Here is a 72,089-nt window from a genome sequence, read left to right on the forward strand (position 1 = left end):
GGGCATCGTAGGTGTAGAATGCTGGAGAAGGATAAATCCTTGGATTGGAAGCAAGTGATGGCAGATAAAGATCCTAACCTTGAGCTTCTGTTCTGCAACTCGGTTTTTGAATTGATATGTGTTTTGTATGATCATGAGTTGTTTTTTTATTGTATGATTTAATTTGTTGTTTTGGGTGGGCCCATTTGGTGGAGAGTGACTGTGGCGGTGATGGTGGAGGGTGGAGGAGGGTGATGGTGGGTGGAGGTTGAAGATGAAGTGTGGTGGTGGGGTTTTATAAATAAATATGAAGAAGATACCCGGATAGTCCCTATGGTTTGGCCTTTTAAGGAAAGGGTACTTTTGTCATTTCACACTCTCTTAACAGAGAAAACAAACTGAAGTTAGAACCAGGGACTATCCGGGAACAAAAAATGAAAACTTGAGGACTATTCAGGTAATTTTAGAAAGTTGGGAACTATAGGTGAAAAAAGGCGAAACCACAGGGACTATCCGGGCATTTTTCTCTATTTAAAAATTTCTTTTGTATTTCTCTGTTTAAACATAAATTTTCTTTTATCCACAACTTTCATTCTAATGGTAGGTTGACGGTGGGTAACGCAACGACTCATGGTGCAAGAAAATGAAACTATAAGGGCTCAGGGGTCAATTTTAGACTTTAGGGCTCAACTTGTGTTCTCAATTAAACTATAGGGATGCAATTGCACTTAAATTGTTTTCAAAATAACTATTTACATAACACTCTTGACGCTTGACAGTTAATATAAGCGATGGATCTAGAAGAAAAAAAATCAGGAACAAAAAAACTATCATACATTAACAAAACGGAGAAACTTTTTTTTACCGAACATTTAGAGGTATCTTAATATTAGCTCAGGGGTATCCAATACATAAAACGGAGATCCGAATGTAGCCTTGTTCATGTTTGTTTGTTTAGCATTAAACTTGTTCGCGGACACATATTGAACGAAAGTGTTCGTGTTTGCGTTCATTTGTTAAGGAATTGAACTTCTTCACAAACGATTCACAAAGACATACGAACAAATACCATTTAAAAAAAATAAAAAACGGCAATGTTTAGTTCAAACCAGGGCCGACTCAACCTTTTTGGGGGCCCAAAGCAATAACTAAAATAGAGTTCCTTTCGCGAAAATAAAAATAAGTTTACTTTCTACCCTATAACAATTACAAGAGATATTACGCTATAACAATTACAAGAGATATTGTAGGCGGATTACACAAATAAAACTTAATGATACTTTTGTGCCTTTGGTTTATGTGATGCTTGAATTGCCATTATTTGGTCTGTTTTTTCCTTTCTCACCGAATTTTCATATGTATACTTACAAGAGCTTTTAATTATTGTGGCCTTTAGAGAGGTGAGGCCCAAAGCAATGGCTTGGTTTGACTTACTCTCAAGTCGGCCTTGGTTCAAACATTAGACATAATCTTCTTCTTAAACACTTGATATAATCAACATAAATGAAATTATCCCAAAATAAAGGCACAAGTTAGACATAATAAGTATAAGCACAATCATCCCAAAATGTTGTTTCAAATATCTAAAAGTTTCTAACGATAGCAGATTAACTAAATAAAACAAACGACCATGAATAGATGTAAACGAACATAAACAAACATATTACCTAACGTGTTCACGAACACAATTGACCGATTCGTGTTCGTTCATCTAATTAACCAAATGAAATTCTTTATTCATGTTCGTTTATTTGTCAAACAAAAGAATTTAAACGAACATTTTGCCAAACGATTCACTAATATAATGGAACAATGTTCGTTTATTATGCCATGCCTGCACAAAAAGTGAGACTTAAGATCACGCCAATAGTTGTTGATCGAAATATAGGTGTGTGTGCGCGTGCATGGGGTGTGTATGCATGGGTGTGCATGCATGGGTGTGTTTTTTTTTTAACCAAGATTTTTAATAATTTAATAAATTATATATGTATGCGTGTTTGTGTATATATATATATATATATATATATATATATATATATATATATATATATATATATTAAGGCCCTTTAGCTATCTTTCAAATGATCTCGTGAAGTCCTCATAGGTATTAGCATGTGATTCTTCCAACTTAACAATATTCTTCATTTCTACAATTTTATCTGTACATAATAAACATATATATGTGTATATTTTGGAATCAATTATTCAGCCACAAAACCAAAACTACCGAAACAAATTGATAGGAACTTCGTTATTTTGGCAATACATCCCGTTCATGCTTACGATTTTCCAACTACTCCACTTTCCTTTTATCAATAACTGGCACTTCTTTGATTACGCAAAGCTTGTTCATTAGCGACTTTGCTGCTTCTTTCTCATGAATAATTTGATTGTGCGCCTTTTCCAATTTTTCTTGCATTTCTCGGATAGCAATCCACAACTTTATGATTTCTTGTCCCTTTCCTTCTTCAAGATCGACATGTAAGTAACATAAAAGGTTTAGAAAATAACTTTTTTTTTATTACTGTTAACATGTTAATCTCTGTTGGACATATAAAAGATGTACCATCAAATGCTTTTTAAAAGTCTAATCTCCATGTTAGCTTTTCACCACGCTTCTCCAGCTTGTCTTTAGCTTCTCTAAGGGCCCGTGCTTCAAAAAAATTAATTTTTTTGCAGATAAATTATGAGTAAGGTACGCTGCAGTAATAAAAAGAAAATACAACGCTTTACGGAAATAAGAAGCTCCTCTGAAGAAGGAAGTGGCTTACGGAAGCCATGTTTTGCAAAAAAACAGAAGGAGTTGGGCAGGCGGTGGGTTTTTTGTGATAAAATGACATTCTGGAACTAATGAGAAAGATGATAGAGAAATGTGTTTCATGTAGAAAAAGAAGAAGACACGTGGTATGAAAAACATGTTAACAGCAAAAAAAGAGATTAGGTAAAAAAACTCAAATTAATTTAACTATGCTGTGTAAAAAATGAAAAATCATTTTAACAACAAAGATAAGATAGAGTAAATAAAAAAAAAACCTCAAAATAATTTAACTATGCTAGATAAAAAACATATTAATTTTTTTTATCATGACTTCGTTCGCTAATAATATATAGTTAAAATAAAAATAAAATTACAATTAAAATAACCCTAAACGTATCTTCCCTGTTCGGTCCTCCTCCATCTTCTAAACCTAAAAAACAAACAGGCGATTGACAGATCTTCTTTCATTCTACGATTCAGCAGGGAACGTAAGGTTCAATCAGCCAGCCAGCAGGTAAGCTTCGATTCAGCAACTTCGATTAGCCTCTATTACATTTCAATTGTTTTTTCTTATGAAACGCGATCCCGGATCGTGTTCGTACCGCGAATTGGATCGGACGAACCAAAACGAAAATCACCAGAGAATTATGTGACTATGAGTTGTACCCTTGAAACATTGCTAGGTAGGTAGGTCTAATTAGAAAAATTACCTGTTATCACTTATTGTAACTATGAATATTAAGAATTTGTTCGCTCATCATGAAGATCCAAGGCTTATGGCCGGAGCCTGTAATCCGAGTTTGGGTCTTAATTGCGATCAAAGATCTGAACCTGTAAAAGAACAAACAGTTAGGCTCGCCGTAGAGATGGGAGCCCCCTCTGCAACCACCTTCCGGCGTGAGGATAAGTATTTGATAGAGAGAGAAAGTAGAGAGAGAAATCGTACTTGGGTTGTACTTTGAATCGGGTACTTATACTAGTCAACTGTGATGACGTCATCCGGCTGGACGACCTATTGATGGTCCGTCCATAGGCGAATGGGGGATGGAGCTTCTGAGATATGCGTCTCCTTTTGATCCGGTCCGGCCCTTATGAGAAAAGGTCGGTCCTCGGATATGTATCTTCACATCACATGCTTGGTTTTAAAATGCGCGTGGTGGTGTTTAGTTCCAAAAGCCGAGGCGTGAGGCGAGAATTTTATGTACTTGAGGCGCTACTTTATGTACAATCAAAAGTTGCATCTTTCTCATCTCTTATACATATCAGCCTTTTTATCAAGCATAGTTGTTAATAGCGGCTATAGCGACCGCTATGTAGCGATGCGGCGTAGTGTCGCTATATGGGTCATAGCGACAAATAGCGATGATAACAATAGTTTTTTTTTGTTGATGTAAATAGCAATTAGATATAGCTATAAAATAGCTATGCAATTAATCTCGGCGATATCTCGGCTATCGGCCCCTCACCAAAATATCGGTTTCCGATATCGGTCAACGATAATATCAGTGGTCATCTTGCAAAACCGTATCGGTTGTCTCGGCGATATCTCGGCTGGGCCAATTTTGTATAAAAAAATTCTGGATGGTTTCGGAGCTGCATTCGTGTCCGCAGGATGCGCGGGCAAAGTATTTACCACCTTTTGAGACTTTCATTCCCACACCTACGCTTTCTACCACCTCTTGTATATATATAAATATATATATTTATGCATGATATTAGACTTCTAGTATGTATATAGGCTCTAGATATGAATATGAATATGAATATGAATATGAATATAAATATAAAAATATATATTTATGCATGATATTAGAAATTACCGATATCTCACCGCGATAAACGATATCTCATATATCGGTCCTTGACCGATAACCGATATTTTTCCGCGTTAACTGCATAGTAAAATAGCTGGATTTATAGGTTCTTGTTAAATGTACAAGTAAAATAGCATATATACCAAGGTATTTTGATATAATATACATATAAAAATTTTCAAAGTTCTTTTTCTAGTGTATCGCTATTTATAAAATAGCGGTCGCTATTTGTCGCTTTTCGCTATGTAGCATATAGGTCCCTTGTCGCTATTCGCTATTAACAACTATGTTATCAAGTAAATCATCCATAATCTCTTTGTCATTTTACAGAGTCCAGACCCTAGTTTTGATCAATTTTGGCCCACGTGGCATGTGTACACAAGTTTTATTTCATTGAATGTTTTTTTTTTTTTCGGATTGCAGGAATTCAGTTATTTAATAACATAAAGAAAGAGGCATGCCGGCACAAAAGATTGAAACGGGTCACACAGACACTGTCCACGATGTATGCATGGATTATTATGGAAAACGAGTGGCATCTGCATCCTCTGATGCCACCATCAAGATAATCGGTGTAAGCAACAACTCTACTTCCCAGCACTTGACCACTTTGACCGGTCACAACGGTCCAGTATGGCAGGTCACGTGGGCCCACCCCAAATTCGGGTCACTTCTAGCATCGTGTTCTTATGATTCAACCGTTATAGTTTGGAAGGAAGGTAACCCAAACGAGTGGACCCAACTCCATACTTTTAGCGACCATAAATCTTCGGTCAACTCTATCGCCTGGGCCCCACACGAGCTTGGTCTCTGTTTGGCTTGTGGCTCTTCTGATGGGAACATTACCATTCATACCGCCAGGTCAGATGGTGGGTGGGACACCACACGGATTGACCAGGCTCACCCAGTTGGAGTCACCTCGGTTTCGTGGGCCCCATCGATGGCTCCCGGGGCTCTGGTTGGATCTGGTGGTGCTTTTGAACCCGTTCAAAAGCTGGCTTCTGGTGGGTGTGATAACACTGTAAAAGTATGGAAGCTATCTAACGGGATCTGGAAAATGGACTGTTTTCCTGCTTTACAAATGCACAGTGATTGGGTTCGTGCTGTCGCGTGGGCCCCAAACCTGGGACTTCCGAAATCAACAATCGCAAGTGCTTCCGAGGACGGTACAGTTGTGATATGGACCGTTGGTAAAGAAGGTGATAACTGGAATGGTAAGGTTTTGTATGATTTTAAGGTCCCCGTTTGGAGGGTATCTTGGTCTTTAACCGGAAATATTTTGGCGGTTGCTGCTGGCGGTAATAATGTTACTTTATGGAAAGAAGCTGTTGACGGAGAATGGCAACAGGTAACCACCGTTGATTAGCATTTCTTCATGCTTGTGTTCGTGTTTTTTCTATGCATCTTGTGTTATTCTTGACTCGTTTAGATTGAATTTGGTTTGAACCATTCTGAACTCGGTTTTAGCGCGACGTTACTAGTCGAAGAATATAACTAGAACTTTTATTGGATGTTTACGTTTCGGTTATTGTTCGGTATGCAATTATGCATAGAAGCTTTGAAGGTTAAGGTTTGTTTGGTTCATGCTCCATTGGTTGTGAAATTTGAGGTTGTGTTATTTCTAAATTTTATGGTTAGGGTTAACAAGATATTATTATGACATTAATTTTGACATTTGAACATCTTAATCATGCAAGTTGGGTAGATTGACAGATGGATTGTCTTGAGCTCGCCTCGTTTAACTTAAGCGAACTCGATCCTAGCTCTTTGTTTGACACTTGAGCGCGGCTCCTCAATAATTTTACAAGCTGTCTCAACTCGCTAAATATATATATTTATCCCTATATTTTAATGTATTTATTTAGTTATTTCTTATCCTATATTTTAGGCAAATTGGATTTAAATAATCTCAACTTACTCAATTTGGCCAATAATAATCCCAACTCAGTTATTGGCCGATAATAATCCGAACTGGTCTACTTTTGACCGATAATAGTCCGCCGTTAAAAATAGCTTAACGGAGTTATGCTTTTTTCCGAATTACAAACCGATGTTTAGGGCTTTTGATTAGAACGAGGATACGAGTTGATTGATGTAAAATTTACCTCGAAATACTACCCCAAACGACAAAAACAGTGCTTCAATTCGGGTGTTTAAACTTCCAATTAACAAAAATCAAGCCGTTTGAAGCACCGTTTCGAGGTAAGTTTTACATAAATCGACTCGTTCGTTCTAATCAAAATCCATAAAATATCGGTTTGTAATTCGGAAAAAAGCATAACTCCGTTAAGCTATTTTTAACGGCGGACTATTATCAGCCAAAAGTAGACCAGTTCGGATTATTATCGGCCAATAACTGAGTTGGGATTATTATCGGCCAAATTGAGTAAGTTGGGATTATTTAAATCCAATTTGCCTATATTTTAATGTATTTATCTAGTTATTTCTTATATACAATAATAGCTATACATAACATAATGCAAATTATTTAGTTTTTGTCATAATTATATACATGATGATACTATTTATGATGTAACTATTTATTATAGAAATAATATCATTGGTAGCCTAATCAAGCTCAGGCTCAACCTCGTTTAGTTTTAGGATCAAGCTTGGGCATGAACTCGTTTAAGCTTGACTCGGTGTGAATACTCAAAGAATAGATCTTGAGTAGCTCGACGCTCTTAGTCGCTTACTATGTTTGTATACTAACGTTAAATATCTAGGAGACTAAAATCTGTGCACAACTTTGATCGAAACTCCTTGTATACGCCTATGCAGCTTAATCATCCATCTCGGTATATTGGTTTAAACTCAAACCTAGGACATAATACACATTCTAATCCTTTGACATGCTTTTCTATGCTTCTTTCTCACCCTTCATACTGAGCCTTGACGCCTAAAACTCGTCAGGGTGGTGGAATACGATACGAGCCAAATTTTAGCATTTCGCTCGATTTGAAACCGGATATTATGGTCCACTACACGCGAACATTGTTGGATACTGTTAGTCGTTATTAAGTCCGGTTTGTTGACAAAGGTTATGACACTAAGGCCTTGAGTTTGGTTGTCAAACCTATTCATTTGATTTGTTGACAAAGGGATATTTGTCATGTCAACGTTAACGCCATTGCTTACACAACGTGTTTAGTGTTTACAATACTTCCATTTGTTTATTGTGATGCATTGGTGACATGTTACATAAATATGTTGATTGTATTATTATTAGTGGGAGTTCCTTCACATTTGTGGCTTTCTTGATGTATTGAATGAGGTTTTAGAATATCAAGGGAAAAGGTGTAAAACCATACATTTTTACTTGCATGAATGAGGTTTTAGAATACATTTTAAAAGATAGTGGTGTGTTACGTATTGTTTCCGATACGGTTTGTCATTTTGTAATGGAGTATAAGAAAAAAGAATATTGGATTTTAATAATTCCAGATACGGTTTGTCATTTTGTAATGGAGTATAAGAAAAAAGAATATTGGATTTTAATAATTCCAATTATTCCCAACTTTAAAAATAACCACTGTCAGTCCTAACTTTAACATATTGGCCAGCCTCCAATGGACCCTGACTAACAGAACCCTAACGCCGTTAGTGTCCGGTCACCGGAAAAGTCAACATTTTTGTCCCGAACCTCTTTGTAACCTTATTATGGACCTTTGGGAACCTTTTTTCTAGTAATAGCCTCAATTATTAAGTTGTCGGAAAAATCATTTTTCGCCGAAAAACTCAACTTTTTGACCGGAAAACTCAACATTTTCGTCCTAAACCTCTTTGTAACCCTAGATCGGACCTTTAAAACCTTTTTCTGGACAAAAACGGTTTTCCGGTGACCGGGGACTAACGGCGTTAAGGTTCCGTTAGTCAGGGTCCATTGGCGGCCAATATGTGAATAGTTGGGACTGTCAATGGTTATTTTTGAAGTTGGGACTGTTGGCGGCCAACGGCGAATAGTTTGGATTATTAAAATCCGATATTCCTAAGAAAAATGATTCTTAGTAATCTCTTTTTCAATACACCATCTTCAATAGCGTATATAAAATTATCAGTTTTGGTCTGGACCAGACTCGCAAACACAAACTAAACAAGTCGTGTTTGCGTCAGACAAACAGTTTACCTGATTTGTTTAACCCATTTGTTGACATAACACATATGGTTGAATCGTATTTATTTAACATCCATTTGTATACTTGTGATTGTAAAATGGTTATTTTGGAGTATTAACATGTTTTTCATGTTGATGTCTAACATGATTTCATGTTAGTGTTGTGTTGGATCCACACAGTTTGATGCATTTAGCACCCCTAGTCGGACCTGATTTTCTTACATATGGTGAAACCCAACTATACGTAAGAAATATCTATGGTTCATTTTTCATTCAGATGATCATCAAATACCCGTTAAATTTGATTTTTCTGCAGCTCAAAATCGGATCGGGGACAAAAATCTGTATCACTAACATATTGTATCAGTATTTATATATTGTTTTTGCTTTCGATAAATTGACACTGTATCACTAACATGTTGTATCAAATTGAACTGAACAATGTTAGTATTGATATGCATTAATTTTTATGTTTTCTTTTGATAACGGATACTTTAATCGTATCATAAAAGTTATATTAGAAAAAAAATATATGTTTAAAATCAATTAAAGTAATAAAACAATAAATAATAAATACTTAGAAATATTGAAAAAACTTTTAACTACTCTTCATCCACATTTTATATTAATGTGTATAATAAAACAATAAAATAATAAATACTTAGAAATATTGAAAAAACTTTAAACAACTGTTCATCCACACTTTATATTAATACATATAATGGTAGGCTGACGGTGGGTAACGCAACGACTCAGAATGCAAGAAAATGAAACTATGAGGGCTCAGGGGTCAATTTTAGACTTTAGAGCTCAACGTGTGTTCTCAGTATGCAATTGCACTTAAATCTTTTTGAAAATAACTACTTACAGAACATTCTTGAAGCTTGACAGTTAATATAAGTGACGGATCTAGAAGAAAAAAACCAGGGACAAAAAAACTATCATACATTAATAAAACGGAGAATTCTTTTTACCAAACATTTAGAGGTATCTTAATAGATGCTCAGGGGTATCCAATACATAAAACAGGTCCGAATGGAGCCTTGTTCATGTTCGTTTGTTTAGCATTAAACTTGTTCGCGGACACATATTGAACGAAAGTGTTTGTGTTTGTGCTCATTTGTTAAGGAATTGAACTTCTTCACAAACGATTCACAAAGACATACGAATAAATACCTTTTGAAAAAAACGGCAATGTTTAATTCAAACATTAGACATAATCTTCTTGTTAAACACTTGACATAATCATCATAAACGGAATTATCCCAAAATAAAGGCACAAGTTAGACATAATAAGCATAAGCATAATCATCCCAAAATGTTGTTTCAAAGATCTAAAAGTTTCTAACGTTAGCACATTAACTAATTAAAACAAACGACCATGAACAGATGTAAACGAACATAAACAACATATTACCTAATGTTCACGAACGCAATTGACCAAACACAATTTTGTTCGTGTTTATTCATCTAATTAACCGAATGAAATTCATTATTCATGTTCGTTTATTTGTCAAACAAAAGAACGTAAACGAACTTTTTGCCAAACGATTCACTAATATAATGGAACAATGTCCGGTAAATGTGGAAAGTGAAAGTACGTGAAACACCGTCCCCGTGGCGTGAAGGGAGGAGTCCGTGAACAGCCTAAGGAGCGTGAGAGAGGGCAAATTACATAAGAATAACAGGTAGACCAGCAACAAACTGCGTCGCCATCCTCGAATAAAGTTATTGTTTGTGGAATAAAATAAAAGGCATCAGATTTTCGATTTTCAAAGAGGAGTTTAAAAAAAATATCATCTCCTGAAATGAGTGATGAGTAATGACTTATCTCACCATGGATTGCTGCTGCTGCTGCTGCTGCATAACCAAATTACCCTATCTTCTTCACTCGGGTAAATTTCCATCTTCCACAACTTTCAATTTCCCCTGCCCTGCCCTGCCCTGCCCTGCCTTCATTTCCAATTTCAAGATTTTTTTATTTCTGTTTTCTTCAACAATTTAACACACACACACATACATACATACACATGTTTCCTTGATTGGGGAGGGGGGTTGCCGAGCAGGGGAAGGGGTGCCGGCCTTCAATTGGTGAGTGGGGAGTGGTGTTTGCGGTGAGTATTCACCGATTCGGTGAAGAAGACGAGAGGTGGGAGAGAGAGGGTGAATAGTGGGCCCATCCTTTTTCAACCCATCACAATTTTTTTAAAAATTCTTTACCACTTCAGGTGTTTGAACCATTGTCAGTGATTAAGTGCAAAATGGAGAGTGGAATGGGGACTTGACATGGCATGATATTATTGGCTAGAGAATAACTCAAGGGTGTCCTATTGGCACACCAATACCAAAAAGTGTTTTTTGTCCTATATGTACACCTTGCAGTGTCGAGCTGTGGCTAAAGCGCGGCGTTTTGGTCCGGTTAACCAAACAAAGACCGACGGGTGTCTGACGGGTCTGTTGACCGGACCAAAACGCCGAGCTTTGGCCGCGTTTTGGTCCTGTCAACCAGACAAAAGACTGACCGGGTGTCTGGTTGGCAGGACCAAAACGCGGCCAAAACTCGGCGTTTTGGTCCGGTCAACAGACCCATCAGACACCCGTCAGTCTTTGTCTGGTTGAGCGGACCAAAACGCCGCGCTTTGGCCACAGCTTGACACTGCAGGGTGTGCACAAAAAAACACTTTTTAGAGTGGCTATCTACACACTTGGTGTGTAGATAGTTTGAGCCTAACTCAAACACCCTAAAGTGATTGAACAACTCCCTCCACCCTAATATTCTGATCACCTGTAAAGAAATAAAAGTACCCTAGTTGCAGCGTGCGGACGTCGGTCAGATTAGACCGAACCACGTTAAATTCCGGTGTTCTTTCTTTTCTGTTTGTTCTCGTGTGCCTTGTGTTCTGCTCGAGATCCCTACAGCCACAAACAAGTCAGCAATCGCTGCGACGCTGCCTCAGGCAGATACCGCCGTTGTCACTGTTGCATATTACTGCCGTGATCGTTTTCGTTTTCGTTTTCAGTTAAGCTGTGATACCTAACAAAGGGCTGATTTTTATAACCAGTTGATGTTACATATGTTTTGCTAACCATATGATGATGCAGTAGACCTGCTATAACCGGGTAAAAGGTGAAATATAAACTGTTTTTCACCAACCATAATAGTAAAAACGTGACGTATCAACAGTTTTTTCTCGGTTACAGCAGGTCAGTTTCATCAAATGGTAACGGAATAAAAGTTTGTAACATCAAATGGTAAAAAACTAGTTCATTGCGTACAATGACAAACACGTGAAAATTCGTTACCATTTTGATGTAATAAACCCGTCTGCTAAAAGTTGTAAATTTGTTTAACGTCTCGTGTTTTTATTAGCAATGGCGTAGCTTTGTGGGGGCGGCCGACCCCCCAAACTTTTCGCTCGTTAGTGGAGAGTATGTAGTTTTCGTATAGAAATTTTTGGGTATATACGTTTTTGAACCCCCCCCCCCCTCCCCCGGTTTATAGAAATTTTTTGTATATACGTTTTCGACCCCACTGTCAGAAATCTCAAGCTTCGCCACTGTTTATTAGGAAGGAAATATGAACGCCTATGCTTCCAAAATGTTCCACCCAGAAAATTCTTTGTGGTATGTTTCCACATACCTTAATTCTATCATCTTCATACACTCTACTCGTTACGTCAGTCAAAACCGCAATGTTTGACTATATACATAGCTTTCCCTGTGTGTTTTGACTACTTTTGCAGCAATTCCATGCGGACAAGAGGATTTACGCAAGCAAAAGTTCACCTAAAAGGTTGAAGAAATCAAAAGAATTACAAAAAGTTGCGAATCCACAACTTGCTGAAAGCACACTCGATGAACAAAATGAAATTTCGGATAAATCTTCTCCAACTAATTCGGTTAATAACTTGGAGTCACAGGCTTCAGTTGCTATTGCTTCTAGAAGTTCTGTTCTACAGGCTTGCACCTTGACTTCCGGTTTTATAGCTTTCACGGGAGTAATAATTCGACAGGTGACATCTTGTTGTGCAATCTTTTTAGTAAGATCATGGTTACATCACACTTTAGGGGTGTTTAATGGGGGGGGGGGGGGGGGGGATATTCCACGGTCCTCTCAACCGCTGGAGTGATCACACTCCACAAGCTAGCTTAGCCCCATAGCTGCCTGGGGTGGAATACCCAACCGAGAGCGAAGGGGTTGGGTGTTTAATTGTGCATTTAAGGTGATCATGTATTCATGTTGTAATAATCAGCTTGGCAAAAACTGATATCGTAGTATTAGCTACGCTAAAAACTAGAGGTGCTAATTTCTACACATTTAACGGGTCGAATGGGTCAAAAGTTTCCCAACATGTATTTTTAATGCGCGACCTCCTAAATCATTATATTAAAAAGATTCAGATGTTTATTAAAAATAGAGTAAACTTCCGTTTTGCTCCCTGTGGTTTGGTCACTTTAACGGTTTGGCCCCAAACCTTTAAAAATAGCCATTTTACTCCCTGATGTTTTGGTTTTGTTGCCAGTTTGCTCCCTGCGGGGAGCAAAATGGAAAAACAAACAATTTGGATGGAGTTAGAGGCGGGGAGCAAATTGGCCAAAAAAACGAAACATGAGGGAGTAAAATGGCTATTTTTAAAGGTTTGGAGCAAAACCGTTAAAGTGACCAAACCACAGGGAGCAAAACGGAAGTTTACTCTTAAACATAAGAGTAAATTGCCATTTTAGCTCCTGAGGTTTGGTCCAAATTGCCATTTTAGTCCAAATAGTTTTTTTTTTCTCCTCTGGGTCCCTGACTTTTCCATTTTCTTGCCATTTTAATCACATTGCCTAACTCAGTCTAAAAATCTGGTTATAACCAGGGGCATTTTTGGCATAACTGTTGTGTACTGATAACCAGGGGTAGTTTACAACATAATTTATAAACCTCATAATAATTTAATGCCAAAAATACCCCTGATTATAACCTGGTTCTTAGACTAAGTTAGGCAATGTGATCAAAATGACAAGAAAAAGGAAAAGTCAGGACCCAGAGGAGAAAAAAAAAAACTATTTGGACTAAAATGGCAATTTGGACAAAAACTCAGGGACTAAAATGACAATTTACTCTAAAAATAATATACTTTTTTCTAATCATAATCAAGGCATTAAGTATATTTTTATTTCATTTTAGAAAGAACAATATATATTTTCCGGCCAAGATTACCCCTTGACCAGACCCATCCTTGCCACATCTACTTATTACTTTGTGAAGACTTCAGGAAATAAATTTGAGAGCAAATTATGTTTTTGGCCCCTGTGGTTATATCACTTTTACTATATTAGTCCAAAATAAGAATTTTTAACATATCTACCCCCATGGTCTCTATAACTAACCATTTTGGCCCCTAAGTCTAGAGATCATAGGGGCCAAAATGGTTAGTTATAGAGACCATGGGGGCTAAAATGGTTAGACTTAGGAGCCAAAATGGTTAGTTATAGAGACCATGGGGGCAGATATGTTAAAAAATCTTATTTTAGGCCAATATAGTAAAAGTGATATAACCACAGGGGCCAAAAACGTAATTTACTCTAAATTTGAAAAATATATGTATATCTTCTTGGCTTTTGCAGGGTTCTCATTTGGCATCATCACAAGGATGGCCTATAGCTGATTGCTCTTCTGAGATATCATGTAGGCTTTCCAATATAATTACATGTTTGAATTATATGATAGAGTAAATTACGATTTGGCCCCTGTGGTTACATCACTTTTACCCTTTTAGCCCAAAAAGAAATCTTTTAACATCTGAGCCCCCAACGTCTTTTTTTCTAACCCTTTTGGCCCCCAACACTAACCCCATCCATTTACTTTTAGGGGTCAAAAAGGTTTGAAAAAAGACGTTGGGGGCCAAAAGGGTTAGAAAAAAAGACGTTGGGGGCTCAGATGTTAAAAAAATTCTTTTTGGGCTAAAAGGGTAAACCTGATATAACCACAGTGGCCAAAATCGTAATTTACTCTATATGATATAGGGCTGTAAACAAGCCGAGCTAGACCCAGCTCAAGCTCGGCTCGAACTCGATTCGAGCTAGCTCGGCTCGAGCTCGAATTTCAAATCGAGCTGAGATTTGAGGCTCGAGCTCGACTCGATTAGAATTCGAGCTAGCTCGGCGCGGCTCGATCTAGCTCGAACTAACAAAAAACCGCAAAAATTACTACTTAAAAATGAATTTCTTCATAGACTAAGGGCCATAATTGCTATTTAATTTAACCATATAGCTAAATATGAAAGTATAAATAGTTAATTCACTTTGTACATTGTCTTTATCTTCTTTTATAGGGAGAATACTCCCTTAGTTTTTGTTTTCTAAGCGATGTGGGACAAAAAAATGAAGGATGTAAACCTTACCGAGCCAGCTCACGAGCTCACGAGCCGAGCCAGACCAAGCTCGAGCTCGGCTCGTTTACAAACCGAGCTGAGCCGAGCCGGCTCGTTAACAACCGAGCCAATTTCGAGCCGAGCTTTCTTCGAGCTTTTTTCGAGCAAGTTTCGAGCGAGTTTCGAGCGAGCTGCGAGCCACGAGTTTTTTGAACACCCCTAATATGATATGAGAACAAGTGGATGTCTAAAGGTGGGTCCCATTTACAGTTGAAACTGAAATGGGACCCACAAAAGAGACTGTATAAAGATACAAAGTTACAAACTGATTAATCAAAAGCACTTTTGTAATTACAGTTAATTTTGAGATTTGGCATCTGCAAGTGATAGCGGGATTAGTCATACTCATATCGTGTTCTCGGCTATTACTACTGAAAACATGGTCTGATTTTGCTGAGTCTAGTGAGGCATCCAATCAACAGGTTTTCTTTAATCCCTAACTCTGACGTTAGAGGTGGCAAAATGGACGCATTGGGTTATGGGTCAAAAATGAGTAATATCTTTAATGGGTCGAAAGTCGAAACATGTTTGGCTGACCCGAAACACTTTTTGGCCAACTATTGACCCGTCTCCTTTGAAGCTACTTTTTGTTTCCAAAAAAAGTTTCCGGGTTGACCCGTTAAAGATAAAACATGATCTGAATCGAGCTATCCGTAAGTAATTGGGTCAAAATTGTCACCTCTACAAAATCATATATTGATATTGTTGTATATTTGTGCAGGTCCTGACGTCGCTCGAGCCACTAGATTATACAATTGTGGCATTTCTTCCCGGCATTAGTGAGGTTAGAGTAGAGAAACTTGGATGTTATTCGTCTACACCATTTACCTCCGTTTAGCGTATTGTGGGGCCCATTCCAGTTCTTCTTACTCTATGTTAGTGGGATCCACACACACATCTTCATTGAATCATGAGTAAATTACAAAAATCGTCCTTTATGTATGTCACTTATTGCAAACTGTGTCCTTTGCCTTCAATAATTACAGAAAACGTACTCGATTATTTACAAACCCTTGCCTTTAGCCGTAACTCAGTTAATTTTGTGGTTAAATCTGACCAAATGGACCCCACATGAGAGTAAAATGACCAAAATACCCTCATGCGGGGTCCGTTTGGTCAGATTTAACCACAAAAAATTAACTGAGTTAGGGCTAAAGGACATGTCTTGCAAGTGTTTGCAAACATCGAGTACGTTTTCTGTAATTATTGAAGATAAAGGACACAATTTGCAATAAGTGACATACATAAAGGACGATTTTTGTAATTTACTCTTGAATCATTTCTCTTTGCATTATGGGTATGTTTGGTACGTAGCTTGGTTATTTATTTATTTAGAGTAAAATGTCATTTTCGTCCCTGAGGTTTTGCCACTTTTGCGACCTTCATCCAAAGGTTTGTTTTTCCACATCTGGGTCCTCGTGGTTTCAAAATCTTGCCATTTTCGTCCCTGAGGGCCAAACCTCGAGGGACAAAAGTCGCAATAAATTGTCAAACCTCAGGGACAAAAATGGCAAGATTTGGAAACCTCAAGGACCCAGACGCGGAAAAACAAACCTTTGGATGAAAGTCACAAAAGTGACCAAACCTTAGGGACGAAAATGGCATTTTACTCATTTATTTATTTTGAAAATAAGCTCCTATCAAGAAAAGTCTTGGGTGAATGGCAAAATTAAGGAAACATAAGCTTGGAGCTACTAAAAGCAAAATTACTTGTATACCCTTTCACAATGATCATGTACCAAATAATATGTGTGTTAGTTTTATGTCATTTTACACTTATTAGCTACAAGTACTTATACTAACACTTCTATACAACTGACAAAGAGCTACACCTTTTGTGTGTGTTAATTCATAGGAACTCCTATTTCGTGGCGCATTGCTTCCATTATTCGGAAGCAACTTGATAAGTGCTAGCGCGGTTGCTGCATTATTTGGGATTTTGCATTTGGGAAGTGGTCGGAAGTTTTCCTTTGCAATCTGGTATGAGCTCGTTGTTTTTAGTCCCTTAAACCCTAAACCCTAAAATCGAGCCGGGGGTCTCACTGGAAGCAGCCTCTCTATTCCTACGGGGTAGAGGTAAGGCTGTCTACATCTTACCCTCCTCAGACCCTACCTTAGCGATTTACTGAGTATGATGATGATGATGAAACCCTAAACCTTTAAGTTTGGTCTTTATTATCTTGAGCAAGTCAAATGGGTAAAATATTGATCAAATGGCACACAAAATTTAACAAGTTTTACTAAGTTTTCCATTTTAGAATATAAACTTATATGTAATGTCTTTTTAGGTAACCAACTTTTAATTATTAGCTTTGTGAAGATATCAACTTTTGGTATTTATTTATTTAAGGTAACCAACTTCTCTTAGGTAACCTACTGAAAATAAACTTCTAAAAAAGTCAAAAGCCAGCCCCCCCCCCCCCCCCCCCCCCCGCGCCAAAAAAAAAAAAAAAAAAAAAAAAAAACTAATGATATTCTTACAACATAAAACAAAGTTAATTACCTCAAATGAAGAAAATTGATGAAGTTTGTTTATCTATTTGTGGAATTGGACCTAAAGTTTTAGTACTTGACTAAACTGAAATAACTCTTAAATTACTTTATTAAAACAACTAGGTTAGAACCCCGTGTATTACACGAGTTGAATAAATGTAATTTTATATATTAAATAATAAAAAGTTATATCTTTGTGAACTCTGTATATTTGTATATTGTACGGGTTAAATAAATATAAATTTATATATCAAATAATAAAAAAAGTTATATCTTTAAAAAGCATGTGTATTACACAGATTAAATAAATGTAATTTTGTATATTAAATACTAAAAACGTCGTATCTTTAAAAACCCCGTGTATAATCGGGCTGAATAAATCTACCAAATAATAAAAAATTACATCCTTAAAAACCTCGTATATTACACATGTTGAATAGATCTAAAAAAAGTTATATCTTTAAAAACCATGTGTATTACACAGATTAAATAAATGTAATTTTGTATATTAAATACTAAAAACGTCGTATTTTTAAAACCCGTGTATCTTTAAAAAGTTGGTTTATTTTATTATAGTAGTTAGATTAATATAAAAGAATTTAATAATAAAGGACTAAAGTCTTGGTGGGTCAAGTTTTCCCGTATGATATCTATTTGTTTTGACCTGTTATCTAACCCGCTCGTTTTGCTACATTTACACACGATCAATATGGTTGATGGTTTTAACTTTGTAGTTTGTTTTTTTTTATTTTTTATGTATATTAGGGCAACTTTTGTTGGGCTTGCTTATGGTTATGCAACGATCTTATCTTCCAGCCTTGTTGTGCCCATGGCTTCTCATGGAATTAATAATTTGATAGGCGGCATTATATGGCGCCTTACACACACCAACTCTCAAAAAACTGATGTACAATGACCATAAATGTAAAAAAGAATTCAGAAATTATATATAGGATTCAGCTCTCTTGGGTGTTTGGTTCGTTGAAATTCAATAAATTATATTCCTTACTCATTTGGTTTGCAAAAATTGTTCTTGATTCAATGGATGACATGTTATGTCAGAGAATAGAAGAAATTGAAGTTGAGGTTAAATTCCTCGATTTCTTTCGAGTAAATGAACTAAGAAACATTAAATCTCTCACCTCCGCCGTAACTGTCTTGGTCGTTGCCACCATTGTTGTCGTTGCACCATCGTCACCAACACCATCTTTCAACTTGAAGTTACAAAAAATATGATTATTTTGTTAATCTAATATATTATAAGTCCATACACGAGATATTATAATCCTTCGTATTCTTAAAGGTCAATTTTCAAAATTTCAGTTCTTTCAGAAAAGAAGTTATCTCATTTATTGGGTGGCTTGTTTAATCGTTAGAAACAACTTTTATAAGTTATTGAATATTGAGCTAATGATATGGTGTGATTTTGAAAGATAATATAAATATAAACTTTTCTTAAAGTTGTTCTATATTGAAACTGTTTTGTATTTTATTAAAATATGCATATAATCAAATTATAACCTTCTTTCTTTAAACTCAAACTCACTCATACTTTAAACTCAGTCAAACTTTAAAAAATAGTTTATGGTTAGAGTAAAATGCACGGATAGTCTCTGTGGTTTGGTGAAATTTCACCTTTAGTCCCCAACTTTTCAAAATTACACTCTTAGTCCCTGTGGTTTGACAAGTTGTTACTTGGATAGTCCCCAAAGCGGATGAAGGTTACTCGGATAGTCCTTGTTGTTTGACAAGTTGTTACTCGGATAATCCTTATCATTTCACACCCACTTAACCAGAAAAACTAACCTACATCCTCTTTGGGGACTATCTAAGTAACAACTTATCAAACCACAGGGACTAAGAGTGTAATTTTGAAAAGTTGGGGACTAAAGGTGAACTTTCACCAAACCACAAGGACTATCCGTGCATTTTACTCTTATGGTTAACAATAGCTCATTTTTTATAACTATATCAAAAGAACTGCGATACACCGAAGAAATATACATGGTATGATGTTTTTGACACATCATATGAAAAATATACTTTAGAACGTGTATAAAATACTAGAACGATATTAAATGACGAATATACAAGAGTCTTAAAACGAAAATTTGTATCATTTGTCAAAGTGATACGCGTTCAAGTCTAACAAAGTAGACAACGTATGAATTTTAGTAGTAAATTCCAAGTTATGATTTTTTATCATATTAAGAGATATTGGATTTAAATAATCTCAATTTTCCTCAATTGGCCAATAGCACTCTCAACTTTCGATTTGTACCACATCACTCCCAACATTCAACTTATTGGCTAATAGCACTCTAAAATTAATCCAACACTAAACCAGTTTGTTGACATCAGCTGCCACGTCGCCAAGCTAGTGACACATCAGCTGCCACATCATCAAAAAGGCCACGTGAGCTGCCATCTCGCCTGCCACGTCATCAAAAAGCCAAGTCGATTGCCACATCAGTGGCCACCTTAGTTGCCACATCATCAAAAAAATACACGTCAGATGCCACGTCAACACACAAGTGTCACATCAGCGAAAAACTAACTGGGTTAGGGTTCAATTAGTTTGGAGTGTTATCGGCCAATAAGTTGAAAGTTGGGAGTGGTGTAGTACAAATCGAAAGTTGAGAGTGTTACAATTGATGAAAATTGAGGTTATTTAAATTCAATTTCCTTAGACCATGCGTAGTGGGCAAGATCCACCCTTGGGCGTTTTGCGGCATGTGGCAGCCCAGTCAGCAATGGACATTATTGGGCGTTTTTTACAAAAGGGGTGTAGTGGGGATGTGGGGATTGTGGGGCATTATGTTTTGTAATAAAACAAAATAAAAAAAAACATTTAAAAATCTTATTGGCCACCAAATGGAAGCTCAAATATGATTGGCCAAGAATCCCCCCATTTGGCGTGATTTATAACACGCCTCAACAACAAAACTGCCAAACACGCCCATGCGTAGTGGGGATGTGGGCGATATGGGCGTGATTGAGCCCTAAAAACGCCAAAAGGCAACCACTACGAGTGGTCTTAGTATAAAAAATATGTTTCTCACGTGTTCGGTAAAACTAAATCTAAAACAAGTACTTCTTTTTTTAGCGACAAATTTGAATTACTGACGGATAGCTGGAGTATCATCGTGCTATCAGCGGAACCACCCGGTCATATTCATCTCCACTAGGGATAATGACTATACACCAATTCAGGAGGAAACCCAATAAATATGAGAAAATTCCCTTGTAGGAATCGAAAATAACACATAAAATACCACTGGGCTATAAAGTCACGAGAAAAAAAAAAAAAAAAAAACAAAAAAAAAGTACTTAATTTCACAAGATCCAATCTTTTAGTTCCCACAACCTAAAACTTCACAACATTTATATGTCATCCAATGCAATGCGACATGTTTGCCGGTCCACCTAAAGATTTTATTGTTCCAACCAACCTTACCCACCTGCCAAACCACTTCACCTCGTATTTATAACCCCCTGATCTACAAAACCCACCTTCAAGATCCAATCTTTCCACCATTTTCACAACTCAAACCCCCCAAAATGGTCCTCACTTTCTTGCAAACCCTAAAAACCCAACCTTTATACCTCAACTTCATCCTTGCTTTAGGAATCCTCTCATTTCTACGAACTTTAACTTCAATCTTGAAATGGGTTTACGTCAATTTCTTCAGACCTGCAAAGAATCTGAAAAAGTACGGATCTTGGGCACTTGTTACCGGTTCAACAGACGGTATTGGTAAAGCTTTTGCTTTCGAATTAGCCAAACAGGGTCTTAATATAATCTTGGTGGGTCGAAACCCTAGTAAATTAGAAACTGTTTCAACTGAGATTAAGTCGAAATTTGGGAAAACCCAGATCAAAGAAGTGGTTTTTGATCTTTCTGGTGATTTGAATGAAGGGATCAAGAGGATTAGTGAGGCAATTGATGGGTTAGATGTTGGGATTTTGATAAATAATGCAGGGGTTTCGTATCCTTATGCTAGGTTTTTTCATGAAGTGGATGATGAGTTGTTGACTAATTTGATTAAAGTCAACGTTGAGGGGACTACTAGAGTGACACAAGCTGTGTTGCCTGCTATGGTGAAGAGGAAGAAAGGTGCTATTGTTAATATTGGATCTGGTGCTGCTATTGTTATTCCTTCTGATCCTCTTTATGCTGTCTATGCTGCTACTAAAGCGTAAGTTCTTTTTTTTTTTTTTTTTTTTTTTTTTTTTTTTTTTTTTTTTTTTAGTAGAAAGTTTTGATTTTGAAATTTGGGTTATGGATCTTGATTAGTGCTGATTGGTGTTGTTGATTTGTTTAGGTATGTTGATCAGTTTTCAAGGTGTCTTTATGTTGAGTACAAGAATAGTGGCATTGATGTGCAGTGTCAGGTACATTGTTGAATGTTTTACTTCATAGAAATTTTATGGCAAATTGGATTTAAATAATCCCAACTTGCTCAATTTGGCCGATAATAATCCCAACTCAGTTATTGGCCGATAATAATCCGAACTGGTCCACTTTTGGCCGATAATAGTCCGCCGTTAAAAATAGCTTAACGGAGTTAAGCTTTTTTCCGAATTACAAACCTATGTTTTATGGATTTTGATCAGAACGAGGATACGATTCGATTTATGTAAAACTTACCTCGAAACGGTGCTTCAAACGACTTGATTTTTGTTAATTGGAAGTTTAAACACCCGAATTGAAGCACCGTTTTCGTTGTTTGGGGTAGTATTTCGAGGTAAATTTTATATCAATCAACTCGTATCCTCGTTCTGATCAAAATCCATAAAACATCGGTTTGTAATTCGGAAAAAAGCTTAACTCCGTTAAGCTATTTCTAACGACGGACTATTATCGGCCAAAAGTGGACCAGTTCGGATTATTATCGGCCAATAACTAAGTTGGGATTATTATCGGCCAAATTGAGCAAGTTGGGATTATTTAAATCCAATTTGCCAAATTTTATTAAGTCGGATAATCGTCGTTATCGTTTTATTTTTTTCATAAAAATGTTGATTAAAATAATAGTGGTTCAAACTTGTTGATCTAGCCCACCCTCCCAACCCAGGCGGGTTTGGTTTCTGCGGCTGGGATCAGTATTTTCATCGGAACCTACCGAACTGGATCATGAGCACCCATATGTTTTTAAAGTTATTTGTGTTTTAAATTCGAAGTTTTCTAGTGTTATTTGGAAATTAGAAATTTGTTATGGTAATGCATATTATGGATGAGGATCATGTTAGTTTCATGAACTTATAACTTCAATTGTGTTTGGGTGGATTATGTTAGGATCTATATCATAGTTGTCAATAGCGAGCGTAGCGATCGCTATAGCGCGCCACGTAGCGTATGGGTCTAGGCTCGCTATTAGGGTTGTAGCGATAATAGCGACAGTTTATTTATTTTTTTAATATAAATAGCAATTAAATATAGCTATAAAATAGCTTGATTTTAGGTTTTTGTTAAATTTACATGTAAAATAGCATATATATACCAGGGTATTTTGATATAATATACATATAAAATTTTTAAATTTTTTTTCTAGTGTATCTCTATTTATAAAAATAGCCGCCCGTTATTTATCGCTATTCGCTATGTAGCATATTTTATAAAAATAGCCGCCCGCTATTTATCGCTATTCGCTATGTAGCATATAGGTACCGTATCGCTATTTGTCACTATTCACCATTAACAACTATGATCTAAGTAACCAAACACTATGGTTATAGCAAACAATAATCATACATATATAACTTAGGGTATCAATAGTGTCGGGTTGGCAGATTGAACGACTGAACGTTCAACCCATATATTGATTTGTGTCAAAGACATCAACCCTGACCCGGTCACACATAAAACAATGAAACTCGAACACGACCCGTTTATATCTCATTTATCTAAACAAGTAAAACGGGTTGGCAAGTTGTAATCAAGTTACAAAAGTGTTAAACGGGCTAGCCGATTGTAATAAATGGGCGAAATGGGTTGGCGGATTGAACAAGTCAACTCGAACGCAACTCTTTCAATTAAACGAGCTAAGCATGTCAACCCAAACATGATCCCTTTATTGAAAGGTTTAAGACATGACAACCCAAAACCTGATTATTTGTGTCATGTTTCGTACCTATTTGACAGGTCCCATTATACGTTGCAACGAAAATGGCATCAATCAAGAGGTCATCCTTTTTTGTACCATCAGCAACAGGATACGCAAAAGCAGGGTTGAGGTCGTTAGGGCACGAGCCGCGGTGCACACCTTACTGGCCCCATTCACTCATCTGGGGTTTACTTTACTCGTTACCGGAATCTGTAATTGACGCGTGGCGTTACAATTTCTGTCTTAAAATCAGAAAGAAGGGACAACTCAAGGATTCTAGGAAGAAAGAGTGAGATGATGATATTTGTGCTCAGTTGGTTTTTTTTTTTTTTTCTGGAATTTTAGCAACAAATGCAGTTTATGTGCAACTTTAGCTTGTAGAATGATGATGAAGCTGTGAGTTATGTTACTTTATATTTAAATTATTATGTCTTTTCAAGTTATTTGTGTGGATTTACCTTTTTGGTTAGAACTATTACTTTTCAAACTTGAAGTAGGTGTTTATATTAAAACAAGTAGATTTAAGTTATCTTTTATTGTTATGTTTCTGATAATATTATTTTTTTTTCTTTATAATACTGTTAAATTAGTTAAAGTTTGATGAATTGACATTCAAAAATGTGTCATGAATACTTTTTGTTGAGGTTGTAATTGTAATAATCGTTAGGTGTGAGTTGGCTGGCGGGGTATCGGCTAGCGATTAACAGGGATTAAGCGTATTGAGATTATATATATAACTTTAAGTTTTATATGTATACACACATTTTTATATGTTATTTTTCTAAGTAGACGTGTTTTCATACCTTCTTCGACCCATTTTTGAGTAGCTAAGATTAATTGCCAAAATTTATAGGTTTTTGCCGGAATCTGGCTGAAATTTACAGATTTTGGTTGGAATCGCTAGACGGCCACCGATTTTTGGCTGATTAGAACCGGATTTGACCATTGTTGATCGCATAGCGATTCATTGGCCGATCAGATGAAAATTACTTTATGAACCCGGGACTAGCGATTAATCGATGACTAATCGGAGACTAGGTGAGATTTCTACAACCATGCTTTTTGTCGTCTTGATCATATAATGTGAGAAATTGTATTCGTAACAATAATACGAAGTTGATAGGGCAATGTTTATGTCTTCAAAATACTTTGCATGACATTCACGTCAACAAAAGCTTTTCTACGCAATCTCTTCATATAGAATGATTGCATTTATCATTGTAATTTACAGATGTATGTGTTATTATAAATACAAAAACTTAGAAAATCATGATATAATTAAAAACACATTATTAACATGTTAATAAAACATATTAACTTATTCTAAATGATTTATATTCAAGCATCACATAAAAGCTTTTCCTAAAATGTTTTATCCATTTCAAGTTGTTATCCACCAATTCGGGTCCAATATTTGACACTATTTTTAGCAACTAAAAAAACATAAAAGAAATAAAAAAAAAGGTTAAAAAATCATGACCGTTGGATCGGCTTCCTTTTCCTAAACACCACTTCAGTATCCAACCCAAACCCATCAACTCTCCTAGAATAAACAAAATCCGACCCATCAAACAACTTAACCAACGGTTCAACACTATACAAATCATTAGCCGAATACTTATCCGACCGTCTACGTAACGCCACGTGTAAAACACACACACCATCAACCTTTAACGTCCGTTGGATCTCCCCCACAAACTTCTCCGGGTACAATGCATGATCAAACACATTCGAAAACTCAAAGTCAAAAGTCTCATCATCAAACGGCTGATAATGAAAGTCACCCCGGATCACAAGAGGCGGGTATGGTACCAGATCCAACCCGATTGAATCCCACACTCCGACCCGTTTCAATGCCTCCACCTCCTGCCCGACCCGAGCTCCTACACAAAGGGATTTAGATGAGTTGGATATGAGTTTTTTGTCTTTTAGATCCGAAAAGAATTGTGAGAAGACCCGAATCTTTCGGTCCCAATCTCGGGTGGTCCATATTTGTCGGAGCTTCGGGTTGGTGGTTTTGTGAAGTTGGTGGTGGATGTAGTTGTCGTATGAGGTGTATCCGGGTCGGATCTTGAGGGTGGGTTTGTTTAGAAAGGTGGTGGATTTTAGAGAGAGAAAGATGAAAAAAGATAGAGGAAGGAGAAGAGAGAGAAAGAAACATCTGGGTATTAATGATCTTAGTTGGTTTAATGGGTACATCTTTCATCTCTACATATGATATATCTCACACACTCTCTTTCTAGTTTGTTGATACATCATACATGGGATGTGTGTGTGTTACAAAGCAAACAGACAGATGGCTGATATATACACATGTATATATATATACACATGCATACATCATGCATATATATATGCATAAGACATGAAACATACACGCAGATATAAGTATCTACATGGCATGTGTGTATGTATGTATGTATGTAATGAAGGAAAAATGTGGATTGAGTTGGTTTCGATAGAAATGATACAAGAGTTTCTTCGAAATATCAAGAGACAACAAAACAATGTCGTGAAATACAAAGTAGTGCTAGCCTGCTTACATAGAATTATGCGGACAACCACAGATAAATATATTGCATTTTCGTAATTTAAAACTAAAAATAACTTTGTTCCTTAATATATCCGTTAATAATAATAATAATAATAATAATAATAATAATAATAATAATAATAATAATAATATTATTATTATTATTATTATTATTATTATTATTATTATTATTATTATTATTATTATTATTATTATTATTATAATAATAATAAATCACTAAAGTGATACGTAACTAACTGTACTTTATAGATAAATTTATTATATCATCCCGTGTAGAGTTACACAGGTTGTATAGAAGAATGTTGCACAAGAAAATGTCATGGAATGTTTTTTTTTTTTTTTTTTTTTTTTTTTTTTTTTTTTTTTTCTCGATCTATACGACCCAACTCTCATATAATGTTATACGATCCATATAGAGTGTGAAAGTAAGATTTTGATGTGTGCCTTTATTAACACCCTTTTTTAACATACTCAAAGTCAAAGGTTTATACCTATTTTTTAAGTTTTTATCTAAATTCTTTGGTTTACTTTATTATAACTAATAATAATGTAATACTTGGTGTTTATGAAGTGGAAAATAAAGGAAAGAATAATTATCTTTTGATGATTCAACAAACAGGATTAACAGTTCATATGTTGGGTGAAGTGAAGTTGGGTGAGTTACACTAATTGGGCCAGATTTGGGCCTAATAAATTGCTCATGGGGGTTGGCGTCTTGGACTCTTTAAAGATCTAAAATCTAAGCCGAATAGAAAGCCCATCCTAAAGGCGTGAAGCCCCTTTACCAATCTTCAGTTTAGATTTGTTCATTTTTATTCTGAATTTCAGGTTTATCATCGTCGTCGTGTTGCGGCGAACTTCTTTTGTCATTTAGTCTGTGTTTACATGTATTTTGAAATTACTACGAGCGTGTTGCGCATGAAACCGCTAACAAGAATAAAAAAAAATATAGAAAAAACACTAAAAGGCAACCGAAAGAAAATCAACCAAAAAAGTTGTATGGTAATGATGTTGTTCGTATGAAACCCGTGGTCAGAGATGAGCTAAATGGTACTGGGTACCGGTACCAAATTTCCCGAACCGAAAGCTCTTAAGTACCAATTTGTTACCAACTTTTGGCGTTCCTGGTACCGGTTCGCTACCGGTTTTTACCTTCATATACTTGTACCGTAACCGGTATTTTCGGTACTAGTACCAATTCGGTATCGGTTGGCATCGAGCTCATCCCTACCCCTGAAACTAAAAAAAAAAAGAAATCGTTAAAAGTTGAAGAAAATCAACAAAAAAAAGTTGTACGATACCGCTGTTGTTCGTACGGTACCCGTGATCAAGGATGAGGAAATTGTACCGGATAGCAGTACCGAATTTCCCGAACTAAAAGATTTTCAATATAAATTTGATACTGACTTTTGGCCTTTTATGTACCAGGCTGGTGCCGGTTTTTACCTTCATGTACCAATATCGAATAGGACGTATCAGTATTCTGATAGAAGGTGGATAAATAAAAAAAGATTGACACGTGGCAAGTCTTGAATGGTGCAGATACTATTCATTAAGTTGGTTTTTTAATATATAGATAATTTCACTAAAGTAAAACCATAAAAAAGAAGCATTGAGTTTTTTCATTAAAAGTAAAACCATTAAAAAAAGAAGCATTGAGTTTTATGAGTCGTTTCACTAAAAGTAAAATCATTAAAAAAAAAAAGAAGCATTAAGTTTTATGAGCCGGATAGTAACTTAGTGGAGTTTTATAAACTTTCAAGGTGAGAAAACTAACTGATGTTAGGCTTAGGGACTATCCGGGAACAAAATTGCAGAAGTTGGGGACTATAACTGTAATTTTAGAAAGTTAGGGATTAAAGGTGAAAAAATGTCAAACCACAGGGACTATCCGGGCATTTAACTCTTAAAAAAAAGAAGCATTGAGTTTTATGAGTCGTTTCACTAAGGTAAAACAATTAAAAAAAGAAGCATTGAGTTTTATGAGCCGTTTCGCTAAGAGTAAAAGCATTAAAAAAAGAAGCATTGAGTTTTACGAGTCGGATAGTAACTTAGTGGAGTTTTATAAACTTTCAAAGTGGTAGCGGAGTGGTAAGCGGTTTAAGTCTCTCTAGAGTTCTCATATTTGAATTCAGCTTCCATTGGTTGAAAGATACTCACGGCTCAACGCAAGCTACATTTTACCTACTCTCAATAGTTCATAGTGTTCCATAAGTTTTTCGATAACAGGGTCTCATTTTTATGTGTTTTTCGTTCATTTTTCACTACAATAAAAATATAAAACATACATTATTATTTTTAATTAAACAAATATTATTATATATATATCAAATGATAAAGGCTTGTTGCGCCAGTTGATTTCATAAAATTTACGATTTAGCCACTAAAGTTTTAGTTCTTTGAAAATCTACTGGAACATCCATGGGTAATATTTGAGTTTTATTGGTAGAAGGGGTGGTTGAGCAAAACGTGTCATCTGTGTGCACAACCATTTCAATACATTTTTTTATGATTTCTCTTCCTTTCGTTTTTTTTTTTTTTACAATAGTAATTCAGAGATGTTAAGATACAAGTTATGCATTTATCTCTAGCCATCAATATTTTTTTATTAATTAAATAAAATAAACAATACCAATTAAAAAAATACATGTTAACATATCAGAAATTTTAGCTTTCAGTTTTATTAAATTAAAACAAAATTCCATTTTGTAACTGATCGTTAGTCAACGTATTTATGTATTGCTATTGCTATATCGAATTTGAACTTTAGTATTCGTTTTATGGATGTAAAACATATATTGATATTCTTTTGGACATACCATAACTTTATTTTTGGGTCTTCTTTTTCTGTTGCTACTTGCTACACTAGCACCGTAACAAACCCAACCAATACCGACCGAATCCTACTGCATATTGAATCCGTCGCAACGCGCGGGGATCACTATCTAGTTTAATATTATTTTGCCAACCATAAAGGTTGCTTCTTTAACTTCTAAAATTAAACAACAATATTGACTTTTCTAACATTAAAATCATGTGTAACAAATCTTATACCTCACGGCTTTCAAATGAGTTGGAATCAACATATTCTTTCTTCTTCTTAGCCAAGCAAATTGCAAATGAGTGACTAATTTTTGTTAACGTGTATTAACACTGGTCATGTTAGAGAAATATTTTTAAATCACAGTAAAATTAATTATTTTGATGGTAGTTGTAAATTATATTTTTATTCATGGTCAAACTAAATAAAATCCTCACATAACATCATCTATTAATACCATGTGAAAAATATGATTGTCACAGCACACACACTAAGACCCTACTGAGTGGTAGTGTTTGCTGTCCAGTTTTCTTTTATACTTATAATATATTCTACAAAACAAATTGAAAGTGTTTCCCAGTTACATTAAACCCTAGTAGCATTTTAGGATAGATAAAAATCATAAAACTTAGGTAGCATTAGGTTTTAGGTTTAATTCTCACAATTGGTCCCTCACACTTTTCATCTCTAACAAGTTTTTCATTTTACGTTTCGTTTTAAATTTTGCGAGTTAACACGCCACAACATGCGTATGGGGTTCAACGTTTTTTTTCGTTTGGTTTTACTTTTCTTTTATTATTTTATTTTTACAAGCTTTTGCGCTGTTGGTGGTCGCTAGCAGTGTGTGGCATTGGTGCAACTTGGTACGGTTTTAACGTATTAAGTTTTTTACTAATAGTTTGTTTTGAGTTTACCCATGTACCTCCTTTACTTAAAAAAACTAATTTTTTAGGTGCGTATATTTATGTATGTGTCGGTATAAATTCGATTTGTTCTACGTTTCGACGTAAACTTTTTCTGGAAACGAGTCAGGTCAAATACAATATATTTTCGTTTAAAAAATAGTGTTACGTGCATATTTTATGGACGTTTTGCCGTTTTGGTATAAATTCAAGTTGGTCTACGATTGGACGTTATTTTTTTGGGAAATGAGTTAGGTCAAATATAATATGTTGTCGTTCTTATTTTATGGATGTTTCGTAAATTTTGTTTCCAACCGAGTGGAGTCAAATTGTGGTTTCTTATTTTTTTTTCAAAAGCTTTAATTAATCCTTTTTGATTAAACGTGTCAATTTTTCCTTTATACCCGTTATGTTTTCTATGTATGAGTTGGATCACATATAATACGTTATGATTGTACGAAATAAACTCGATTTACTTTACGTTTTGATCCAATCACAATGCTTATATAGGTTACATTGAGTTCAATCGGATATGTCGAAACACACATTTTCATATGGTTAACGCATCGCATAACGTTTGAATTAAATTCATTCGATGTTTACGATGTACCCGCGCCACAACGTGCGCGGATGTTATTGCTAATTGTAATTAATACAAAGTTAAATATGTATAAATAATTTAGGGTACACGTATTTACTTCGATTTAAATATCATTAAAACAACTTAATTATTATTTGTATTATTACAAAAATGAATTACAAATATACGGGGGTTACTACAACTAAATTCAATCAAACAATATATTTCTAAATTCTATTATTATGGAAATTTTCATAAAAGCTAAATAATTTTTAAACTTGGTTCAGTGACTTTTTTTTACATATTTACCTTAGGGCTACGTTTGAAAAAAAAAATCATTAAAATAGTAACATACTTTTCATAATTGTAACATTTAAGTCACTAGGTTTTAACCATATATGAAAATTTTGATAATAATGTGACAACATTGAAACCTAAATGTTTAATAGTCATAAAAACTTTAAATGATTTTAAAAAGAGGAGTGGGTGCATTAAGTAAATACTATTAGAGTGTGACACATTTAGCAAAAGTCACTTAATTACTATTAGATAACATATGCTACTAGTACTACTAAAAAGTCCATAAATCCTATAAAATACAAAAGTATTCTTAACAATTAATTAAGGGTAATTAATAAATAAAATGTGAGGCATGACCATGTCTACTAAAATTTACCTAAACGGGAAAACTTGTAACATATACCATTATTTATTTTTTTACTGTGTTCAATAAGTTTTTTGACATCAATAATTTGTATATATTATTTTCTTAAGCATACCATAAAATTAAACATTTGTATTTTTATGTTTGAATATAGTAATGCTATATTTAAAAGATTTTTTTTTTTTTTTTTTTTTTTGCCTTCTAGATTGAGTAAGTTCACCTGTGGAATGTGGATCATGTTTTTTAAAGATGCGTTTAGCTTCGGTCCATACCTTGTACAAAGTGTGTTTACCACACATATAACAATGTGTTGGGTTTATACATCTTTTGTTGGACGTAAACACTTCTCATCCTCTTTGAACATGTGACACCTTCTAGTTACTTCTTATAAATACAAGTCTTTTTAACATGATTCACCCCTAAATAACATATATTATATACATATAAGAGAAACACAACATTAAAAATGTACTTTATTTGTTCCAAAGAGTTATTTTAGATACTAACAAAATAAATGGATGATTCTATATGAAATAGGTGGTCATTTGTTTTTAATACAAGTGATTATTTGAATTATAAAAAGAAATTTACTAGTAATTAGTAAGTATTACACATTTTCTACTCCAAGGCTGAATGATTTGGAGTGGCGTCTCATGCCATCTCAGCCCATAACGTCTCATAGCATCCGTTAAATCACCTTAGTTAAAGGGGAGCACCAAAGAAGCTCCCGCCAAAGAAACGGCGAGTGCCATCGATGTGTGGGGGTCCTATACACCTTTCTGCCAATCAAAAGTTTTCTTTTTTCCTTTTCTCCTCTCTTTTTTTTTATTTAATGATTGAGTAATGATGAAGGAGCTTTATGGGTTTTATACAATCGCATGGTAGTTAAGGACGGGGAGGTATAAACCCCCTTGTCTATGTGATGCATACATGACACTGATATGGCGTGATAAAACCTTAGGAGCTTTAATGCTTTATCTCGCACCATATAGCCTAAATTTTATTACTATTATTGGAATTATGGTATCCTACTCCTGTAGCAATACAATTATATGATCATATATTTTTTTTAGCAAAAGAACCGGTCAAAAAATTGATTTGTAGCACTTGTTATATTTTATGTTGTATGTATTGATCCTTTCGTCATTCATTCTAATTAGTTTATAATTTATACGACATATAAACAAGAAATGCAGGATTCGGGTTGAGTACTTGATATCTAATGTGAGATTTAATAAAGCATATTAACAAGTTTAGAAATAATTATACTTAGAACTAGGATGTGTGTTAATTAACTAAATAACACATGGGCAGATGGATAATGACAATTTTGGGGTTTGTTCGATTCTTTCAAAGAAGAGGGAGGCTGCCATTGTAGGAGAACTAAAAGTTAAAGGGGTGTGAAAGAAATAATTAATTCCAATAATTGTGATAAAATAACTAAATATGGAATTTTTGAAGTTTTGGCATTGTGTCCATGATTACAAATATTACTTACTTTCCTCGTGTAATGTGAAGACGTTAATCAATTTCTAGGTGTTCAACTTAATCAATTTCTAGGTGTTCAACTTATTTTTTTTTTTTTTCATGCAATATGTAACTAATAAAATTAATAAATGCTAAAAAAAATTTATTTGCTCCACAAGTATAAACTAATAAACAATGCGATGATGGGTACACTTACATGAGAAATTAATGGATAATGTAACAAGTACACAACTAAATAGTATTTCTTGACGACAATTGGTATAGATAGCTTTCGTGTACGGTTTGATAATTGAGTTATTACCATTAGCTACATTACATTTTGATTTGTACATTTGTCTATTTGTATGTAGTTTAGTCTGATGATAAAAAGCATTTTTATAAAGCCGGATTGTGTGATCAAATTATCAAATAAAAAAATATACGATTTGCAAACACATCAAATGCCGAGGTAGATCTAGTGTGGAAGTCTAGAACCACAATGCCAACTGGTAGGAATAAACGGAAAACAGCAACATCAAGTTTACCGATTGAAAATTGGATAGTTTTGTAGGTAGGTTTGATAAGTTTAACGCCATTTTTAAAGAGAGATAAGAAGAAAAATAATCCGTGTGGGGCAAGATGCGAGAGAGAAGATTTAAAAATCTTAATGACCAGCACCAATCATCTTACCATGGCGTCCTTTCAGGCAAAGTGATTATCAAAAAAAAAAAAAAAAAAAAACCACAAAAATTAGTTTTAGTGGTGTTTTTTTTTATTTTTAATATTTCATCATGTTTTTTATTATGCAATGTTTTTTTTATCATCAAGGAAGTTATCATTAATCTTATTTTTAGTTTTTAGTTTATTTATTAGGTAATTATTTAAGATTTAGTAAATACTACATATATTAAAAAATAAAATAAAAATGTTAGTTAATGAATAATTTGTATAAAGATAGAGGGATTACACTCGGAAATAGAGATAATGGTGTGAGAGGATTATATGGTAAATATACATGGCGAACAAACATATAGTTGAACGAACAACGACATCTCCATGCCAAATTATAAAAACAACAAAGAAGGAAATGAGAATACGCAATGTAATACTTCGGGATGAGCTAGGAACACACCCTCACCTTCAGGACAACCGGCGTAATGCACAGTACAAGTGTGATGCGTGATAACCCCCCCCCCCCCCCACCCCGGAACCCTAACATAGTGTGAGAAATATGATGAAAGAAGGCCGCAGTAAGATGGCTCTAAGTTAAGCATAGAATAGTTAACGACAGGTGATGCGTGATAATTGAGTTATTACCATTAGCTACACAATCCGGCTTTATAAAAATGCTTTTTATCATCAGACTAAACTACATACAAATAGACAAATGTACAAATCAAAATGTAATGTAGCTAATGGTAATAACTCAATTATCAAACCGTACACGAAAGCTATCAAATAACGCCAATCATCTTACCATGGCGTCCTTTCAGGCAAAGTGATTATCAAAAAAAAAAAAAAAACCACAAAAATTAGTTTTAGTGGTGTTTTTTTTTATTTTTAATATTTCATCATGTTTTTTATTATGCAATGTTTTTTTTATCATCAAGGAAGTTATCATTAATCTTATTTTTAGTTTTTAGTTTATTTATTAGGTAATTATTTAAGATTTAGTAAATACTACATATATTAAAAAATAAAATAAAAATGTTAGTTAATGAATAATTTGTATAAAGATAGAGGGATTACACTCGGAAATAGAGATAATGGTGTGAGAGGATTATATGGTAAATATACATGGCGAACAAACATATAGTTGAACGAACAACGACATCTCCATGCCAAATTATAAAAACAACAAAGAAGGAAATGAGAATACGCAATGTAATACTTCGGGATGAGCTAGGAACACACCCTCACCTTCAGGACAACCGGCGTAATGCGCAGTACAAGTGTGATGCGTGATAACCCCCCCCCCCCCACCCCGGAACCCTAACATAGTGTGAAAAATATGATGAAAGAAGGCCGCAGTAAGATGGCTCTAAGTTAAACATAGAATAGTGAACGACAGGTGATGCGTGATACCCCCCCCCCCCCCAAACCCTAACATAGTGTGAGAAATATGATGAAAGAAGGCCGCAATAACATGAGTTAACATAGAACAGTGAAAGATCAATGTTAACGATAACCGACATATAACGGGCTTAGTGAACCGAACCCGAATGACATGTATAAGAAAAAAAAAGCCCAAAATTGGATTTGACCCATCTATTGATTGATCCCGAGATCAAAATTGCCAATCCACAACAGAAGCTCCTTATTTATCTCATCTTTCACCCCTTTTTCTATTACTTCAACTTCATTCAATCAATAATATAATCTCTCTCTCTCTCTCTCTCTCTCTCTCTCTCTCTCTTGAATTCTTCCAGCAATTAAACAAGAACCATCTCCTAACACCTTTATTTAATTATCCATCCAACCTCTATCCATACAAAACCATCCACAATCTCAATCCAATCGGTCTTCATCGGATAAAAGTTCTGATTTTTCTTGGTGGGTTTTTCATAAAACCGATGATCATCCATGAATTTTGACCGATCTTGCAATTCTTTTGGTTTTCTTGATTTTTTCTTGATAAAAAGTTACAATCTTTATCTGACATAATAAAAATCCGAAGTTATCCATATTGTATATCTTGGTTATTATTTATTTTTTTTAAATTTATTTGGTTTTTGTTTCGTTTTTAGCGGTGGATCATACTTGTTGACTGGATTCATGCAACTTTTTTTGTTTATTTTTTGTTTATTTTTTGTTATCTTTGATCTATGATGATCGTAAATAAATGTATGATCTTTATCTGATTTAATTGAAAATCATAGTTACCCATGTTCTGTTTTTTATTATTTGTCTCTTTTTCATGAACTTTAGTGATTGATTATACTTGTTTTCTGGATAATCTGATGATCAAGATTTTTTTTTTTTTTTTTTTTTTTTTTTTGTGTTGATCATGCTTTTGTGTTCAGATTATTGAATGGTGTGGTTTGATTATACTTTGATTGCTTGATTTTGCCAATAATCCAATCATTCTTGTTCATCAGATGCCTTGAATCAAGGCTTTATTTTTAGGAAAAATCATGATGGAATTTTATTTCTTGAAGCAATAATTTTTTTTTTAGCAATAATATTGTTTCCTTTAGATGGGTTTGGTTCTTTTTTTTGTTTATTAATAGAAAAATGTGTTTTTTTTTTTTTTTACTAAATTTGCGCAATCATGTTACACGAATTCGATCGTACACTTCCGATGAATGTGAATTGTTTTCCTTTTAATTATTTGATTATTTTAGTGAAATTTCTGGACTTGTTATGTAATGAATGTATATTTAAGTGAATTTATTTGTTTCTGATGTTGATCTTCTTGCTTTTGTAGTTTTAGGGGCATGGAGGGTCTGGATTAAGCAATATTCCAAAGGTATTATTATGTTGTATTCTTACTAATGGGGTGTTTGGATTGTGTTATTTGGCAACAAATTTTTTATGATCCTTTGCAAAAATGTGCATCTAAACACCCCTCTGAATTGTGTGAATTAAAGGTTTTAGGGGTGTTTGGTGTTGCGTTCTCAAAATAGATTTTGCGTTTTCAAAACTGCGTTTTGAAAAAACATGTAGGTAGATAATCACTTTTTCATCTAAACACTTTTTTAGATTATTTATGTTTTACAAACGCAATAATCAAATAATCACTTCAAAACGTAATCCCAAACACCCTCTTAGTTAAGAGCATAATGTGGTTGTACAAGATTTTAGGCCGAAAAAGATTGGAAAACGATAATGTGTTTGGTTTTTCTCGTATCTTTATATATGATTTCTTGCAGTTAAATATTTATGAATTGGTTGGATGTGCGTTTTTGCAACGGATTATCATGTTTCCTCTGTAAAAATTAGGGGTGTTCAAGATCCGCTATCCGAAAATTTCGGATAGTTGATTTCGCTATCCGAATTTTATCCGAAATTTCGGATACAGATTCGGATAGTGAAACGCATATCCGAAAATCTGAAAAAATAATTATCATTTTAAGAATCTTTTTAAAAAATAGTCATTAATTAAAAAATATATAGAGTAAACTTCCGTTTTGCTCCCTGTGGTTTGGTCACTTTAACGGTTTTGCCCCAAACCTTTAAAAATAGCCATTTTACTCCCTGATGTTTTGGTTTTGTTGCCAGTTTGCTCCCTGCGGGGAGCAAAATGGAAACACAAACAATTTGGATGGAGTTAGAGGTGGGGAGCAAACTGGCAAAAAAACCGAAACATCAGGGAGCAAAATGGCTATTTTTAAAGGTTTGGAGCAAAACCGTTAAAGTGATCAAACCACAGGGAGCAAAACGGAAGTTTACTCAAATATATATATATATTGCGGATACCTGAAATATCTGAAACTTTTAAGAAACTTTATTCGAAATATCCGAAATTTCCAAAATTTTTCAGATATCTGAAATTCAGACATTTTATTTTTCGGATATCCAAAATTTCGGATATTTTGGATTCGGAATTTTGGATAGTTCGGATTCGGATTTTTTTGTAAGTTGTGAAATTGAGGTTTTGAATTGAGAGAATGACGTGTACAAGTTTTTGGGCCGAAAAGGAACAAAAAACAATAATGCATTTTGTTTTTTAACATATTTTTATGTGATTTCTAGCAGTTAAATCTTCTCATCTTGATTAATTCGGGCACTGCAGAACCGAGCAGTGCCCATGGACGCCTCCACGAGTGGAACCCCAAGCATTCAATACCACAACATTCCCGATCAACCAATCATTCCCATTCCCGTTAGTCCATCGTTTAATCGACAAACCCGACATTGTTTCGGAGATGAAACACCAGGAGAATTCCCATTATCGGCAAACCCGTCAATCGTTCTTCATGTTCTCACTGGTTGTAATCTTGACCCACAAGATCTAGCCAAATTAGAGGCAAGTTACCACCTTTTAATATTTAACCGATAAAAAGATTCAAACCCGACGTTTAGAATTGATGGTGCTGCTGATTGTTTGTGAATTCTTTTTATTTTGCAGGCTACGTGTTCTTTCTTTCGGCAACCTGCCCATTTTGCCCCTGATCATGAGCTCTGTTTATCCGAGCTTGCAGCTCTCGATATGTGCCAAAAACGAGCAATTTTTAAACCGATGACGTTAGAAGAGCGTGACGAAATGAAAGTAAGATGTGGGGGGTCTTGGAAATTGGTTTTAAGATTCTTGTTGTCCGGTGAAACATGTTCTAGAAGGGAAAAGTCTCAGGCTATAGCTGGACCGGGCCATAGTATTGCCGTGACTTCAAAAGGGTCCGTTTATTCTTTCGGGTCAAATAGCTCGGGTCAATTAGGTCATGGCACCACCGAAGAGGAGTCGCAGCCTCGCATAATCAGGTTTATATTCTTGATTCGTAAAAGTTTTGACTAGGGCTGCAAATGAACCGAACATTCAGCGAATAGTTCGTTTATGTTCGTTTGATTAATGAATGAACGAACATAAACAAGAAATTTCGTTTGTTAAGTTAAATGAACGAACATGAACAGAGGCCGCGATCGTTCATTTATGTTCGTGAACATTCAGTAACGTGTTTGTTTATGTCCGTTTGTGTTTGATAGTTCATTAATGTTTTTAATTTTTATATTATACTTAAATACTTCAAAATTCCGACAAATAAAATATTTAAGAGTAAATTACAAAAATCGTCCTTTATGTATGTCACTTATTGCAAACTGTGTCCTTTGTCTTCAATAATTACAGAAAACGTACTCGATGTTTGCAAACTGTGTCCTTTGTCTTCAATAATTACAGAAAACGTACTCGATGTTTGCAAACCCTTGCAAGTTATGTCCTTTAGCCTTAACTCAGTTAATTTTGTGGTTAAATCTGACCAAATGGACCCCACATGAGGGTATTTTGGTCATTTTACTCTCATGTGAGGTCCATTTGTTCAGATTTAACCACAAAAATACCCGCATGGGGGGTCCATTTGGTCAGATTTAACCACAAAAATTAACCGAGTTAGGGCTAGAGGACATAACTTGCAAGGGTTTGCAAACATCGAGTACGTTTTTTGTAATTATTGAAGACAAAGGACACAGTTTGCAATAAGTGACATACATAAAGGACGATTTTTGTAATTTACTCAATATTTAATAAGTATTAGTGCATTATATATTTTGTTCATAAACACTTGTTTGTGTTCGTTTGTTTTCATTTGTGTTCATGAACATTCGTTTGTGCCTGTTACCTAAAATACACAAACGAACACGAACACATTCATTTCCTTAACGAATCAACACGAACAAAAAATCTCGTTCATGAACAAGGTCTTGTCCGTGTTCGTTCGGTGCGTTTGCAGCCCTAAGTTTTGAACCTTTTTTACGGATTCCTGAACCGACTCATTTTTTTGTACCGTGCAGATCGTTGGCAGGCATACGTATTATACATGCAGCAGCAGGAGCGGGCCGAACAATGCTAATCAGCGATTCCGGGCAGGTTTACGCCTTTGGGAAAGACTCATTTGGCGAAGCTGAATACGGAGTTCAAGGAAGTCAACAAGTCAACACGCCTCAAATAGTTGAGTCGTTAAAAGGAATATTTGTCGTACAAGCTGCGATTGGAAACTTTTTTACAGCTGTATTATCACGAGAAGGACGGGTCTACACGTTTTCTTGGGGAAACGAGAATAAACTCGGTCACCAAACCGAACCGACTGATCTTGAACCACGCCCGTTGTTGGGCCCACTTGAAAACATACCGGTGGTTCAAATTGCCGCCGGATATTGTTACCTTCTTGCTTTGGCTTGTCAACCTACTGGCATGTGAGTTTCAACAAACTTTAGGGGTGTCCATCGAATTTTCGAATTTGTCGAATAATTTTTTTTTTTTTTTTTTTTTTTTGCTTGAATTCGATTCGGATTCGATTAACAAACAGCCCATTCGAATTCGTACTCGAATTAAAATCCCATTTCGAATTCGATTAAAAATTTGAATTCGAATAAATTCGTTTTGATTCAAATTTAGTTAAAATATGTAATAAATTTGTTTAAGTTATGGGCTTTTAATATTAATAGAGTAAACTTCCGTTTTGCTCCCTGTGGTTTGGTCATTTTAACGGTTTTGCCTCAAACCTTTAAAAATAGCCATTTTACTCCCTGATGTTTTGGTTTTGTTGCCAGTTTGCTCCCTGCGGGGAGCAAAATGGAAAAACAAAACAATTTGGATGGAGTTAGAGGCGGGGAGCAAACTGGCAAAAAAACCGAAACATCAGGGAGTAAAATGGCTATTTTTAAAGGTTTGGAGCAAAACCGTTAAAGTGACCAAACCACAGGGAGCAAAACGGAAGTTTACTCATTTTAATATTTAGAATAAACTTTTAATTTATACTATAGCCCAATAAATAAAAGTTATAAATGTATTATATATAACAATAATAAATAAATATGTATAATTTTAATTAGAATTTCAAATAGAATTTAAAATTATAAATTCGTATTCGTTTTACTTTACTAAACTTGAATTGAATCAAATTCGAATTCTTGATAATTGAAACGGATTTTTGATAATCGAAACGGATTTTTGATAATCAAATCGAATTTTTCGAATTCGAAACGAATTCTGAGCACGGACTTTTGGGTCTAATAGCTTTTTCGTCCGTTAGTTTTACTATGAAAAACGGGTGGATCGACCCCTTTTAGTAACGGGTCTAATGGGTTGGGGTCAAAACGAATACTAACGAATACTTATCATGTTATTTTGGTTTCTCAAACAGGGCGGTGTACTCGGTTGGATGTGGATTAGGAGGAAAATTAGGGCACGGGACGAAAACCGACGAAAAACAACCACGATTGATAGAACAGTTTCGGACATTGAACCTGCAGCCGATGGTGATTGCAGCCGGAGCATGGCATGCAGCTGTGGTTGGGACCGATGGTAGGGTGTGCACATGGGGTTGGGGTCGGTACGGTTGTTTAGGCCATGGGAATGAAGAATGCGATTCGGTACCAAAAGTGGTCGAATCTTTGAGCGGTGTTAAAGCTATACATGTTGCTACTGGAGATTATACGACTTTTGTCGTTTCTGATGATGGTGATGTTTATTCTTTCGGGTGTGGTGAATCGTCGAGTCTTGGACATAATACTGCAGATGTCGATGCACAGGTTCGCCTTTTATATCTTTTACAAATATTGAGTTCTATTAATATTGCTCACATTGTATTATATTATATTATATTATATTATATTATATTATATTATATTATATTATATTATATTATATTATATTATATTATATTATATTATATTATATTATATTATATTATATTATATTATATTATATTATATATGCTACAATTATATATGCTACAATACGTGAACAGTGATTTGATTTTTTTCTTTTTTCTTTTGTGTCATTTTGCTTTTTATTTGTTTTTTTCTATTTTTTTTACTTTCCCCCCTCAACTTTCAGCATTGACGTTTACAACCCCTTAACTTTCTAAAGACTTTTTAATGGAGTTTTATGTGTTTATTTTTATGTACATGTGAGTATAAATTCAAGTTGATTTACGTTTCGACGTAAACTTTTCCCGGAAATGAGTTGGGTCAAATATAATATCTTCTTATGCTTATTATTATGTACGTTTTGACGTAAATTTTATTTTATTTTTCCGGAAATGATTGGGTCAAATGTATTACGTTCGTGCTTATTCTTATGTACGTTTTCAGTTTCACTACGTTTTGACGTAATTGTGTTTCGGAACGCCGTGGGAACGTGTGGGGGGAATTTACTAGTTTCATCATATTTACGAGTTTGACCAACGACTAACGTCATTTTTATACGTGACTCAGGGAAATCAACATGTTAATATCTTGACGCCGACGTTAGTGACATCGTTAAAGCAAATTAACGAAAGGGTGGTGCAAATCAGCCTCACAAACTCGATCTACTGGAATGCACACACATTTGCCCTGACAGAAACCGGGAAGTTATATGCATTTGGGGCGGGTGACAAGGGTCAACTAGGAGTGGAACTCGCTGCCAACCAAACTGAGAGGGCCGCACCAGAGCGGGTCGAACTTGATCTCAGTTAGCAGAATCCTATGATGATAAATTGATGAATATGGATCAAGTCAAGTTATTTATGTTTTCTTTTCAGTTTGGTGTTTGTTCTTTCCTTGTGTACATAGAAACAAAAGAAGGATTTGTGAAGGATGTAAATAGTTGGGGTAGAAAGTGCTTTTTAGGAAAATGTTGGGGGCTTGAAGTAAATGTCTTTTAATTGTTTCTAAATGAGTAAATATTTCAGTTGCATTTGTGTGTTATGGTTTATTTGCTAGAAATAAGGAAATTCTCTCAGGTTCAATCAGTGTTCGAGGTTATGCGAGTGGTGCAACGTTCTTAACTTAGTTAAAGGTAAAAGCACGACGGGTCATGACACCAAGCCATGACACCAAGCCGAAATGGTCGGGTGTACGAACACTCTATGATGATCGGTGGTTAGTCGTCAACTATTTCCTTAATGCTTACATTTTCAACTTTTGCTAGATTGGATGATCGGTGGTTAGTCGTTAACTATTTCCTTAATGCTTACATTTTCAACTTTTGCTAGATTGGTGTCCAGAAATTGTTCTTAAATTTAATTTAGTGGCCCGTAATCTACAATAGGCCGGGTTTAGCTTGTTAACATGGGGCCCACGACAGTGAGGGTCTATAACGGCCCGCTACATTTTTCCACTATGTCGAGTGATGATTGCTCCATCTATTAAGAAAGGACGTGAGAGACTGTTTTTTAATTTATAATAAAGGGGATACCCTCTATCTTTGATGTGCGTTATATTATTGTATCATATTCCTGAAGGAGTGATCCGGGACTAAGCCACTTGGCAATCCCCCCCCCCCCCAAAGGGGGTCTTTTGTACGGATTGGACTAACAACAGAATTCTTCAGCACACTAAAATCTAGTGAATCTAGTTCCATGTTTATGAGAAGCTAGGGTTGAAACATGTTACGAAACTAAGACAACTTATCTTATAGTAATAATAAGAAAGAGTTAGGCGCCTCTAAGGCTTATAAGTAGAAGCTTCTTTCGGTCTATATTTTCAAAGAGGGAGGTAGAAGTCAGAAAGTAAAAACTTTCGGTAACACTCATTCTTACAACAAACACTCTTACGGATATCATCGGGAAACTCACAACAATTCAGAAAGAAACAAAGTTTGATGGAAATCGAGAAGCTCCAACATAAGAAAATGCTCGGTCTGTTTTGGGAGCATCTGCCTGCTCTCGATTTGGAGTTTGTAGCAAATATGATCCAATTGACCTAGGAGTCGACTTTTTTGTACCTTTAAATTTGATTAAACACCATCGGTTCACATACACTCTCCCGCTTCTGTTCCTCTGCTTCACCCCCGCTAGTCAACTGTCACACACCGTTGTCGCTATAACAAACAACAGGATTTTGTACAGTCTAAGCTAAGACAATACGCACAACCTACACCTTGCCTTGTTACTTTGAAAGTTCTTTTACCGGTTTATACTACTCTATTACATTACATGCAATTTGTTTGTTTAGTACATTTTTATATTGTTTGTTTACAAGTTGTTAATCAGCCTGAAAAAAAAAAAAAAAAAAAAAAAAAAAAAAAAAAAACCATGTTTAACAAGAAAATGTTAAAAGCACGTGATCACTTGAGAAAACGCTCAAGAACCGTAAACATAAAGAGTAAGATCGTAGTGTTCTCAAAATAAAACAAACACCAACACCAAACAAATGACAGCAAGTCACATAAACAGAGTACCAAACAACGCTAGGTTTTCCGACAAATAACTAGTCGCAATGTTCTACGTTTGACCAAAACTTGAAAGTCAGTAGGAACCACAAACTCAGTATTCTGTTGGAGAGATGACATCATCGATCTTCAAAATCATTTTCACGACTTGTGTGGCAAGCAAGATCTGCTGTTGCTTGCCAATCAAGGTTTCAAATACGTTTTGCTCACGCATATCATTCGTACCAGTATCGTTGCAGTCAATGCCACAGCAATGATTGTTTTCCTATATATTTAAACCAAAACATGTTTCAGAACACAACCAAATGCAACAGTTCGTAATATGTACATATGACTACATGCTACTAACTACCGTCATAAATACCTTAATTTGCTGTGCTTTAACTGCGGATACTGTTTCGATGGGTTGCAGACCGCTATTCTCTGCAAGAGCCATGGGTACGGAGTCCAATGCATCTGCAAACGCCCTGATGGCATACTGTCGACAAAAATAACAACACATTCAGTAAACGGTTTACATAAATGGGACCCACATTCACATGTCTTGAGGGTAGGGCTGTTCAAAAAGCTCGCGGCTCGGAGCTCGCTCGGATTTAGCTCGGAAAAAGCTCGCTCGATATGGCTCGGTTTAAAAGTGAGCCGAGCCGGCTCGGCTCGGTTAGAAAGTGAGCCTAGCTCGGCTCGGCTCGTAACGAGCCGAGTTGGCTCGGTTTGGCTCGCTTTGTAGCTCGGCTCGGTTTTGCTCGGATTATTTTACTTATAATAAATTTTAATTTTATATACATTATAATATATTACAAAAAAACTGATTACTATTTACATGTATATAGGTTTGCAATTTGATATCTATGGCATATTTGAAGATTGATTACCATACTAATCAACTAATATCGTATTTCATTGAAATTAAAACTTATTTTGCGTTGTTGGAATTGATTTTGGTTTGTAATGTATTTGGTTGAACTTATTTTGAATATATTCTTTTAAAGTATTGAATAATATTTTAGGCAACTGAATTTTAAGATGTTTATATTAATATTTCTTTATAAAATCAAGCCAAACCAAGCCGAGCCGAGCCAGCTCGGTTTAAAACCAAGCCGAGCCGAGCCCGAGCTTAGATTTTCAGCTCGGTTTCAAAAACGAGCCGAGCCGAGCCAGCTCGGTTTATAATCGAGCCGAGCCCGAGCTTGGCCTGGCTCGGCTCGGCTCATGAACAGCCCTACTTGAGGGTTATATATCTTACCTGTTCAACACCTGGATATTTATCAGCGGCAGCTTCAACTGCAATTGAGCATGAAATTTCTGCAGCTCCGCCACCATATACAATCGAGTTATTACGAATAAGATTTCTAGCAACACATAATGCATCATGGATGCTGCGTTTTGTCTCCTCGATCATCATCTTGTTACCTGATTTCTCATAATAAATAATACACGTAAATAAATTTATGTGGTCAAACAAATAGTGTATATATAATATATACAGCTAGCTACAGAACATGACTGCTATAACTTACCTCCACGGATGAAAACGGTTACAGCCTTTGAGTTTGCACAATGCTCAATATAAAGCATTCGATCTTTTGTGGTACCAAATGCCTTTTCTCTAACCAAACCAGCCTGTCACACAGAAAATAATTACAACAATGCCATTTGTGTATTAAAAATAAGTATGATATAAATACGAAACAAATTACCTTTCCTAGTTTTTCAGTTGTTAGTTCCTGGAACCTGGGAACAATTCTACCGCCTGCACACGATTAGATAAATATAAAGATTTTTATAAACTATAGTAACGGTGTGTATTAAAGCAAAATTGTTATATACAGCTAACTAAAAAGCACAAACCAGTAGCGATTGCTATTAGCTCCAGTTCTACACCGCCAACCCATCTGACAGCTGGCAAATTCCTGTGCATTAACAAGTGATTTGCTTCGTCATCGAAGCCCCATTGACAAATTACCAGTGTGGCCCCTACATCCTGAAGAGATCAAGATCAGAGTTATCAAGGCATAAAGTTCAAACAAATTGAATCAAATCAACCCCACACACTTTTTGTCTTCAATTTGTAGCTATTTTTATAGATAAATAACGTGTCAAATATGATTACACACACTGTCCTATTTCAACAAATAGACATTAAGAATAAAATCTGGCCAGTTTTGATCCATTTTCTTTTTAACATTTTCTTTTAAAAGCGACCCATTTAGACAAAACTCTTTTTATCTTTATAAAAATAATTCAAGAAATGTTACACATTAAATACGAACTTCACACCACTTTGGACCCATTCTGCCTAGTTAATCCATTAGCTTTTTAACATTTTTTATTTGACTCGTGTGAACAATAATGTAGTTTCTTAAAAAAAATATAGGAGATTTCACACGTTAAAACCAAACTTTGAGCCACTTTAAACCATTTGATTTGTGTATAATTTTAAGCTGTTTGAAGTTTAAATATTATAAAAAAAAAAAAGTTATTTAGGAGTTTTTACACAGTAAATATAAACGCTGGGCTAGTCTTGTCCCACTCACTAATTTGTAAGGGTGCAAACGAGGCAAATGGCTCGCAAGCTGCTCAAGATCGGCTCGAAAAGAAGCTCAAAACGAGCCGAGCCTTATCGAGCTTGAACCGAGCTAAAATAAAGCCCGTTTATTTATCGAGCTTGAGCCTGGCATGTGAAGCTCGTAGGCTCGTTGAACCATATCGAGCCTTGGTGTAATATTAGTTTTTATTAATATTTGATAACATTTACCCCTTATTTAAAGTTGTCTAGTAAACAAGCCAAGCCGAGCGTATTTAAACTTGTTTACGAGCCGAGCCCGAACCTAAAAGTAAGCTTGTTTAGTAAACAAGCCCGAGCTTCACTTTATCGAGCTCGCAAGCTTAAACGAGTACATTATTTATATTATTTTTATTTAATATATTAATTAATAAATAATAAACAAGCCAAGCCCGGTTTAAGAAACTACCAACGAGCCGTACTCGAGCTCGATCTCTCATAAGTAAATCGAGCTCGAGGCTGGTCGAGCTCGGGCTAGGCACGTTTGCACCCCGACCAATTTGATCGATTTCCTTCTAAAAACTTATCCAATATATAAACGAGTGGTAGCTCCCACCTCTACTTTACAATTTTACATATCATAAATATCAAGTTACCTTGCATTGCTGAACCATGTCATCAAAGTACTGCTGTTCTTGCTTCCTCAAAGTTTGAAACTTTTCGACCGTATCAATGTCAACCTTATGTTTGGTCTTAGGCTTCGGTGGCTCAAACGGGCAGGTCAAAATCGCAATTTTTGCATCTTCAATTTGTTTTGGCATTTGTGGGTGACTCATATCTTTATCAACAATGATTCCGTATACAAGTTCCGTATCCTCTAATTTCCCACCAACCTTTCCCTCCACTTTGATCAAATCTAGGTTAACATCTTTTCTCTCTAAATCCGCAACAGCCATCACACCTTTTACCGCAATCTCCGCCAAACTACGCTTGCATCGATTCACACTAAAAAGTAGAGCTCTATTTAGTTTCACTTTTTTTAATAAATGATTGTTTCATGAAATACAAAATAGCGAGAACTTACATTTTGGAGGATAAGGTGGTCATGCAAGTTTGGACCAACGGTTCGATATTGGTAGCACTGAAATCAAATTTATGTGATATCTTTTCCAAATGGTCAACAGCCATCTTTGAAGAAATTTCAAATCCTTCTGCAACTCGAATGGGATGAATTCCACGTTCTAGAAGCTTCTCAGCTTGTTCTAAAAGTGCACCGGCCAGAACAACTACACCAGTTGTTCCATCACCGATTTCATAATCTTGACTACGTGACAGTTCAACCATAAGTTTCCCAATTTGATTGTCGACATCCATTTGTTCCAAGATTGTTGCGCCATCGTTTGCTGGAAATAAAGTAAATTGTAAGGAAAACAATAATTAAACTAACAAATGCTTCCAATTATTATCGAGCAAAAAACTATATCCCAATTAAAAAGCAATGTTCTATAACACATAAGATTCTTGAGTTCAAACATCTCAGGACTCCTACCATTCAACCCCACCCCACCCCACCCTAACCATATCCCAACCATAAACATATTTTCACATACAAGCCTCAAATAAAAATTCACTAAAAATAAAATACTGCAAAATAGATTTAAAAAAAAAAAAAACTCCACAAATCAGTACAGTTTCTGCTAAAAAATCTTACAAAACCATTGTTCTGTCTCTAAGTAACACTATTTTACTTTTAAAAATTTTACACACTCATTAAATTTTTAATATCAAGTTATCAACCATAGTATTCTTGAACCAATGTGAACTGTTGATTACTGAAAAAGACCATCAAGACAGTCTCAGCTCACAATCTCTAATAATATAACAACTCCATCAAATATTCGGCCACTGGAAATCTACTTCACGTTGCACTTTATGAATCAGTACAATTTTTGCTAAAAATATTACAAAACCATTGTTTTGTCTATAAGTAATCGCTGTTTTACTTTCAAAATTTACAATATGCATATCAAACTTGAAATTTGAAGTATCCTTGGACCAATATGAACTATTAATTACTGACAAAGACCATTACAACCGTCTCAGCTTATCTCAGCTTAAAATTTTCAAATAATACAATATAAACGACTCCATACAGTGTTCAATGTTCAGCCACAAAAATCAGAAATCTAGTTCACATTGCACTTGCTCCATCGAAAACATTAACCCTAATTTCTTTCACAATTCACATTTGATTAAAAGAGGTAACATCCAAAATCAAATCAAAGCCCTATCTGATAATTAATCAAGCTTGGTTTTAAAATGCGAGCATTATGCGCGCATAATGCGTGATGCGCCCGTTGCGCTAATGAGAGCGCGTCGCAACACCTGATGCGTTGCGTTTACATGATGCGATGACATTGCGACAATTTCGCATAATGCGCCCGTCGCAAAATGCGCCATGATGCACGCATCATTGTTTGTTATGTTTTTTTCCCAGATTTCATGAAATGGGTTGGGTTTTTTCAATACTTAATATTTTAGCATGCTTGAATTGAACCATTATGGTTCCTAAACACTTTTTATGGTTCTAGAAACATTTTAGGATGCTTGATTTGAACTTAAAAGCACAACTCTTTATCTTCTTACTACGACAATTGTTTTAGTTTTAGTATGTTTTTATAAGTTATGTATAAATAATTTTAGTATACTTTTAAAAAGAGCGCATCACGCATCAGATTTTTGGACCAAACGCATCGGAGCGCATTGCGCAATTTAAAACAAGTAATCAAGTAAAAAAACAGTGCAAAAGAGACAAAACTCTACAAATCAGTACAATTTCTGCTTAATATCTTACAGAACCATTATTACGTCTTCAAGTAATCACTATTTTACTTCCAAAAACTTAAGTACTCATATCAAAATTTAAATATCATCTCTAGATGAAGCAGTATGAACTATTGATTAGAGATTACAATCTATAACAATATAAACAACTCCATAGTTCAGCCACCGAAAACCTACTTCACATCACATCAACCCTAATTTCTTCTATATGAATCAAAAAGTAACATCAATAAACAGATCAAGCCCTAACTGACAATTAATCACGTAAATACACACTCAACACACACACACACACACACACATATAAACAACTCCATAGTTCAGCCACTGAAAACCTACTTCACATCACATCAACCCTAATTTCTTCTATATGAATCAAAAAGTAACATCAATAAACAGATCAAGCCCTAACTGACAATTAATCACGTAAATACACACTCAACACACACACAGAGACACACACACACACACACACACACACACACATATATATATATATAGAGAAACATATAATAAGGGATAGAAAAGTATATATACTGATGGTGATGTCGCCGTCGGGGCTCTGGAGCATCTTATCCATGCCTTTAGGACCGAGAGATGTACGGAGGATGCGAGAAACAGCAACGCCGGCGGAAATGTTGGCTTTCTGAGCATCTATACCTCTTAACCTGCTCTTGCTTTCTTGTTCCCGAAGTATTATGAACGGCCGCCCGTATTCATCGAACGCTAACGCCATTTTTGCAGATCGAAGAACAACCGTGAGTGAGATCTGCACACAGTGTGTGTGTGCTTCCAGAGGATGCTGCTGTTTTTGCCCTAGATTTTCAACTTATAAACCCTTGTTGCTGATTGGTTTTACCCGTTTTTCTCCGATTCAGGTCAAGTCGGGTTGGGCTAACTTACTTGGGCCTTAATTTTTTTGTGTTTTAATATATTTTTTTAATTTTAATTTAAATTATAACTAGTGGGTTACCACCCGTGCGCCATAGCGGGTTCAAAATGTTGATAAAAATAAGCAAATTGCGAGAGTTAAAGCTGGCTAAACACGTAATTATTAAAGTTGATGGGTTAAATATGTCATTATTAAAGTTAAGGCCTAAAGTTGTTTATAGTTGAGAGGTTAAAGTTGTTTTCGTTAAGGGGCTAAATATGTCATTAACAAAGTTGAGGGGCTAAACATGTCTTTATTAAAATTGAGGAGATAAAGTTGGTTAATGCCAAAGTTAAGGGACCAAAGTTGGTTGATGTGACAAAATAGCATACTTATAGTATATATAATTTCTAAATATATATAAGGCCACCCGTAATGGGGCTTCATATCACGGGAAAAAGAGGCATAGCGCCGCAACACACCACTACGACCGGCGCTATGGGCTGGTGGATATGTGTTCTCACGAAGAGCATAACGGCGTAACCCGTTCTTCCCAACTCACACACATATATATACATATGTATGTATAATTGAAGGGGTTATATAACCCCATTACCACTACACCCTCTTGTGATATAAAGCCCCAGTCTTACGCATTTCGCCACTGTCGCATAACGCCCCCTAAGAAACTTTATGATTACACATGGTCTAATAAGGTCAGATCGGTACAAGGTAGGGAAAATCACCATAATAACATTTGACCCACCTAATTTGCCAAAGTAAGCATTAGAAAGGGTTACAAGTGGTGGTAGAGGCTTCACACCAAAAGCTAGGATGCAGTGGTTGATATATGTGTCATCTAGTCGTTTCATCTGGACCCATGTTTTAACCGATTAATTTTTTTGGCGCGAGTCGATTTTCCAAAGTTAGCACTACAAGCAAGATTAAAGGAAACGACTAGTGTGGGTAAAAAGAAAAAAAATATTACGAAAACGGCTAAAGCTATAGGAAAGGGCTAAGTTTAGACCTTAAGCAAGGAAAAGACTACACGTGGCCCCTACCAAAGAAAACGACTAATTTGAAAGAGTTGAGTCGTTTGAGAAAAATAGGGGAAATGACTAGAGTCGTTTGAGAAAATAAGGAAACAACTAGGAAAGTGGAGTCGTTTAAAGCCTAAGTAAACAGCTAGGGCCCAGCCATTTGAATTGACCTTAGCCGTTTTAGTTTGAAACCCAGATGTTTCTGTGCTAAAGGCTATAAGTTACGCGCTACCCATTTCTAGAGGCCATCCGCTAACTCATGTTAAAGTTTAATCGGTTAAAATGTGGGTCCATAAGAAAAATGAAACGGCTACAAGAAAGACTTCCACAAATGTGATTGTGAACCACTGCATACTCTCTTTTTGTGTGAAGCCCCTACCGAATACCGATTGCCCTTTTCGATGTTTATTTTGGCAAATTAGGTGGGTCAAATGTTATTATGGAGATTTTTCCATATTGTATCTATACTATCTATAATAAGAGATTATGAGCTGATGTAAATCTGCCTACATGTCAATTTCTAAGCTATGCCACATGTACTCGCTGATGTCATAATTCCGTTTTCAATATTTTATTATTATGAAAAATATATATAATAGGATTTTTTTAGGAGGGAATTTCAAAATCAAATTCAAAATTCAAATCATAACTTTAATCCTCCTCCTCTCTCTCTCTCAAATATATTCTAACCCTTCATTTTCAAAATTCAAACCGTTAATCTTCACACCTCTCTCTCTCTTTCTCTTCAACTTCTCAAATCCCCTGAGTTCTCAAGCGCCACCTGATGAAGAAGGTAGTCTGCTCCTCAAAGTGCTTTTAATCAATTTCTCTCAGCCAGTTTCTTCATATTGGTACGAGGATAATTCATGATCTGTAGTTTAAAACCCTTATTTTTGTCATCTGATAGGAGTTTTATGTGGTTTTTTACTTTAGATTTTGGGTTTGATTGTTCGATTTTGAGTTTCGTGTTATAGTGGCAATGACCGCAAGTTGTAACAAAAATAATTGTTGCTTTTAATTTCGTTTTTGGTTTTTGACAGAAAAACCCTAAATATGATAAGGCATATCAAAATTTCTACTTTATTTAACCAGAAATACCCCTGAAAATTTTGAGGTGATGGCACAAACATACAATCTTGCGTTATTTTTTACTTTATCAAAGGTGAGATCTTTATACAATTAAATGAAATCTTATGTTTGTTCTGTTTTCTTCTTTTAATTGAGCCCTTTATACATGACCTTTTAGTCAGAACTCAAATCACATGGCATTAATCTGGTGCTTTCAGCTGGCATTGTCCATAGAAAGCATCTCATTGGATCAACAAGGTAAGATCTACATTTAATTAGTTTATAATATTATCTTTTATCATAAGTTTATTATATTAATTTTTCACATTTTGAAGGTGGTCTGCAACCAATCCTAGAGAAGGTCTCTCTTCACATTGGCATCATGCATGATTATTGCTTTGTATGTGTTTTGATTTTTGTCCGCTTTGTTAATTTCATATGTTATTTTTTGTTGTCTAATTTAGTAGTCTTTTTTTAGACGATTTCATTGGTTTGAAAAATTCAAAATTTGATTTAATTTGATTCAGTGATTGTGTATGGTATTCATCCTCCAGTGTCATAGTTTCAATAAAGCTAGATGGTTTCTTATTTTATTTTATTTTATTTTATTCTGGAGTAGTGGCATGGTATTTATACTTTGTAGATGGAACTGTTAGCAGCGAAGAATCTTATTGGTGCTAATCTGAATGGAATGTTGGATCCTTATGCAATCATCACTTATGGCTTAGAAAAGCGGTTTAGGTAATAGATAGTATAAATTAAGTTTGTTGTGAAACATGTATTTGGCAAAGGTCTGTTTTATGTTTGAAACCTCTGTTTGTTGTGAACAGATGTTAGAATATAAAACAGATGTTTCACACCACTGTTGGGCTAAACAATGTTTTGTGGAGAAAAAAGTGGTTGAAACCACTGTTGGGTTAAAATGGTGGTTGAAACCACTGTTGGGGTTAAAACGGTGGTTGAACCCATAGTTGGGTTAAAACGGTGGTTGAAACCACTGTTGGGTTAAAACGGAGGTTTGAAACCATTGTTGGGTTAAAACAGTGGTTGTGGTTGAAACCACTGTTTGGATGTGTGTTGAAAGTGTTTGGATGTGTTGAAAGTGTATGATACTTGATTAGTCAATAACCAGAGCCAGATATCAGGTGTAAAGGTTGCGTTATAGAATATTGTTTTGATGTACTTCTGCCGTTTGGAGCAGTAATAATCATAACAATTATCGAGTCTTCAACAATTTTTTAAATGGAAGTAAAAGTCTCAATTTAGATTAAAAGGGGGCAAGGGGCAGACATGTAATTTATAATTACACCTAGATAATTAGTTCTGCTATAGCTGGTATGAAACTAATAGTTTAACCACTAAACAGTTAGATAAGCAGTAGAAGAATCTGTCATCTGAACATTAAAATCTGACTATTGCGACTTCGAAACTGGCCAACATTTTGATCGATGTCGTAAGGTCGGTCAAAAGTAAAGTTAAAAGTGTCCTATTCACCTTTTACTAGTAAAGGGCAAGTAGGGTGTCGAATCCACGGGGAATAAGTGGAAAGTATGAAAGTTCGTTGCTTTAATTACCATCTACGTCTAAACTTAATTGCTTTTTGCAGTTTTTAGAATGATTGTGAAAACAAAATAAATTAGATTTGTAAACAATTATGAGAAGAGGGACCAATCTCCGGTTTTCAGGTTGTGTAGAAACACGGGTAACCTAATTACTACCAATTGGAAATCACATAGACATGATTTGCTAACTACTTGTTTTGATAAATAATTAACAGATAATATATTTGATTGCAATGATCCACGATCGAAACCGAAAGATTGATGCAACTGAATAGTAACCTAGATAATTACCAATCCTAGATTTCATAAACATGAACAAGTTCAATGGTTAAAGGTTGAAGACAATGACAACTTAGAATTTAATCCCAATTGTTGATGACAAAACCAAATAACTGATGAACAAGTATGCAAATGATAATCCAACAATGTTTAATAAAAAACAAATAAACAATAAAGATAAACTAACCGAATGATTAGTCAAATCTCAATCCAAAAGTTTGTAAAACTAAGTCAACCCGGTTCCTAACACAAACCCTAGTCTCAGAGATGATCACGGGTGGTTTAGCCGCTCATGTTCTTGATTTGATCTTCAATCTTGATGAGGAATTGCATGATTGATGATTGGATTGAGGTTTGGAACTCCAAAATTCGTTCTTGGGAAGTGGAAAACGGCTAGGGTTAATGATAATTTCGTTTGGGGAATGTTTGTGCTTAAATATGGTGGAAAAACAAGAAATTCGCAAGTCAGGTCTGGGTTCAGCGCCCAGTGCGCCAAAAACAACACCCAGTGCGCCAAATGGTACTTTGCTTCTGTGGTGCGCTGAAATCAGCACCTAGTGGCGCCGATTGCTACCAAACTTCCCGTTTTTCATATTTTGGCCTTCCAACTTGTGTGTATGCTTCCAATACTCCATAATGCTCCCCGAAAACCTTCCGTCAAGCTCCAAAAGCCATCCGTTATGCTCTGAGTACCTGCAAATCAAAACCAGCTCAAAGTAACCCGTTTTCATACACATAATCATGTAAAACCTCATAATTAAACACTTTAAAACATGATTAAATACCCTCACATCACATCCCCACACTTACCTTTGATTGTCCTCAAGCAAACCAATACGGAACTACTCACCATAGTAACAACACCTCTAAACCGCTTATTGTAACACCCTACTTATTTGTACTTTCCATTTATAGCAAGTCTTGTTCGTATTTCTATTTTTGGAAGTCTTGTTCTTTTTGTATTTGGTATATCGTTTCAAACCGTTGTAAACCCGAGACTTCGATCGTAATAAAATTATATTTTTACATGCTTATACGTGTCACAATACTTGGGTTATACGTTACTAATCTCGAATGCATACGCGCAACCGATACTCGACATACTGGTACTCATAACATATGCATGCTAGCTAACTAATAATTACGTGATTTAAATTCTGATAATAATATCATAATAATAATTCTAGTAATATTATAATAATAGTAATTCTAATAATAATAATAATAATAATAATAATAATAATAATAATAATAATAATAATAATAATAATAATAATAATAATACATTACATATCTACGTAGAAGTAATTGTCAACAAAAAAAAATGTAAAGACTAATGGCAGTTGCGGCCGCAAAACATCAAGTGGGTTAGTTGTTTTTGTTTTTTCTAATTATACCTATCATGTAACCTCATGGTATTTAAATGGATAAATTATATGAGCACTAACCTAAGAAAATATACATTATCTAACTTATAGATTAATTGGTCAAAAAAAAATATAGAAGCAACAGGCTGCCCATATCAGCGACAGCCTTGCGGCTGAGTTAAATGTTTTTTTTAATTAGTTTAACCCCCAACAACTGTATTAAATTACAACTAACTTAAACCCTAATTACTCCCTATAAATACCACTCTAATGCCAATCACTTTACCACTTTACAAACCTCTTAATCTCTCCAAAATCACTCTCTAATCACTCCAAAAATTCCCAGCTTTAAGCAGAAAGTTTAAGTCATTCAAAGTGAGTTCTAGCTCACTTCTTCAACTCTTTTCTTCTTGTTTCTTCTTCTAAAACACTTGGATAAACTCTAGGAAGATTTTCACAAGTTTGCTTGGGTAAACTAAGGTGAAATTTCACCATTTTGAGGTCCAAAGTGCATATAAAATTCTGCTCATTTTTATTCCTTTTTATGTTCATATTTTGATAGAAAACTTGGTTGAATCTTGTTCCCACCAAGCTCACAACTTAGTCTATGGTTGTGGGTTTGTGCTTAGGGTATTTCCATCAAAGTTTTGGGTTCAAACACCCCTTTTATTTATGTTTATACATAACAAATCAATGATGAAAACAAGCACAAGACATCATCTTTTATATGATGAACTTGTGACTTGTGAAGTGTGAACAAATGGAAGCTTTGGCTTTCCAAACTAAGTTCCACTCCTTCATTTGAACATTTTATAACTTATTAGATTAGATTTATTTTATTATTAGTTCATGACCGTCCTTGTATGTTTTTACATCAAGTGTAGTGGTGAACCATAAGAGGTACCTAAATGGAAGCTCGTTCTTCCTACCTCCTACATGAATTCTATGACACAGTAGAGGTACCTAAATGAAGATTTATCTTCTACCTCATGCTTGACTAATGGACTAAATATTACATATAATACTTATACATGTATATACTATTCGAACCCTTGATGGTGGACTTGTGTTCATTCGTCAAGATATTAGAATAACATCATCTAAGACATAAGACTTGTTACGATTCTAATGAGTATATTACTCATGAAAACAATAACCCTTGAGGTTTCATAGTGTCAAGAACAAGTACTTGTTGTTAAAGGATGATTACTTTCGAATACCTATATTCTTGTGTTTAAACTTCCTAAATCCCTAAACGAACACATTCAACTTTCTAGTCTCAACAACCTCGTCACATTGGATAAATCGGAAAGCATATGCAATTTTGTGAGTATACTCGCAACCCCCTTTTTATGTTTACCACTTTTTGGGGTGTAACATGTTTTATTATTAAACTACACTTAAACTTATTCTTTATGCAATGCACAAAACAATCCTTATACATGAATACTATGTTATGATACTTGATGCTTACGTGGACCATACTTATGTGATATGTTTTAGTCATTAGCTCTCACGAGCCTCCCTTCGACATGTATAGCGCTATAGGAGTAACGCACCGCCCCCCTTAAACTTGGGTCATGTTGAATTTATTAAACTTTCTTGCGTAAACAGAGGTTGGCTAGAAATATTGCATGCCACGTTAGGTTGATCTCGTATAAACTAAGTTGCCATGTGGATTCGTTTTAAACTTTTATACTTATACTTATACTTATGCTTAAACTTGTATACTCGCCTTTGCTTTTGCATTGAACTTTATTTTAAACATGTTACATGTTGAGGATGATGATGCTATGAAATGAAGTAGCGTTGATGCCTAGATACACATATAGACGTTTAGGTTTAATCGTTGTATCAATTTTGATTATGTTGTATTGTATTTCCTTTGAACTTGACGTTATTTGATTTCTTTGTAATATTGATAAATGAATTATGAAATGAAATCGGTTTATTAAATATTGTCACAAATAGCGTTATGATGTCTCTAGCAATCTTCACACTTCGTCTCATCCCGATGTTTCCGCCATTGGTTGGGGTGTGACAGATTGGTATCAGAGCCATAACTATAGGGAATTAGGAAAAGTAGGAATGCTTTAACCTAGTCTATAGTTCTAGAGCCTTATTCTTATGTTTTGCTTGAACTACTTGCATGATACATTATTTACTCCTTATTTACTTGCTTTTGGCCTTCTAAACATATATGCCACTCTTGTGTTAATACTTGCTTTGTTTGTTAATACTTGTTGCATTATTCCATCATTATGTGTTATCCTTGAAATGCCTTTTACGTATTATTTCTTGAAATGCTCATTATGCTTATACTTGTTATTATTATTTTGAACATACGTCTTTTACTCGTTTATACAAAAATCAAAGCCACTCGTAATACACAAACGAGGCGACTTCACCAAAATAGGCGTGAAACCCACAATTTGGTGAATGACTCTCAATCCTTCTACTTTTCTTTCTTACCCGAAATTCACCACCAAGTTAGGAGTGAAATCCTCACCTTGATGGAGAAATTCAAACTTTGAATTCTAGTGGACCCTCGTCAAAGTGTTGAAATCAAATTTTGACCCGACGAGTACCAACCACACTTAGGATACTAAATCGCCAAGTTAGGGGTGAAACCCGCACCTTGTCGACTTGTTCCACTCCTTGATTTTCATAAATCCCGCCAAGTCTCGAAATTTCAATTGATTTGAGACATGTAGTAACCGGAAGGGTAAATACCGTTAGCCGACTTGTCGGCGAGAGTATTTCACCTATTAGGCCAAAACATGCTCCTCAAATTCGAAAGACTTTTCGACCACTTTGGTTAGTCAACGTTCCGTTTTGGAACCATCCCAAATTTTAATCGAACATGTGTTTTACTATTTATTTTATACGATGCAATCTTTCAAATTCGAATTTACTTTCGACGTTTACCCCTCACACGCACCCACAACATGTTAAATCTTTTCATACATTTATACATATGCATGACTTCATACAATTTAAATTCATATTCCTTGTCACGACAAGTGGAGACATATCATCGAGATAGGAGTGACTTCCTTACCTTGACGATTAACTCCACACCCCCTTCTTAAAAACGACCTCACCAACGAGTTAGGGGTGATTCCCTTACCTAGGTGATCGTTACCAAAACGTCCATTCAAAATATCTTATTATGCAAACTCGATCATATTTTATACCTATATCATTAACCAAATCCCTACTTATGCGATTTTCAAAATTTATTATTTTATCAAACGTATATTTATTCCATTATAAATTTCACATAGATCATATACACGAGATTCTTAATCATGTCTTAAACATTTTACTACACGAATTTCCAAACCTTACGAAATACTACCTATCAATTTAATCGATCTAATGAATCTCTTGCCCATGAACTTCGCATCCGATTTACTAACTAAAACACGTTCACATTATATCATCATATTAGAGACTTCCACTCTTAATCGAAATCAAACTAACCTTTCTCCATTACTTATAAGATCTCATAGATGTTATATGATCGTTTTACCAAATACTCTTTTCAACATCAACAAATCAATTGTTAAAACTTTTAACAATCACTAAGTCCTTTTGTTAAATTTCTTTATAAGGATCCTCGTTTTCACAAGAACCTCCTAAATTCATAATTCCTTGTTTGATGAAACGAACTTACTTTTTGTCAAAAAACCCTTTTCCTACACCAATTTACCAAAACACGTGGGCAAGAAGACTTCATGGGAACCGGCCATCCTCGAATTACATAAAATCTTTTAAACAAAAGTAGCATTCCATTCATTACCAAATATATTATGCTTAACCAATGAGTACTTTATATCCTCTTACATATGCAAACTAGATTCTACCTTTCAAACCAAGCTCAACCTAATTTTGATTCGATAAACTCAACGTTTCATTTAAACAACTATACATGCATATCGTCATACACGTTTTAGTCGTTGCATCGCGACAATTTCAGTTATACCATTCGTATTTACATGCTCAACCTTTTGAGCACGTTTACATGCTTAACTTTGTTATGTTTCAATTAATACTATATACGCAATCATTAGTATTCGTACTTCCACTCACACTCATATTCATAACATTACGTTTTATGCTTATACCTATACTTATATGTTTCATGCTTTTACTTATATTCATACGTTTCATGCTTATACGTATACTCATACTACGTTTAATATCTATGTTCATACTTACGTGAATAATCATACCTAAACTTAAACTTATGCTCGTACTTTCATTCATACCCGTGATTCATACATTCGTACCTATACGCGAGCGTAATCGGAGTGATTCACTTACGTGGGTCTCATACATACTTAAGCATGGACTTGCTTATACACTATATTCTTATACGTACATGTTCTTATTTTTAAATTATGTATACCCTGATTCATACACAACTAGTACAAGCTATGCGGATCATGCGACGATCAAAATAATCGCGGGTGCACACGGGATTATAGTGATGGGCGTATGAAAACCATAGAGTGTACTACTGTGTATGGTAAGACACGGAACGTAACATGACACCGAATACAAAACGGACGTAACATGGTCAAAACATGGTGGATACGCCGCTGGTACTTCCTATATATAAGTGTTTTCATCATGTTACCAAACTTTCGTAAGACGTGCCATGAGAAATTCAGTGTTTTGCAGACCTTTGGACCTAATGCAAACTTTAAACAACTCACAAACGCATTAAATCCGATTATCCACGACGAGACTTCATCTTTAACACGCTACTTTCGTCTATCCAATACTTATGCCACTCTTATACTTGCATTCATTAAGAGTCACTCGTACACTTCCATACTCTCATTATTCTCCATTATTCTTTTCTTCTATACGAACCCCAAGCCTGTTTAAACGATCGAATCCTAACTTATCGCTTTACCTACATACGCTCCTACACGCTTTCAATTATGTTGGTACCTCAAATCATTTTAGCGGAACAACTTCTTTTACAAACCCATCTTGTCGTACTTCAAAATTTCATACCTTTTACGTTTCAAAATTTTCAAGTCTCAATTTTAAATAATCACATTCTTGTCAAAAACCTCTTTCATGTATTTCTCTTAAATAAATTTTGGGACGAAATTTCCTAAAGTAGGGGAGACTGTAACACCCTACTTATTTGTACTTTCCATTTATAGCAAGTCTTGTTCGTATTTCTATTTTTGGAAGTCTTGTTCTTTTTGTATTTGGTATATCGTTTCAAACCGTTGTAAACCCGAGACTTCGATCGTAATAAAATTATATTTTTACATGCTTATACGTGTCACAATACTTGGGTTATACGTTACTAATCTTGAATGCATACGCGCAACCGATACTCGACATACTGGTACTCATAACATATGCATGCTAGCTAACTAATTTACGTGATTTAAATTCTGATAATAATATCATAATAATAATTCTAGTAATATTATAATAATAGTAATTCTAATAATAATAATAATAATAATAATAATAATAATAATAATATAATAATACATTACATATCTACGTAGAAGTAATTGTCAACAAAAAAAAAATGTAAAGACTAATGGCAGTTGCGGCCGCAAAACATCAAGTGGGTTAGTTGTTTTTGTTTTTTCTAATTATACCTATCATGTAACCTCATGGTATTTAAATGGATAAATTATATGAGCACTAACCTAAGAAAATATACATTATCAAACTTATAGATTAATTGGTCAAAAAAAAATATATAGAAGCAACAGGCTGCCCATATCAGCGACAGCCTTGCGGCTGAGTTAAATGTTTTTTTTTAATTAGTTTAACCCCCAACAACTGTATTAAATTACAACTAACTTAAACCCTAATTACTCCCTATAAATACCACTCTAATCCCAATCACTTTACCACTTTACAAACCTCTTAATCTCTCCAAAATCACTCTCTAATCACTCCAAAAATTCCCAGCTTTGAGCAGAAAGTTTAAGTCATTCAAAGTGAGTTCTAGCTCACTTCTTCAACTCTTTTCTTCTTGTTTCTTCTTCTAAAACACTTGGATAACCTCTAGGAAGATTTTCACAAGTTTGCTTGAGTAAACTAAGGTGAAATTTCACCATTTTGAGGTCCAAAGTGCATATAAAATTCTGCTAATTTTTATTCCTTTTTATGTTCATATTTTGATAGAAAACTTGGTGGAATCTTGTTCCCACCAAGCTCACAACTTAGTCTATGGTTGTGGGTTTGTGCTTAGGGGATTTCCATCAAAGTTTTGGGTTCAAACACCCCTTTTATTTATGTTTATACATAACAAATCAATGATGAAAACAAGCACAAGACATCATCTTTTATATGATGAACTTGTGACTTGTGAAGTGTGAACAAATGGAAGCTTTGGCTTTCCAAACTAAGTTCCACTCCTTCATTTGAATATTTTATAACTTATTATATTAGATTTATTTTATTATTAGTTCATGACCCTCCTTGTATGTTTTTACATCAAGTGTACCTAAATGGAAGCTCGTTCTTCCTACCTCCTACATGAATTCTATGACACAGTAGAGGTACCTGTTATGGGTGAAATTCTGAGCCCATATCCTGGAAAATATCTTGATGTATATCCTGTTTATATTGTATCTGTTTACATCCGGGATGCTGATTCAGGATATTGGTAACATCCTGAATGGTATCCTCAGGATCACTAACGGATTAAATGCAGGTACGTGGGTTAGAAGCTAGCAGCGTTAACGAGACCTATTCCACGGAGGACTCGGTCCAAGTCGTTCAAGGAAAGACGTTGGAGCCGTATTACTCGGTTTACAACGTCTATAATGGAATATTCGGAGTAGCCCATATTTGTAGGGATTATTGTTTGTAATTCGTTACTATAAATAGTGGGTATATCAGATCATCTAGGACATCACAATCACACTCTCTACACTCTAACACTTGCTCTCTCGCAACTTTCACAAATTTATTGTAACACTTAGCGATCTGATCTATATCCTGCACTGTATCCTAAAGTTTAAAGCAATAAGAAGAACTAGGCAGCTGCGATTGTCAGCTCCCGAGGTTTTATGCCGGCGATCTAGATTGAACAAGGGCTTTCCTCGTACATCTCGTGTCATTTACTTTACCTTTTTGCTCATTGTTTGATCGTAGATACAGCTCAATATCCTGAGCCGTATCCTGAACACTGTTTTTCCAAAGAACATAACCAGCATATTTTCAACACACTTTTTGCTCATTGTTTGATCGTAGATACAGCTCAATATCCTGAGCCGTATCCTGAACACTGTTTTTCCAAAGAACATAACCAGCATATTTTCAACACACTTTTTAGCACACTACCTTACTTGACTAATTTGATCACTTAATTGCTTCGGTAATTTTTGACCAAAACAATTTGGCGCCCACCGTGGGGCAAGTGGTGCTCTCTTTACTAAAAATCTCGGTGAAATCGTTAATTGGTTTTCTGTTTTCAAAACTTTTTGCCACATTGTTTACAATGGCCTCAAGATCAAACATGAGCTCTTCTAATGTGTCTGCTACAACTTCTGCAATAGTTGGTTCGGTGCTTCCACCACCCCCTCCAAGGATGCCAGCCTCTACACGATCTCAAGATGTTATCCCTACTCGGAGTATCCAGGGATCTGCTCCTGTTTTAGCTTCTAACGATGAAATTCTAACCTTATTTGGAAGTGTGCAGGAACAAATGAGGCAGCAACAGGAAACGAACCAAATGCTTTTAAGAGAAATACAACTCCTGAAGTCTGGCTCGAGCAGATCTGCTGAGGATAATGTCACTCCATTACATCCCAGAGCGTTGAACTTTAGTTCAGCTGTGTATACTGAGGATAACAGGGGGAATATTGTACCCAGCCTTCCTCAGAATCATACTCCTGAAATACCCTCCTCGGTCAGGATGTCAACCATGAGGAACTCAGGATATGCTTCAGGATATGGGCAAAATCCTCTAACGGGTAACGTATCAAATAATAATAATGTTATTGCCACTAACAGTGTTGGATCTCTGCAGGATACAACTGTAACGTCAGAATTATCCAGGGAGCTTCAGAAGTTAAAGGATATGATATCCAGTGTACCTGGGGTGGTGCAGCCAATTCCTGAAGTATCCTAGGATAGCCACAGGATATCTCGGTTCGTGCATCCCATATGTGATGCTGAAATCCCAAAAAGATTCCAGACTCCAAACATGAAGCTTTACGACGGAACCACGGATCCTGAAGAGCATATTGCCCAGTACAGGGAAAGGATGGAGATCAACCCTATCCCTCGGGAGCTCAAGGAAGCGTGCCTGTGCAAGGGTTTTGGTTCAACCTTGACAGGATCGGCTTTGAAATGGCTCTTGAATGTTCCTCCACATTCGATTACATCTTTTGCTCACTTAGTAAATTTATTTAATAGTCAATTTTCTTGTAGTAGAAGCTTTGAAAAATTAACAAGTGATCTCTACAGGATAACACAAGGGCCTCAGGAATCCCTTAGGGATTATGTGAACAAGTTCAGCCGGGAATCACTAGACATTCCCCATCTTGATGTTGCAACAGTTGTGCAAGCTTTCAAGATGGGGCTGCAAAAGGATTCTCAATTCTATCAAGACCTTGTAATGAACCCATGCAGGAACCTGGATGAAGCCCGGAACAGGGCTCTAAGATATATTCGGTTGGAGGATGACAGAAAAATGCAAGAAAAGATGAATGCATCCTCAACATATGAATCGACTAACAGGAAATCGGAATCCTCATATAGACCATATCGCTCTAAGCCATATGGCAGAAATGATAACAAGAGAGTGAATGCTGTTGAAGACGAGGATCCTGAAGAATATCCTGAATTATCTGAATATTGTTTTTCTGTTAATATACCTGAACTAATGTATGCTATGCAGGGTTTGGGAGATAAAGCCAGGTGGCCTCGAAAGAATCAACAAAAAGCAGATTGGAAAGACAAGTCGAAATGGTGTGCTTTCCACGAAGATTTTGGACATATGACTGAGGATTGCATCGCTCTGAGGAAAGAAATCAGCTACCTTCTAAGCAAAGGATATTTGAAAGATCTCTTAGGTAGAAAGAAGAATAAGGGTCAGGATACTGAGAAGGATCCTGAGCGAGCGGCATCACCTCCCGCCGATGCCAAGATAATCAACTTCATTTCAGGAGGATCCGACATTTGCGGAACTTCGTATTCGGCGGCCAAGAGACATGCAAAGGAAGCTAAGGCCGAGAGGGGAGACAAACCTATCAGGATGACCACGCTCACAACTGACAAAGTGATCACTTTTGATGCAGATGATAGGGATACTGTCCAGGATCCTCACCATGATGCTCTGGTAAAAACATTATATGTGGCTAACCATTTTGTACGCAGGATATTGGTTGATAATGGCAGCTCCGTCAACATAATACAATTGGAGACTCTGAAGAGAATGAATGTGTCTCCGATGGATATCACTTCGAAGTCTACTGTGCTCGTTGGTTTCAGTGGAGAAGCTAGGAACACAGTGGGAGAGATAAGGCTACCCGTATATGTTGAAGGAGTCAACAAGATGCAACGTTTCTGTGTGATGGATTCTCTATCCTGCTATAACATCATCCTAGGAAGACCATGGATCCACGATATGAAGGCCGTTCCATCAACGTATCACCAATGCATCAAGATCCCTACCCCTTGGGGGGTTGTCAAGATCGACAGTGATCAGCAGGAGGCGAAAGAATGCTACTCATCCTCGATGAAATCCTCGACCAAACCTAGTGCAGCATAGCAATTAAAGACGCGGGCCCAGGATATCGTGGAGGATCCGGAGCAGGATGTGAAGAAAATTATCCTAGACCAGGATAATCCCGATATTTCGGTGCTCGTGGGAACCAATATCCCTCAGGATATTGAAGAGCAATTAATTAACTTTTTGAAATGCAGGATGTCAACGTTTGCGTGGAAGCATGAGGATATGACAGGTATATCTAAAGATATTATTACTCACAAGCTTGGAATTGACAGGTCGTTCAAGCCTATACAACAAAAGAGAAGGAAATTCGCCCCTGAGCGGAATGCAATTATCCAAGAGGAAGTTGAAAGATTACTAAAGTCCAGGATGATTAGAGAAGTCAAATTCCCTAGATGGCTAGCAAATGTGGTGGTGGTTCAAAAGAAGAATGGGAAGTGGAGAGTCTGTGTAGACTACACAGACCTGAACAAAGCTTGTCCAAAAGACCCATTCCCTCTGCCTCATATAGACTCGATGGTGGATGCCACTGCCGGTCATGAAATGTTGACCTTCATGGATGCATCCTCAGGATTCCAGCAGATTCAAATGGAACCTTCGGACCAGGAGGATACTGCTTTCATGACACCAACAGGTATTTATTGTTATACTGCTATGCCTTTCGGTTTAAAAAATGCAGGTGCAACGTACCAGAGATTGGTGAATATGATGTTTAAAGACAAACTGGGGGACACCATGGAAGTGTACATTGATGATATGGTGGTCAAATCCAAAAAAGCTGAGGATCATCTTCAGGATATTAAAGGAGCATTCGATATCCTGGACCAGTATAATATGAAACTTAATCCTGCAAAGTGTCATTTTGGAGTGGGGGCATGAAAGTTTTTAGGATACATGGTGACAAAAAGAGGGATAGAGGTAAGCCCGGAGCAGATCAAAGCTATCTTGAATATAAAGTCTCCCTCGAATATGAAGGATGTTCAACGGCTAATAGGACGAGTGGCAGCCTTAAATAGATTCATATCAAGATCCTCGGAAAAGTGTAAAGAATTCTATGATATCCTGAAAAAGAATAAAAAGTTTGAGTGGGGTGAGAAGCATGAAGCAGCCCTGCAGGATTTGAAGCAGTATCTCTCAACCGCACCTCTATTGATGAAGCCTGAGGATGGTGAACCATTATCCTTGTATCTGGCAGTATCAGGGAATGCAGTAAGTGCAGTACTCGTAAAGGATCACGAAGGTCAGCAGTATCCTGTTTATTATGTTAGCAAAAGTTTGTTAAATGCTGAAACTAGATATTCTCACCTAGAAAAACTTATACTAGCTCTAGTAATGGCATCAACAAAGCTTAGACATTATTTTGAAACACATAGGATTCATGTTAAAACTAATTATCATGTTAAGAATGTGCTTAGAAAACCGGAGATGTCGGGTAGAATGACCAAGTGGTCAGTAAAATTAAGTGCCTATGATTTAGTATATGAACCTAGAAATGCCATAAAGTCTCAGGCTTTAGCTGACTTTGTGGCTGATTTTAGTAGTGACATTCAGGACGAGGTAGACCTAGAAGTTCAACAGTTAGGAGAATCCTCAGGATCCTGGACATTATATACTGATGGTGCATCTAATGTAAGAGGAGTATGATTAGGAATACTACTAAAATCGCCACAGGGGGACATAATACCCCAGGCTGTTAGATGTGAATTCCCTGCTACTAATAATGAGGCAGAATACGAAGCCTTAATCGCAGGATTAGAATTGGCTAAGAATATGAATATTAAGAATTTGCAAGTATATGTTGATTCCTTGTTAATTACTAATCATTTTAATGGATCCTTGTTAGGGCTGGATTTTTATGACATATGATCCTTACATGTGATCCTAACCAGTGATCCTTATTTCTTTGGCAGATAGTGATCCTCAGAAGAGTTCCAGGATCAGGATCACGGACCATCATAGGGATCCTCATGCTAACAGTTGTTTTCATTGGATTTAATGTTATCTTGCAGGAATGTCTAGCAGGATCCGCTCTTAGCAACGAAATCAAGGGACTCGTCTTTACAACTTTGGCATATGCTTAATCAGAGATGAACGTTGTAGAAGATATGGAAACTCAGCATGATTTAAGGGCGATAATTTAGGCTAGATTTACTTTTATTCCTAAAGGGGTAATGAGCTGATAGTTAGTCTATTTACCTAAAATAGGGCTACTCACACTTGTATATATAGCACTCTTCCACATTCGGAAGACACACAACACATTCCTCACATGCTTAGACACAATACTGTAGTGATCCTTGTACTCAGCTCGTTACCATCCGAAGTTGTAATCATTATTTGTTATATTGAAGTTTGGTGATCGGTAGTTGCCATCACCCGAGGTTTTTTATGCCGGAGATCATTCATTGATCAAGGGCTTTTTCCTCGTATAAATCCTTGTGTCACTTGCATATTTCATACTAAAGTGATCCTTTACTTTTTCATCAAACCAAGCATCATTCCCCGTTTACATAGAGTTTGGTTGCATTATCCTTGTGTAATTTTTTGACCAAAACAGTTTGGCGCCCACCGTGGGGCAATTGGTGCTTCATTCATAAAAAGTTTTTCTGTTGGTGACCATTCCGGAGTGTTGCATGGCTTCGTCGTTGAAGAATACTTCCACAACGATGTCGGCAGTCAATTCATCTACTGGCATTCCACCTTTGCCTCCACCACCAGCTGGATCTCAGAAAAATGCTGAGAAGAGACCAACTACTATCTCCTCTAAACCATCATCTTCTGCTCTAACTTCTTCTGTTCCCAGTACTAGTGATATATTTACTTTGATTTTGCAGATGAGGGATCTTATGCAGCAGCAGGATGAAACTAATGACAGGATCCTCAAGGAAATCGGAGATCTCAAAAGGCAAAAGAAAACGGCAGAGGATCATTCCCCACTGATGCCCAAATCTTTAAATTTTGATACTCCAATGATTACTTCTCAGCCATCAGAGGTCCCAGACATTCAATATATGGGTGGATCAAGAGGAGTGCATTGCGGCCCAGCAACAATGACTCAGGCATCAGGATCATATTTCCAACCGGCGGGATCCTATACTCAACATATGGGATCCTTCATGAGCTTAGGATCCTCCTTTGTTCCAGGGTCATCCCAGGTTCAAGGATCCTCCTTTGTTCCAGGATCATCCCAGGTTCAAGGATCCCTTCAGTTGCCAGGATCCTTGAAGAATTTGCAAACAGGAAGTCTAGATGTCCATCAAGGAGATTTCATTCCAATGCAGACCATTGCTTCCACTGGTCCCTCCATCATCCCAGAATCCCAGCAATATGGATTCACATCCGGTGTTCCTAACTTGAACCCAATGGGAGGTAACGCCTTAAATAATTATCTTACCGCTAACCCTGGATTCGTGCAGGATACAGGTATCAACCATGCTATGGCCAGAGAACTGCAGAAGCTGAAGGATATGATCTCAAGTGTTCCAGGGGTAGTCAAGCCTATCCCGGAGATTGCAGATGGAAGCCATAAGGTATCTCGTTTTGCACCACCAATTTGTGATGCAGAGGTACCCAAAAGGTTCCATATCCCTACTATGAAGCTGTATGATGGTACAACGGATCCTGAGGAGCACATAGCACAATACAGGGAGAGGATGGAGATCAATCCAATCCCAGAAAAGTTAAAGGAAGCATGCCTATGTAAAGGATTTGGATCCACTCTTACTGGATCAGCTCTTAAATGGCTGCTAAGTCTTCCCCCTTACTCTATTACTTCATTTGCTAATTTAGTTAATTTATTCAATAATCAATTCTCTTGTAGTAGAAAGTTTGAAAGATTGACTAGTGATTTATATAGGGTAACTCAGGGTCATAATGAATCATTAAGGGATTACATAACGAAGTTTAGTAAAGAATCCTTGGATATTCCTAACTTGGATATGGCCACAGCTGTTGAGGCCTTCAAGATGGGATTGCTTAAGGATTCATTGTTCTATGATGATCTTGTTATGACACCATGCAGGAACCTAGATGAAGTAAGAACTCGGGCACTCAGGTTCATCCGGCTAGAGGATGACAAGAGGATCCAAGAGAGACAAGCAGGATCCTCAAAGCAAGAAAAGCAAGGATCCTCTTTCAAAAGCAACAAATTCAAATCCTACCATAGAAATGACAACCAGAATGTGCATGCTGTTGACCAAGAAGAGGATGATGAGGATTATCCTCCGATTTCAGAATATTGCTTTTCTGTTGATAATCATGAACTAATCCTTGCAATGCAGAATCTAGGAGAAAAAGCCAGATGGCCCAGAAAAAACGACAAACCAACTGGAACTAAAGACAAATCGAAGTGGTGTGCATACCACGAGGATTTCGGGCACCTAACTGAAGAGTGCATCGCATTAAGAAAGGAAATTGGATATCTGCTAAGCAAGGGGCATTTAAAAGAGTTTTTGGGAAGAAAAAAGCAAAGGACTCAGGATCCTGAGAGGATCCCTGAGAAAGCTCCAGCTCCTCCGGCAGATGCACAAGTAATCAACTTTATTTCTGGAGGATCAGACATATGTGGTACATCCTTCTCGGCAGCTAAAAGGCATGCAAAGGAAGCTAAAATGGATAACGGAGAAAGACCTATTCGAACATCAAGCGTCTCGGAAGGAAAAATTATAACCTTCGATGAGGATGATAGAATTAACATCCAGGATCCTCATCACGATAGTCTAGTCATCACTCTCTTTATCTCTAACCATTTTGTCCGCAGGATCCTTATCGACGGAGGAAGCTCAGTAAACATTATCCAGCTTGATGTTCTGAAGAAGATGGGTATTCCAGAATCAGACATCACACCAAGATCCTATGTGCTTGTGGGATTCAGTGGAGAAACTAAGAAAACCATGGGGGACATCAAACTCCCAATCTACGTGGAAGGATTACATAAGTATCAAAAATTTTGTGTTATTGACTGTTTATCTTGTTGTAATGTTATCCTTGGCAGGCCCTGGATACATGATATGAAAGCAGTCCCATCCACCTACCATCAATGTGTGAAACTCCCTAGCCCATGGGGAATAATCAAGATCGACAGTGATCAGCATGAGGCTAAGGATTGTTATACCTCATCCATGAAACCAACCTCGAAGCCAAGGGAGCAATAGCAATTACAGTATCCTCCAAGGAATGTCTTGGAGGCAAGGGAACAGGATGTGGACGAAATCCTTTTGGATCCTAATGATCCTGAATCAAAAATCTATATCGGATCAGGGATCCTTAGCAAGATGAAAGAAGACATGATATCCTTCCTCAAAAGAAGAAAATCTACCTTTGCATGGAAACTAGAAGATATGACAGGTATATCTAAGGATATTATCACTCATAAACTTGGCATTGACAGGTCAATCAAACCAATCCATCAAAAAAGGAGGAAGTTTGCACCAGAAAGGAATGTCATTATCCAGGAAGAAGTAGAAAGACTACTTCGAGCAGGTATGATCAGAGAGGTAAAATATCCAAAATGGTTAGCCAATGTGGTTGTTGTCCAAAAGAAAAACGGAAAGTGGAGGGTATGTGTCGATTTCACTGATCTGAATAAGGCATGTCCCAAGGATCCTTTCCCATTACCCCACATTGACTCCATGGTGGATGCAACGGCGGGGCATGAACTGTTAACTTTTATGGATGCATCATCTGGATTCCAACAAATTCAGATGGAGCCATCTGACCAAGAGGATACGGCTTTTATGACCCCAACCGGTTTATATTGTTATATTGCCATGCCTTTTGGATTAAGAAATGCAGGTGCAACATATCAAAGGCTGGTGAATATGATGTTCAAAGATCAAATTGGACAGACTATGGAAGTGTACATAGATGATATAGTAGTAAAGTCAAAGAAAGCTGAGGATCACCTAAGGGACTTGGAGGAAGCATTTGATATCCTTGATAATTATAACATGAAGCTTAATCCTTCAAAATGTCACTTTGGTGTTAAAGCAGGTAAATTTCTAGGATATATGGTAACTCAGAGGGGCATTGAAGAAAGCCCGGAACAAATTAAAGCATTGGTGAATATCAAATCCCCTGCCAACGCTAAGGATGTGCAAAGGCTAACAGGCAGGATAGCAGCTCTAAATAGGTTCATATCCAAATCCTCAGAAAGATGTAAAGAATTCTATGATATCCTAAGAAAGAACAAGAAATTTGAGTGGACTGAAAAACATGAGAATGCTTTACAAGCCCTCAAAGAATACATGTCCTCAGCTCCAGCATTGATGAAACCCGGAAAAGGAGACGTGTTATCCTTATACCTAGCGGTATCCTCAACAGCTGTAAGTGCAGTCCTTGTTAAGGATCATGAAGGTACACAATATCCTGTCTATTATGTAAGTAAGAGTTTACTTGATGCTGAATCCAGGTACTCACACCTTGAAAAACTTATTCTTGCATTAATTATGGCATCTACTAAGCTAAGACATTATTTTGAAACCCATGCTATTGTTGTTAGAACTAATTTTCCAATCAAGAATGTCCTCAGGAAACCAGAGATGTCCGGAAGGATGGCTAAGTGGGCAGTAAAGCTTAGTGCCCATGATATAAGATATGAGCCTAGAACAGCCATCAAATCTCAAGCATTAGCAGACTTTGTGGCTGATTTCAGTAGTGATCTACAAAAGGAAGCCGAATTGGAGGTCCAGCAGCTGGATGAGACCAAGGATCCTTGGATACTACATACTGATGGATCCTCAAATGTCAAAGGCACAGGGCTTGGCATACTACTAAAATCGCCACAGGGGGACATAATACCCCATTCCATAGCTTGTGAGTTCCAAGCCACTAATAATGAGGCTGAATATGAAGCCTTAATCGCTGGCTTACAAATTGCTAATCATATGGGGATCAGGTATCTTGAGGTATACGTAGATTCATTATTGATCACTAATCACTTTAATGGATCCTATGCTATAAAAGGTGAAAAACTAACCAAATATTTAGAGATAGTCAAAGAATTGGCACTCTCCTTTGTTTCTTTCAGTTTGACACAGGTACCAAGGGAGGAAAATACAGAAGCTGATGCATTGGCCAATCTAGGATCATCTTTGAAGATCCCTGAGGATATAAGTATCCCCATCATCCATATCCTAGCTCCTGCTATTGAAAATCAGGTGGCCATGGAAATAGAAGAGGGTACTGCAATGATCCCTAGTGAGGAGACTCAATCCTATTCAGGATCATGGATCTCACCAATCATGAGATACTTACAACACGGGAAGATTCCTATGGGAGAAAATCCTAGGGCTTTCAGGATTAAGGTATCTCAATTCACAATCTTGAATAATGTGCTA

The 72,089-nt window shown here is 36.0% G+C and overlaps 6 protein-coding genes across 11 annotated transcripts; 4 read left to right on the forward strand and 2 right to left on the reverse strand.

Annotated features, from left to right (window-relative positions):
* Positions 1-3,126: 3,126 nt before the first annotated feature.
* LOC110926542 (protein transport protein SEC13 homolog B) lies at positions 3,127-6,140 on the forward strand. Of its 2 annotated transcripts, none has more exons than XM_022170325.2 (2): positions 3,127-3,251; positions 4,975-6,140. In XM_022170325.2, exon 2 carries the CDS (start codon positions 5,009-5,011, stop codon positions 5,915-5,917), a length of 909 nt encoding a protein of 302 aa, XP_022026017.1. In that variant the 5' UTR covers positions 3,127-3,251; positions 4,975-5,008; the 3' UTR covers positions 5,918-6,140. The 2 variants fall into 2 exon arrangements, with proteins under 2 accessions (XP_022026017.1, XP_022026019.1); XM_022170327.2 differs by having other exon boundaries at positions 3,129-3,251; positions 4,968-6,140.
* Positions 6,141-10,413: 4,273 nt separating this feature from the next.
* On the forward strand, positions 10,414-18,586 carry LOC110921322. Of its 2 annotated transcripts, XM_035986437.1 has the most exons (9): positions 10,414-10,560; positions 12,234-12,289; positions 12,409-12,479; positions 12,525-12,678; positions 14,276-14,336; positions 15,379-15,503; positions 15,803-15,865; positions 16,937-17,061; positions 18,340-18,586. In XM_035986437.1, the coding sequence occupies exons 1-9, from the start codon at positions 10,488-10,490 to the stop codon at positions 18,488-18,490; spliced, it is 879 nt and encodes a 292-aa protein (XP_035842330.1). In that variant the 5' UTR covers positions 10,414-10,487; the 3' UTR covers positions 18,491-18,586. The 2 variants fall into 2 exon arrangements, with proteins under 2 accessions (XP_035842330.1, XP_022021309.1); XM_022165617.2 differs by having other exon boundaries at positions 12,409-12,678.
* Positions 18,587-20,980: 2,394 nt separating this feature from the next.
* Positions 20,981-24,150, forward strand: LOC110926521 (very-long-chain 3-oxoacyl-CoA reductase 1). Its single transcript, XM_022170306.2, has 3 exons — positions 20,981-21,773; positions 21,900-21,969; positions 23,720-24,150. Exons 1-3 carry the CDS (start codon positions 21,136-21,138, stop codon positions 23,972-23,974), a joined length of 963 nt encoding a protein of 320 aa, XP_022025998.1. The 5' UTR covers positions 20,981-21,135; the 3' UTR covers positions 23,975-24,150.
* An 886-nt stretch (positions 24,151-25,036) lies between these two features.
* On the reverse strand, positions 25,037-25,914 carry LOC110922910. The gene has a single exon (XM_022167105.2). The coding sequence runs from the start codon at positions 25,878-25,880 to the stop codon at positions 25,155-25,157; it is 726 nt and encodes a 241-aa protein (XP_022022797.1). The 5' UTR covers positions 25,881-25,914; the 3' UTR covers positions 25,037-25,154.
* A 9,105-nt stretch (positions 25,915-35,019) lies between these two features.
* On the forward strand, positions 35,020-42,017 carry LOC110922185 (E3 ubiquitin-protein ligase HERC2). Of its 4 annotated transcripts, none has more exons than XM_022166493.2 (7): positions 35,020-35,222; positions 36,097-36,138; positions 37,365-37,638; positions 37,741-38,090; positions 39,117-39,518; positions 40,469-40,856; positions 41,544-42,017. In XM_022166493.2, the coding sequence occupies exons 3-7, from the start codon at positions 37,420-37,422 to the stop codon at positions 41,784-41,786; spliced, it is 1,602 nt and encodes a 533-aa protein (XP_022022185.1). In that variant the 5' UTR covers positions 35,020-35,222; positions 36,097-36,138; positions 37,365-37,419; the 3' UTR covers positions 41,787-42,017. The 4 variants fall into 4 exon arrangements, with proteins under 4 accessions (XP_022022185.1, XP_022022184.1, XP_022022187.1 ...); XM_022166492.2 differs by having other exon boundaries at positions 35,025-35,222; positions 37,368-37,638; XM_022166495.2 differs by having other exon boundaries at positions 35,025-35,222; positions 36,103-36,138.
* Positions 42,018-43,361: 1,344 nt separating this feature from the next.
* Positions 43,362-49,652, reverse strand: LOC110921920 (T-complex protein 1 subunit epsilon). Its single transcript, XM_022166245.2, has 9 exons — positions 49,367-49,652; positions 47,070-47,388; positions 46,642-46,990; positions 45,331-45,463; positions 45,180-45,232; positions 45,000-45,102; positions 44,726-44,892; positions 43,847-43,960; positions 43,362-43,747 (listed from the first exon to the last, which is right to left on the reverse strand). Exons 1-9 carry the CDS (start codon positions 49,563-49,565, stop codon positions 43,577-43,579), a joined length of 1,608 nt encoding a protein of 535 aa, XP_022021937.1. The 5' UTR covers positions 49,566-49,652; the 3' UTR covers positions 43,362-43,576.
* Between the last annotated feature and the right edge of the window lie 22,437 nt (positions 49,653-72,089).

This window comes from Helianthus annuus, chromosome 17 (genome assembly GCF_002127325.2).
Source record: "Helianthus annuus cultivar XRQ/B chromosome 17, HanXRQr2.0-SUNRISE, whole genome shotgun sequence".
NCBI lineage: Eukaryota > Viridiplantae > Streptophyta > Magnoliopsida > Asterales > Asteraceae > Helianthus > Helianthus annuus.

What these genes read in the sequence shown, in the direction of transcription:
- LOC110926542 (XM_022170325.2), top strand. Translation starts at nt 5,009, where the DNA reads ATGCCGGCACAAAAGATTGAAACGGGTCACACAGACACTGTCCACGAT.
- LOC110921322 (XM_022165617.2), top strand. Translation starts at nt 10,488, where the DNA reads ATGACTTATCTCACCATGGATTGCTGCTGCTGCTGCTGCTGCATAACC. An exon ending in ACCCTATCTTCTTCACTCGG is followed by an intron (nt 10,561 to 12,233) that starts GTAAATTTCCAT and finishes ACTGTTTATTAG; the next exon opens with GAAGGAAATATGAACGCCTA. An exon ending in TTCTTCCCGGCATTAGTGAG is followed by an intron (nt 15,866 to 16,936) that starts GTTAGAGTAGAG and finishes GTTAATTCATAG; the next exon opens with GAACTCCTATTTCGTGGCGC.
- LOC110926521 (XM_022170306.2), top strand. Translation starts at nt 21,136, where the DNA reads ATGGTCCTCACTTTCTTGCAAACCCTAAAAACCCAACCTTTATACCTC. An exon ending in GTCTATGCTGCTACTAAAGC is followed by an intron (nt 21,774 to 21,899) that starts GTAAGTTCTTTT and finishes TGATTTGTTTAG; the next exon opens with GTATGTTGATCAGTTTTCAA. An exon ending in GCATTGATGTGCAGTGTCAG is followed by an intron (nt 21,970 to 23,719) that starts GTACATTGTTGA and finishes CCTATTTGACAG; the next exon opens with GTCCCATTATACGTTGCAAC.
- LOC110922910 (XM_022167105.2), bottom strand. Translation starts at nt 25,880, where the DNA reads ATGTACCCATTAAACCAACTAAGATCATTAATACCCAGATGTTTCTTT.
- LOC110922185 (XM_022166493.2), top strand. Translation starts at nt 37,420, where the DNA reads ATGGACGCCTCCACGAGTGGAACCCCAAGCATTCAATACCACAACATT. An exon ending in TCGCAGCCTCGCATAATCAG is followed by an intron (nt 38,091 to 39,116) that starts GTTTATATTCTT and finishes TGTACCGTGCAG; the next exon opens with ATCGTTGGCAGGCATACGTA. An exon ending in CTGCAGATGTCGATGCACAG is followed by an intron (nt 40,857 to 41,543) that starts GTTCGCCTTTTA and finishes TACGTGACTCAG; the next exon opens with GGAAATCAACATGTTAATAT.
- LOC110921920 (XM_022166245.2), bottom strand. Translation starts at nt 49,565, where the DNA reads ATGGCGTTAGCGTTCGATGAATACGGGCGGCCGTTCATAATACTTCGG. An exon ending in AACCGTTTTCATCCGTGGAG is followed by an intron (nt 44,893 to 44,999) that starts GTAAGTTATAGC and finishes ATGAGAAATCAG; the next exon opens with GTAACAAGATGATGATCGAG. An exon ending in TTAAAGCACAGCAAATTAAG is followed by an intron (nt 43,748 to 43,846) that starts GTATTTATGACG and finishes TTAAATATATAG; the next exon opens with GAAAACAATCATTGCTGTGG.